At 44.3% G+C, this 72,089-nt stretch overlaps 1 protein-coding gene across 4 annotated transcripts; it reads right to left on the minus strand.

Moving 5' to 3' along the window:
* Positions 1 to 19,561: 19,561 nt before the first annotated feature.
* SPRY2 (sprouty RTK signaling antagonist 2) lies at positions 19,562 to 52,831 on the minus strand. Of its 4 annotated transcripts, XM_068267908.1 has the most exons (5): positions 52,293 to 52,831; positions 49,836 to 49,937; positions 49,685 to 49,748; positions 44,962 to 45,057; positions 19,562 to 21,310 (listed from the first exon to the last, which is right to left on the minus strand). In XM_068267908.1, the coding sequence occupies exon 5, from the start codon at positions 21,257 to 21,259 to the stop codon at positions 20,306 to 20,308; it is 954 nt and encodes a 317-aa protein (XP_068124009.1). In that variant the 5' UTR covers positions 21,260 to 21,310; positions 44,962 to 45,057; positions 49,685 to 49,748; positions 49,836 to 49,937; positions 52,293 to 52,831; the 3' UTR covers positions 19,562 to 20,305. The 4 variants fall into 4 exon arrangements, with proteins under 4 accessions (XP_068124009.1, XP_068124011.1, XP_068124008.1 ...); XM_068267910.1 differs by lacking the exon at positions 49,836 to 49,937; XM_068267907.1 differs by lacking the exons at positions 44,962 to 45,057; positions 49,685 to 49,748; positions 49,836 to 49,937; positions 52,293 to 52,831 and adding an exon at positions 41,000 to 41,556.
* Positions 52,832 to 72,089: the final 19,258 nt, after the last annotated feature.

A 72,089-nucleotide genomic window follows, 5' to 3' on the forward strand; every position in this document is an offset into this window, starting at 1 on the left:
TTCCACATATTGATGCAGTTAAAGGGGTTCTGTGGTAGTCAAAAACTAAAACAAGCCGACACTTACCTGGGGCTTCTATCAGCCCCCTGTAGCAGTAATGTCCCACGCCGTCCTCCTCCGATCTGCCGTTCCCCGCTGCCGGGCATTATTCATCTCCCGTTCGCGTCATCGGGAGCTAACTGTGCAGGCGCAGTACGAAGTTTTCCTGTACTGCGCCTGCACAGTAATCTCTGCTGACGCGTGCGGAAGCGAGAGCTCGGCCACGCAGCCGCAGTGTAATCACTCGCGTGATTACACGGGGACCGTCGGCGCGGAACGGCGCATCAGGAGAGGACGGCGCGGGACATAACTGCTGCAGGGGGCTGATAGAAGCCCCAGGTAAGTGTCAGCTTGTTTTACTTTTTTACTTAAAAAGAACTCCTTTAAGGCATTTTCTGTTTTTCCACTTTGTAGATTAAGGCCCAGTGCACACCAAAACCGCTAGCAGATCCGCAAAACGCTAGAGGCTTTTGGAGCAGATTTCAGAGCGATTCTAGGCATGTTTAAAGACGTTTTCTAAACATGCCTAGCGTTTTCTGGAGCTTTTTTGTGTAGCAGATTTCATATATTGTTACAGTAAAGCTGAACAGCTTCTGTAACAAAAACGCCTGGAAAACAACTCTAATCTAGCGGTTTTCAGCGCGGTTTGCGGTTTTCCTATACTTTACATTGAGGCAGAAACGCTTCTGCAAACCGCAAAAGTGCTGCAGGACCCACGTTTGCAGTCAGCTAAAAACCGCAAACCGCTGGTGTGCACCATCCCATTGAAATACATTAGCCAAGCATTTTCACAGGCGGAAGCGGTTTGCGGAACACTTCAAAAACTGCTCGGTGTGCACCAGGCCTGCGTGATAAATAGCTTTTCATTTCATTAAGTGAATCCTCACTTTACAGCATTTTTTTCAGTTCCTAAAATGTTTGCTAGGCATTTGTGTAAGCGTGCTCAAGAGTAGGAAAGAATGCTAAAAAGCAGGAATGCTTAAAAAAATGATGCCATGATTAGTTTTGTTTAGCCTTGATTTACTCACAGACTTCCTAGAAAGCTTTGTGGTACTCTTCTGTGTTGCCCGAATACTGAAAAATGAAAATTACCAACAGAAACAACTTCAATTCTAACGGTAGAAATTTTACCCACTCTTCCTTGCAGATGATTAAAAAAAACGAGATGCAAATAATTCCAGCTTGCATGCAAAATTATTGCAAATTGTATGGGACTGTACTAATCAAAAGGAAGAACATCTGATTGGTTCAATTCCAAGTGCCAAACAATTTGCACTTTACTGCATGGCTGGATAGTGTACTGGCATGGGAGACCAAGGTTTAAATCCTGGCTATGGTCAGTATCTATTCATTGAGAAGTCTTTGGGCAAGACTTCCGAAACACTGCAGGGTGGCCCCTTGAGTGCGCCCTTAGTGGCATTCACAGCATGTTTAAGATGATGCACCCACAGCTCACAGTTTAAGTCCTAAAGGCCCATACCCACTTTGCGATTTTTTAGACGACCAGCGATATTTTTATGCAACGAGTAGTCATTGAGGCGATCTCTCAACATACCCGCGCATGCGCAGACCTGTCACATCGGCCGCCATGATAACGCGAAGCGGCCGGCGTGATGACGCATTGCGTCATTAACCACTTCAGCCCGAGAGCAATTTTCACTTATAGGCGCTGCTCCCATTCATTTGCCAATAACTTTATTACTCCTTATCACAACTAAATGATCTATATATTGTTTTTTTCAGGACAAATTCGGCTTTTAGTGTGTGTTCATTTTGTTTAGTAATCACCTTATTTTCTATGCATTTTAAAGGGAAAATAAGGGAAAACGATGAAAAAAACAAACTATTTCTCCATTTACATCCATTATAGCTTTAAATTAAACCCACTTATTTTATTTGCTCATCCATCCTGCTTATTGCAACATTTAGATTATGTTCCTAGCACAATGTATGGAGAGAATATTGTATTTGGAAATAAAGGTGTCTTTTTTCTGTTTTGTGTTTTTTGCTTTCTCATTGTACACTGTCAATGATTACAAGGCCTTATTTTGAAAAATAATAGTAATATACTCTTATGGCATACATATTTAAAAAGCCAGGTTCCTAAGGTAACAATATATGTTGTTTCTTTCATATTCTGTCACTTTGTTTACATTTTACAAGTCTTTTATTTTGGTACAGAATATGCAAAAATGTAATTTCTTTTGATTCAATTTGTGACTAAATAAAATACAGGAGACATGCGCCTCAACCCTAAAACTCTTTAAACTCTATTCTACGACTTATCACGGTTAAAATGATACCACATATGTCTCTTGTAGTGTTGCTAAAACTTTCCCAAGTTTGACCATAATTCTGAAAATGACTTTTTATATTTGATTGAGTTTGTCCCTACCTATTTTTCATGTGACGTGGTTCACAGGTTTTAGACACACCAAAATGGATTCCACAACTCGTCACGGTTAAAATGATAAAACATGTGCCTCATTTAGTAGCAAACTGGTGGTGCACTCTCCACAACAACACTGGACAAATATATTTGTCCAGTTGGGCTTAAAGGGACTCCAAGCAGTGCAGAAACTATGGAAAGATGCATATCATTTTAAAGCTCTCCTTCTCCTCTTTCCAATGATATATAAACCGCTGCCCTACGCCTTTTAGTTTTCGCTATTTTCGCGGGATATTCAAGGCTTTGGAAATCTCTTTGTAGCCAAAGCCTGCTGTAAATTTCTCAATAACTTTATCCCTGACCTGTCTGGTGTGTTCTTTGGACTTCATGGTGTTGTTTCTCCCAATTTGCTCTTAGACAACCTCTGAGGCCGTCACAGAGCAGCTGTATTTGTACTGATATTAGATTACACACAGGTGCACTCTGTTTAGTCATTAGCACTCATCAGGCAATGTCTATGGGCAACTGACTGCACTTAGACCAAAGGGGGCTGAATAATTACACACACCCCACTTTGCAGTTATTTATTTGTAAAAATTTTTTGGAATCATGTATGATTTTCGTTCCACTTCTCACGCTTACACCACTTTGTATTGGTCTTTCATGTGGAATTCCAATAAAATTGCTTCATGTTTGTGGCAGTAATGTGACAAAATGTGGAAAACTTCAAGGGGGCCGAATACTTTTGCAAGCCACTGTATATTTAGGACCATTGCATTTTTGTTGAAGCCATTCCGTTGCTAAACACGGATCCCTGAATTTGCTGATATTTAGTGGAATTCATTGAAATGTTCCCCTAGTTGTCCAAGGTTTCCTGTGCCACTGGCTGCCACACAACCTCAAAGCTTAATGGATCCACTGTGTTTACAGCTGGAAGTTAAATCAAATGTTCCCAACAAACGTTTGGTGATTATGGTCATAGTTATGCTTTTGCATGATTATTCCACAGCACTTAGGGCTCAGCCGCACTATAAGCACTGGTCTGAGCGCTTGTAATTGATTAGCGCCGCACTATAAGCACTGGTCTGAGCGCTTTTTAAAAATTGCTCCCATTCACTTTCATTAAAATTGCAGTAAAAATTACTGCAATGGTGTGCGCAAAATATTGCGGCAATTTGTACCGCGATTTTAATGAAAGTGAATGGGAGCGATATTTAAAAAGCGCTCAGAAAGCTCTAAACAATTACAAGCGCTCAGAAAAGAGCTTGTAGTGTGGCTGAGCCCTGACAGTCTTTCCACAATGCCTTTGATTTGGCTAGATGCTGTTCTGCATATCTGATGAGGTCGAATGTAAAGCTACATACACATGCATAATTTAAGTAGCCCCTGACCACTTCCCCTGGTCTTCTGTATGCTAGTTCAGGGTCTATGCCTAAACATATTGGAGGCAAAGGATCAGCAGGAGAGCCAAGCAACTAGTATTGCTTAAAGGATACCTGAAATGATATGTGACATGAAGAGATAGACATGTGTATGTACAGTGCCTAGCACACAAATAACTATGCTATGTTCCTTTTTTTCTTTCTCTGCCTGAAAGAGTTAAATATCAGGTATGTAAGTGGCTGACTCAGTCCTGACAGGAAGTGGCCACAGTGTGACCCTCATTGATAAGAAAATTCAACTATAAAACACTTTCCTAGCAGAAAATGGCTTCTGAGAGCAAGAAAGAGGTAAAAATGGGAATTTCTTATCAGTAAGGGTCACACTGTAGTCACTTCCTGTCTGAGTCAGGACTGAGTCAGCCACTTGCATACCTGATATTTAACTCTTTCAGGCAGAGAAAGAAAAAAAAGGAACACAGTATAGTTATTTGTGTGCTAGGCACTGTACATACACATGTCTATCTCAACATATCACGTCACTTCGGGTATCCTTTAAAGTGTAACAGAGATGAAAGGGTGTAAAAGTTTTATACATACCTGGGGCTTCCTCCAGCCCCCTCCACACAGATTGCTACCTCGCCGAGGTTCCTCCTGGATGCTCCAGTAAATGTCCCATTATCTGTGGCCAGTTGGCTCAGGCGCAATCTGCCCACGCACCCTCCCCCTTGCTGGGAGCGTTTTGTGCCTGCACAGGCGTAGAACGCCCCCGGCAATGCGACTGCAGCCGGGCCGCACATGTGCAATACGCCCTGGCTGGTAAAACTAACTGGGCATTGACCGGAGCATCCAGGAGGCGGAGGACGGTGGCGAGGGAGCGATCTGCGTGGAGGGGGCTGGAGGAAGCCCCATGTATGTATAAAACTTTTATACTCATTTGTCTCAGGTTTACTTTAAAAGTAAATAAATATGGCAACCTCCATATAAATCTCACTTCAGTTGTCCTTTAAAGAGACACTGAAGCGAAAAAATAAATAAATGATATAATGAATTGGTTGTGTACTATGAATAATTATTAGAAGTTTAGCAGCAAAGAAAATATTCTCATATTTTTATTTTCAGGTATATAGTGTGTTTTCTAACATTGCATCATTCTCTAATATGTGCAGATTACACAACACTCAGCATTCAAAATGATTCTTTCAGAGCAGTCTGTGAACTAATGACCTCTCCTCTAGCAGATAAAAAGAAAACTGTTCACTTACAGTTGAGATAATAAAAGTCAGAAGACAGCCCTCTCCAGGACTTTGAAAGTCGTAGAGATTAAGGGCCGGTTCACACGGACGGCAGGCGGCGTTGGGGCGGCCAGGAAGTCGCGTCGTCCTGTGACGTCCCGTTCGGTGGCGGCGGTACAGAGATCGTCGCGATCGGCGTTTCTCGTCCCCGCAGGGGGACATGAAGCCGCGCCGGCTAGCCGTCCCTGGACGTTGCATGCGGCTTCTAGGGACGGCCGAAACGATGCGTTAAATCGGGATCAGAACGCCACGTTTATGCAATCGACGGTAACCGCGCAATGCTAAACGCTCCTATTCACTTGAATGGGAGAGTTTAGCTGATGGGTCCCGAACGCTTGACGGTAGACGCCGCCAAGCGGCCGTGGGAACCAGCCCTAATGGCTTTTTTGCATAGAGATAACAACTGGAGTTTCTTAACTCTTCCTGTACTGGAAACAATTACACTGATGTATCTGATCTTAATGTTTTATTTCTTAGCTGTGCTACACATACAAATCATAAATTTTTTTTCGCTTCAGTGTCTCTTTAAAGGACAACCGAGGTGACATGTGACATGATGAGATAGACATGTGTATGTACAGTGCCAAGCACACAAATAAATAGGCTGTGTTCCTTTTTTATTTCTCTGCCTGAAAGAGTTAAACATCAGGTATGCAAGTGAGTTTTATTCTGGTTCGGGACCGGGTCGGACTGGGTCAGACTAAAGCATAACCCTCACTGATAAGAAATTACAGCCATAAAACACTTTCTTGTTAGTAAATGGCTTCTGAGAGCAGGACAGAGATAAAAAAAGATCAATAATTCATAGATTTGAGCTCTAGTATACTTCAATGAAGGTGTCATTGAGCAGAGACAATAAAACAATAAAAACCAAAAAAACTAGATTTAAATATCAAATAAAACTGTGGGTTAAAAAAAAGAAGAAGTAATTTTTAGGAGAAGGAGCATAGATACAATTGTTTTTCTCATCAGATTATTTTCACCTCGGATGTCCTTTAAAGGGGAACTGAAGGCAGAGGGATATGGAGGCTGCCATGTTTATTTCCTTTTAAGCAATACCAGTTGCCTGGCTATCCTGCTGATCCTCTGCCTCTAATACTATTAGCCATAGCCCCTGAACAAGCATGCAGCAGATCAGGTGTTTCAGACTCTAAAGTCAGATCCGACAAGACTAGCTGCATGCTTGTTTCTGGTGTTATTCAGATACTACTGCAGAGAAATAGACCAGCAGGGCTGCCAGGCAACTGGTATTGATTAAAAGGAAATAAATATGGCAGCCTCCGTATACCTCTCACTTCAGTTCCCCTTTAAGGGAGTCTGCTTACAACAGGATCATAACTCAGTACTAGTGTCATTAACCAAAAAGTAGCACAAAACCTTCACATTAATTTGTAGTAGAAGAGGATGTTGCACATCATAATATGAACAAAACAGCAGTATGTGTACACTTTTGGTTAATATTTCACTAAGCACTGTACATTAGCTTCAATGGGATGTTCTCATCAATAACAATGAGATGATACATGTGGAAGTTCTGTTATCTAGGTTCAGAATTCTTTGCTGTTTTATGTGATGCTGGTTTACAACACTTCAGATAGTGCTTATTTTATTGTTATATTGCATATAGTACCATACTGCGAGTTAAAGACACCTCTTTCAGGAAAGTGGTATGACTGAAAAAGATAAAAAGCCACCTTTTTTCAGAGTTGGACAAACTAAGTAGGTGTTAAGGTGGCCATACACTGGTGGATATGGCCAACAGATAGATGCCTCTCTGATCAGATACTGTATCTGATCAGAGAGGGTTCTATCTGGTCAAATCCTTCCACACACTACATGCACATTTTCAATCAATTGCAGCATGAAATCTTTCAAAAACTGTGCTCGCCTGCCGGGTCTCCCAGCCCCCCCCCCCCCCCCCCCATCTGGGTCGTGCGGTGTAGCTTAATTTCACCTGTCCACCATGCGGTCTTGACCTCTTCTCTCCCTGTCGACTGCTTCTTCACTCCCGAGACATAGTTACAAATGTCAAACACTAGGGGCACTTTGGCATACACCTTACTTGACCACTAGAGGCCTCTAATACTTGGCCTCTAGCATTCATGACATAATACAGGTGCCTGGAGGTAGTGTTGGGCGAACACCTGGATGTTCGGGTTCGGGAAAGTTCGCCGAACATGGCCGCAATGTTCGGCATGTTCGGGCCGAACCCCGAACTCCCCGAACATCCCGCTTTTGGGGGCCCTATGGGGTCGCAGGCATAAGGGGGGAGCATGCCCCGATCGCGGGGGGGGTCGGAAATTCCCCCCACCCCCTCCGCTAGCGCTCCCCCCTCTGCCCGCTTCCCCATTCAAAAGTTAGGAAGTGAAACTGTACCTGTGCGGCCGGTAGTGGGTGACTGGCAGTGGGCGGCACTATGGAGAGACTGAGGAGGAGGAGTCCGGAGAGTGACGCGTTGAGGGAGGCCGGGCAGTGGGCGGATCAGCAGTAGTACGGTACTACTGCTGATCCGCCCACTGCCCGGCCTCCCTCAACGCGTCACTCTCCGGACTCCTCCTCCTCCTCAGTCTCTCCATAGTGCCGCCCACTGCCAGTCACCCACTACCGGCCGCACAGGTACAGTTTCACTTCCTAACTTTTGAATGGGGAAGCGGGCAGAGGGGGGAGCGCTAGCGGAGGGGGTGGGGGGAATTTCCGACCCCCCCCGCGATCGGGGCATGCTCCCCCCTTATGCCTGCGACCCCATAGGGGGCCAGTATTCGGGCGAACAGGGCCCTGTTCGTGCCGAACAGGGGCCCTGTTCGGCCAGGCAATGAGCCGTTCGGGCGAACCCGAACAGTTTGGCCGAACACCACCAGGTGTTCGGCCGAACGCGAACATCACCCGAACAGGGTGATGTTCTGCAGAACCCGAACAGTGGCGAACACTGTTCGCCCAACACTACCTGGAGGCACGGAGGAGGAGAGAAGAAACCAAAACCATACAGTGGACAGGTGAGAGTAGCTTTGGTGGTCGAATTGAGCTAACTCCTGATCCACCACCGATCAACAGAAATTTTCTGTCTTGTGCAATCGACCGATTTTGGCCAAAAATCGGTTGATTGGAAATAATTTGCGGTATCAATTTTTAGATTTGATCTGATGATCGAGTCAGTCAGATATCAATACAAAAACTTGATATGTGTATGGCCACCTTTAGACTCTTCATCAGAATTCTGTTGTTTTCTATGTCCTGACACTTGTTTTATTTTAACAAGGGTATCTTATCATATCTGAATTTGGGAAAATTGCTCACAATTGCGATCTCCTGCAGGGATTGAGACTGGATTCCTCAGTCGACTGGTCAGAGTTGAGTGCTGTAAATACACACCTCGGCCTAGTGCACACCAGAGCGGCTCGACTGCGTTTTGCGATCCGCTTGCGGGTGCGGATAGGGCCGGATTTGTACTTCCTACCGCCCAAGGCCGACTATTACCAGCCGCCCCAACCAAAACCGTATCAAACCACCTCTCTCCACACACACACACACCGAAAAATGTTTGGGCGGCTGGTGTCCAATATTGCGGCTAGTGCCGAGGTCTCCATGGCAACGTGAAGTGAATCAATCACGTCACACGGGGAACTGGTCAATCAAGCGATCTACAGGTGATGGGTGTGGTGGGAGCCTTCCACCACACACACACATAGTCAAAAGTGTCTCACAATTGGACATTGGGTGGGGTCAGCAACAGGTAAAAGTGAGTCCTGTACCCACTGCTGCCTCCAGGGTAACAGCGCTGGCCAATCAATAATTAAGAAATGGGTACTGTGAGAGGCTGCCTTCTGTATTCTGTACTATTTGCTGGTGCTGCCCCTGGTCCTTTCATCCCCCACACCAAGTACGTGAGAACCGGCCTTCTGTAACTGCCTGCAGCTGCTGCTATGTCATTGGACAAGGTCTGGCTTTTTGCGAGTCACACACTGTTCACAAACGTTTGGTTAACGGACTGCAGCTGCCTGAGCACTGCACAGGCAGATGCTAGCTGGTACTAATAGTGCAGTTATCCTGACCCCTTTCATTTGTTTGGACACTTGCAAATAATGCCCTCTGTCTGCAGGCCGCCCCTTGTTTATCTGGTGCCTTAGGCCAGTGGTGCCCAACTCCAGCCCTCGAGGGCCATATCCATGCCAGAGTTTAGGATGGACAGAGAAATAGCAAAAGTGTTCTGCTTGGGGATCCACACCTTTCCTAATTCAGTCCCATGAATAAAATTGAGCTGTGCCAAAAATGTGTGAGGATCTTGGCCCTTGAGGACTGGAGTTGGGCATGCCTGCCTTAGGCCATGGCCTATGTGGCCTTGCCAGAAATCCGGCCATGGGTGCGGATCTGCTTGGGTAATGTATTTCAATGGGCTGGTGCACACCAGAGCGGGAGGCGTTTTGCAGAAACGCATACTCCCGGGCTGCTGCAGATTTTGGATTGCGGATGCGTTTCTGCCTCAATGTTAAGTATAGGAAAAACGCAAACCGCTCTGAAAAACAGCACTTCAGAGCGGTTTGCCAGGCGTTTTTTTGTTACAGTAGCTGTTTAGTAACAGCTTTACTGTAACAATACATGAAATCTACTACACCAAAAACTCTTCCCAAAACCGCAAAATGCTAGCTGAAACGCTACAGAAAAATAAGAAAAAGCGTTTCAAAATCTGCTAGCATTTTGCGGATCTGATAGCGGTTTTTGGTGTGCACCAGGCCTTAGTGTTGTTTTATCTGTAATAAAGCTTTAAAGGGAACTTGAGGTGAGAGATATATGGAGGCTGCCATATTTATTTCCTTGTAAACAATGCCAGTTGCTTGGCAGCCCTGATCTGCTGGTATGAATTGTGTCAAAACCCTGTAACAAGCATATGACTAATCCAGTAAAACCTCAGTCAGCTGAGTCAGAGTACATGATCTACTGCATGCTTGTTCAGAGTTTATTGCTAAAATATTAGCGACACAGGATCAGGACTGCCAGGCAACTGGTATTATTTAAAAAGAAATAAATATAGCAGCCTCCATATCACTCTTACCTCAGGTTCACTTTAAAATAATTGCAAGATGATTACTATATCTTCCTTGGTGGAAAGCCAGGGCATTCACACAAGTATATTATAATGCTCTCCTCATCACATAATGCAAAAAAACTTCAGCTGAAAAGCTTTCAGCCCCACAGCTACTACATAGGAGCCCAAAGAATTCCTATTCTGGAAATATGTACGCACTGAAAGTTGTTTTTCCTGGCCGGAATGCTATCCAGATGCAACGTACAGTTCACAATACGTTCAGAGGTTGAGGCGTAAGCCTGTGCACTCGCTGACCTTTCGGTTTTTTGCGTGTCTGCTTTAAGACTTGAGACAAATGTTCTGAACAGGAAACGATGGTTTGTTAATAAGCCAGGTAAATAATTTCCTAGACTTCTGGTGGGAAACTTGGCAGTGGCAAGATTTTGACCTCAGTGGAAGGTAATTTTCCAGAACAGACATATCCTGAAAGCAGGCTATTTGTTTCGAGTGAGGCACATCAACACTGACACAAATGGCTTCAACGCATTCCTGTGTTATTTGCAAGAGTCTGCTATTCTTTTCACTAACAAGTCAAGTGGTTGAAGCTGTTCAAATCAGAGAGGTGTGGGGGAAAAAAAGTAGTCTGTAAATGTATAGCAGTAAATATTATTTACAGCCCAACCCCCACAGAGATTTGGTTTATCATTCATTAAGTCCTCGTTTACATTAGGCAACGCAGATAGCCGTGCGTTCAGAATGAAACGCACGCCATCTCTACAGCCATGCGCTGCTGATCCCATTCATTCTAGTGAATGGGATCACCTCTACATTTTGCCGAAAATGCGTGCAGCAGTGCGATATACAGCATCAAACAGCTGTGCAGCCCATATCGTCTGAACGTCAGAAATGCTGTCTATGCATTAACTGGTGCAAGGACAACAACCTAGTCCTCAACGCAGCAAAGACTGTCGAGCTAGTCGCTGACTTCAGGAGAAACCCTCCCCCCCTCCCACCTGTCCTCATTGGGGGAACCGAAGTCTCTAGGGTGACATCTGTGCGGTTCCTCGGCACGACTCTAACAAACAATCTGAAGTGGGAGCAGAATACCACCAAAATCTCAGCAGAGGCTGTTCTTCCTGCGCCAACTGAAGAGATTTGGCATGCCCAGGGAGCTGCTGACCAGTTTCTATACCTCCACCATAGAATCCATCCTCTGCTCCTCAGTCATTGTCTGGTATGCTGGTGCAACGGCCAGCGACAAACACAAACTGCAGAGAGTCATAACGGTCGTGGAGAAGATCATCGGATCTCCTCTTCCACCTCTCGATCTCCTCCACTCAAATAGGATGATGAAGATGGCCACCATGATCTCCCGTGACCCCGCTCACCCTGGCAGCCACTACTTTAAGCTTCTCCCGTTGGGCCGTCGTTATAGGGCTATACCTTCCAAAACCACCAGGCGGAAGAACACCTTCTTCCCCCAAGCTGTTCGGCTTCTGAACTCCAACCTCCCCCTATCTGGCCCGCATACCAGCGTACTCTAGCTGGGTTGGTCAGCCGGTTCCCGCAGCTGCCTGACTGGGCTCATCAAATTTGACTTGAGGCCACTACCTGCATCTTATTATTATCATTATTATTTACCTGTGTTTGAAATAACAGTGGAATGGCCCATACGAACTGACTACTGCTTTTCAAGTGTACGTGTTGTGCGTCTGTCTGTATTATACCAATTATGCCTATGCCATGTGTACCACAAGCAATTCCGATTACAGCTCTTGCTGTTCTTGGCGAAATAAAGTGATTCTGATTATGCACTTCTGAAGTCCTTGTGTGGCGCATACCATGTGCACTGCCAAAATGTGCGCGGCAGCGCATTAAGTGTGAACGAGGCCTTAAGGTGGCCACACACCATACAATTAAAATATCCAATTTTTCACCAATTCAATAATTTTGATCGGTTGTCCCGAAAAATCGAGCGCTTTTCTTTGTTTTCAATCGATAAATCCGATTGAATTTCCAGTTTTCCGATTTTTGGAGATTGGACATGTTGGAAATTTTAGACCAACTTTATCCAAAATTGTATGGTGTGTGATGGATTGTTAATTACTTGATGTACAGTTCCAACCAATCAATTTTTTCTGATCTTTCAATTATTTTATTCATGATTGGGGAATAATTGAACATAGGTGTTTGGTACATTAGTCAGATTTTTTAATTGTTACAATCAGTCAGAAAAATTGATTGCTATTCTTGAATTGAACAGATATTTAAAAAAAATTGTATGGTGTGTGGTCACCTTTAGATTACATTGTTTATTCCGTTATTCTTATTTTAAAAATGGTTTTAGACTCATTTCTACATTTTAAATGGGTGAAGAAAGAATATGCATAAAGGCATATTAACAGTGTGACGTTATTGTCCTGTGTTATAAAGTCATTATAACGCAGGGTAACGTACTGTAATGTTAAGACTATGCGACATTTATAGTGCGATGTTAACGTCATGTTGTAAATGTTGTATTATTGTAACTCACTGCTTGCAGTGAGTTACCTCTAAACGCAGACGTTAAACAGATACATACTTTTCATTGGCTGTATGCTCCACTGTATCTACTGTATGCCTCGGTAACGTAGCGTTATTGTACTTTACCACCTTTCTTGGGCGTTGCGTTGTAATGCTGCGTTGCGACTTTAACGTTGCATTACAATGCAACGTCCCACTGTGAATTTGCCCTTAATATGTCAAAGAACTGAATGTTTGTTGTGTCAACTCTCAACCAAATTCAAACCTTTCTGTATGAAAATTTCATATTAAGCCAAAAATCACACTTTACCTCACACTGCTCATCATCACAATGTTATTTTAAGAATGTCTTTAAGGTATTTTTTCATAGCTTCTTTATGTATTTGCTTTAGCACAAAAGTATGGTAGTTTTTATTCCTCAGCAGTTTATTACCGTAGTAGGAACATTTGACATATTCTACGCAAAGATTTGGTAATTTTTTTTAGCATTCTACCTGCTGGTTTGACGGTCTGTCTTTGTAAGTTTAATGCCGGGTACACACGATGTGTTTTTTCAGTCGATTTTCCAGCCGATCGATTTTCGATTCAATTTTCCGGTAGATTTCCCACTTGATTCTCTTATTTTTTTCGTATCTATTTCCATTCACTTCTATGAGAAATCGATCAGAAAAACGATCGAAAATAATGTCGGACATGTCGGAAATTATCTATCAAGCCATCTTTATGCCAAAAAAAGTATGGTGTATTCCCAGCATAAGAAAGGCCTAATCTGAATATACGATAGCTTCTTAGCGAATAAGGCCTACTAATCAAATCACTAAGGGGTCGATTATTTCAATGCAAGCAAGTTCCTCACCAGAACAATGAAATTTTTTATGAAATTATTGATTTTTTTCAGACCACCAAGGTAACTGCCACATTAAGGCCCCCTCCACACTGCAAATCCGATTTGCAATTCCGATTTTCACTGGATGCGCAAATCGGAATCGCACGTAAACTTGCGTCAAAATCGCAAATCGGAACCACATGTAGTGTGCAAGCGGCCTAAAAATGAACAAAAATGTTGTGCCAGGCACCACAAACAAAAGCAATGTGACATGATCACAAATTTAAAGGAACTGATAGATTGTCACTTTAATAGTGGTGAACCCCAAAGTGTGGAGCCATGGTCAGGTGTTTGTATAAAGCACACATTCCCCATTTGCCAGCATTGGCGCTTTGATGAAAAAAGAACATGACTGAAGAACTAACTGTATGTCAGTTTCAAGTGCAAGTGAAAGGTGCTTCGGATTATCACTTAAAGGACAACTGAAGTGAGAAAAATATGGAGGCTGCCATATTTATTTCATTTTAAACAATTCCAGTTGCCTGGCAGTCCTGCTGATCTATTTGGCTGCAGTAGTGTCTAAAGAACACCAGGAACAAGCATGCAGCTAATCTTGTCAGACCTGACAATAATAATATTAGGGGTATAGGATTAACAGGACAGCCAGGCAACTGGTATTGCTCAAAAGGGAATAAATATGGCAGCCTCCATATGTCTTTTTTTTAACAGATACAATAAACAAAACCAATCTGCCTAAACACTTTACATTTTCCTTTGGAGCACATTTATAAGATAACCAATGTACATGATGCTGAACTTCTTATATCTCAGAGTCTGGCAGTGATATCAGGAAAGGTTACTTCTTTCACTTCATTTTCCTTGGTTACATTACAACTGGCTGGTGTGGGCAAAAGGCCACTTATTGACCATTTGGCACAGTTTAGTGCATTAATATTGGCTCCCAGCTGCTGTCGATGTAAAGTCAGCATGAGACATAGGAATTTTGCACAGCCCATGAGCTTGAAACTGAAATGTGCCACGATACTCTATAAATGGAATCAGTTATACATTTCTACAGTTTAGAGACTTCACCAGCGTAAGGTGCAATGTGTATCAGTTGATGTTCTGCAAATTTATAAGGGCCTGAGCCCACTAACGCAGTTATGCGCAGTTGTATCCGCTTTTCAGCATCTGTAACATTGATGTGTTGCTGAAAAGCGGGCACAACTGCGTTAGTGGGCTCAGGCCCTAAGAGATGCCAAATGACATAGAGGGAAATTTCAGCTCTGTCTTTTAGGCATTTATTATCTACCACATCTTACACTTAAAGGACAACTGAAGTGAGAGGGATATGGAGGCAGACATATGCATTTCTTTTTTAATACCAGTTACCTGGCATCCTGCTGATCCCTTTGGCCGCAGTAGTGTCTAGTGTGTGAGTCACACCTAAAACAAGCAAGCAGCTAATCTTGTCAAATCTGACAACAATGTCAGAAACACCTGATATGCTGCATGCTTGTTCAGGGTCTATGGCTAAAAAGTATCAGTAGGACAGCCAGGCAACTGGTATTGTTTAAAAGGTAATAATTATAGCAGCCTCCATACCGCTCGCTTCAGTTGTCCTTTAAATCAATTTTAACATGATCAATGCACCTGTGTGCTGCTGAGAGGCAAAAATGCTATCCACAAACGCCAGACCGCAAAAGTGCTCCTAAACCTCTAGACTTTCTTTTTCATAACCAATACTGTTTTGCCAAGAGCCAATCATAACCGACTGTTTGGCAGGATATGCAGCCTTGCCCCAGGATCCAAACCTTAACATTCTCATTCATACCTACCCAGTGACACTGCACCCACCTAAACTTCAAGGGCCTGAACCCACTGCTTCGTTTTTAAAAACGCATGCATCTTTCAAGCATTTTTTAAAATGCATTTTAATGTGTTTTCTTGCGGTTCAATGTGTCAAAACAAGTTTAAATTTCATTGGGGGGGTGGGGGAAATAAAAGAGGGGGGGGGGGAATAAGGGGAATGGAACAGTAAGAATCAAATATAAAAGAAATTGGGCATAAAAAAGGAAACCGGTTTGGAGTAAAGTGCGAAGTGCAAGCCCGGAGCGAACCGTATAGTGTACAAAGTACATATGTTCACAATAGTACAAAATACATATGTTCACGTATAGTGTACAAAGTACATATGTTCACAATAGTACAAAATACATATGTTCACAATATGTTTCACGTGAAACACGTGTCAGGCAGTCTTGTTTGTGAACTGGATCTCTGAATATTGTCTACATCTTGTATCCTCAACCAGGAAACTTGTGATTTGAAGAAATAACAGAGTGATACTGTTCCCCAAAAAAAACCCTTTATATTGGACTTTTCTGTGTATATGTGCCATTACATGCAGCTGAATGGCAGCGTTTGGGTGTTTGTTTATGCCACACGTGTCACATTTGACATGCGGCGGTGTTGCCCAGCGGAAAAAAAAAAAAAAAAGCGCGTAGGACCCAAAGAGCATAAGCTTGTCTCAGATCAGTACATAGTGATGTATACACTGGAAAAAGTTATGTGATCATCAATGCCAGACTAAACAGGTTGCTTTTCAGTTTTGATAAAAACGTGTCCAGGGTTGGAGCGGTCTTAAGTTTGGCAAGTCATTCCACAGGCTAGGGGCACCATGACAGAAAGCCCTGGCTACGAACAATTTTAGTTGGACTCTGGACGTGATCAAGTTATTGGAGCCTTTTGATCTGAAGTTGCGAGTGGTGTGACACATTTGCAACAAATCCTTCAGGTATCCAGGGCCTAGGTCTCATGTTGCATCTGAACACGGCAACCGCTGTGCTTAGATGCAACTACATGGAGGACCACCTGTCCACCGCCTGTGCCGAGTGCTAGCAAGTGACTGGTCGGTGGATGGGCGCAGCTGAATGGTGGTGAATTCACCAGTTTCAGCTGCCCGTCTAAAAGAGGCCTTAGTGAGGCAGTGGATAGTGAGCGAGAGCTAAGGAAGCATATTTAATGTTTGGAATGTCTGTTGAAATTTTGCAATGCATATACTTGTCCTGAAGGGAATTATTTTCTTTTCCACAAAAGTGGAGCTACATTTTTAAAATACCAATTAGACATAAATAGGAAAGCTTTCCCAGCGTGTGGCTTCAAGACAACCCTGCATGGAGACTGTACATATTCCCACCTCCGGTCAAATAGGCAGAATGGTGTGGAAAAACTAATGTAGAATTCGAGAGCCAGCCAGTCCATTTCAAATGAAAGCTTTAATTTTTAAGGAAGCAAGTAATGCCAAAAACTCAGGTTTGCACGCAGGAGTGCTAGAGGATACCGTGCAGTCAGTCATTACGTACAGAAAAGCAACTGTGTAACGGCTCTTGAAAGATGTTTCTGGCACTCACATACAAGACCACAGCTTTTAGTACATGCTAGAACTAGGCCATTCTGCATGTACTGTGAACCTTTTTAAGCACAAATATACAGAAATAAAAAGTAAAAAGAAACTGGAGTTTGAAAGGTTTGCTCACTTTAACGAGCACTCTCACATACTGCACATAATAAAGGCTTTATTTAAAAGTGTACCCAAGCTGCATTGGGCAAAGTTAAAGTGCAACTCCAGCCAAAGTTCATTTTATAGTTAAAGAGGGATTGGCAGCCACAAAATCAAATTCCATTTACCCACTGCTCTGTGCTTAATATGCAACCTAACCCTGCATTGCAAGCACTCCAATCTATTCAGAAATGTTTCTGCTGTAAGAAATTTTCTCTCAGTCAGCCTGGCTCTATTTTTGCCATTGGCAACGAGAAGGAAGCTTGTCATCATCCCGCCCACATTCCTGCTTCTCACTGATTTGGCTGAGGGCAGTTCAGTGAGCTGCTGAAATCTGATCTATGCTGTGCTCACATATGTTTACAAATTAAGCTAGCTACGAACGTGCAGATTTTAGGAAAGGAAAAGTGAGGGAGGAAATGACATCAGGACTGGCTTCAGTCATAGGGAAATGCCAAAATACTAAAATGCTATGGAAAACAAAAGTTTGCACTGGGAGACATCTCAAGCTCACTCCAACCTGAATTATCGTAAATACTTTCTGTTTTAAGAAACAAAACTTTTGTTTTCCATAGCATTTTAGTAAGGGGGCTTTTAGGACCATTGTAGCCCGTTACACACTCCAATTAGTTCTGGTTCACCATGAGCTTGCTGGTTAGTCTTTACCTCCCATTAACATATGTTTCGCTAACAGGTCAATATGCACAGCCCAACTGCCATTAGTTCCTACCCACGGCAATTTAACTGATGCATTGTGTATCAGGCCAGGCCCCTTATCTGGCCTGCCTCATGATTTATCTCACCCTATCTGGACTTACACGATTTACCTCCCTTCATCTCACCTGACGCATGATGTACCTCAGCATATCTGGCCTGACTCAAGCTTCCCTTGCCTGACTTGACTCATGATTTACCCTACCTGACTTGACTCATGACTTACTTTTACCTTATCTGGCTCGACTCATGATTTACCTTACATTTTCTGGCATGACTCATGGATTTACCACACCGTACCTGGCATGACTCATGCTTTACCTTACCTGACTCATGATTTACTATACCTTATCTGACTTGTCTCTTGATTAACCCTACCTTTTCTGGCCTGACTCATGATTTACCTCACCATATCTGGGTTCACTTATGATCTACCTTGCCTAATCTGACTGGACTCATGATCTACTCTCTCCTTTTCGATGTATCTCATGAAATACCTCTCCTTATAGTTGAGGTGAAAAATAAGAAAAGTGAAGTGATTCAAGAGAAATACTCTTTGAATAAACCCAATTGTGTTAAGAGAGACAACTCTGAATGTAAAGCATAAAGCCACAAACATTTTAAAGAAAATGGCATTTTGTGCCGCCAAATAAATCAGAATTTATTAGACATTTAGTCATGTAAATAAAATATGATTAAAAGGTCGATATGAGTGCGTCAAAAGTAAAAACTGTTTGAGAACACGCATATATAATTCCTGTAACTAACACTAAGTTTTTAAAACGTAAGTAGACTCTGTATTTAACCAGCTGGGCGATATGGACGAGCTCAGCTCAGACAGTACCGCCGGAGGCTGCCGCTCAGGCCCTGCTGGGCCGATTTTAATGAAATAAAAAGTAGCACACGCAGCCGGCACTTTGCCAGCCGCATGTGCTACCTGATCGCCACCGCAGCGCGGCGATCCGCCGCGTGCAGTGGCGAAAGAGGGACCCCCTAGCCGCTCAAGCCCAGCGCAGCTGGACCAAACAGTTCCGGCCAGCGCTAAGGGCTGGATCGGAGGCGGCTGACGTCAGCCGACGTCCATGACGTCACTCCACTCATCGCCATGGCGACGAGGAAAGCATAACAAGAAGGGCTGCTCATCGCGGCCTTTCTTGTTACTTCTGATCGCCGGAGGCGATCAGAAGCACGCATTCGGAGCGCCCTCTAGTGGGCTTTCATGCAGCCAACTTTCAGTTGGCTACATGGAATAGTTTTTTTTTTATACAAAAAAAACACGTCTGGTCGCCAGCCTCTTAATAGAACGCCAGGCTGGTTAAAGAGACACTGAAGTCTTTTTTTTAACCTTATTTTCTTATAAAGTCCTCTTCAGCATTAAATTCCCTGGCTCTCCACTTCCCTCTCAGTCTTCTATCACTGAGAGGGGCCGGGAGAGGCGGAGATCGGCAGAGATTGACTGGAGAGGAGCCAGAGCTACTGTGCACAGCTCTGCCTCGACCGGGCAGCAAAATCTACGACTTGCAAAGTTGTGGAACTTTGCAGGGCTATTTCTGGGCAATAAATCACTCGTTCTGCTACGGAGATGCAGCGAATCAGCTTAGAATTTAATGCTGAAGAGGACTTTATAAGTAAATAAGGTAGAAAAAGAGACTTCAATGTCTCTAAGTGCCAATTTTTACCTTGTGCATTTACTGGAGACAATTATGGCAACTTTTCAAGAAACCTATATATAGAAAAGAAGTCCTGTATGTTCATATACAATGGCACCCAATCAGTCTGGTAACAGCATATAAGGAAAGAAAACACTTGCCAAGTTTAATTTCAAACGTTAATATATTTTCTATTTTGTACTGAACATATGCATCAGTCACCCCTTATCGCAGAAACTGACATCATAAAAAAGGGGGAACATTTGTAAGATGCCTCTTAAAATAAATATTTCTCTTTTATAAAATAATAAAACTTCAAATAAATATACTTTACACTAAACAATATGTTGAAAAATTAGAAAATAAAGGCTGACTCTTACTGTAACTGTACAATATATAGAAAGTCCAAAAGAGTAGAAATATTAAGGTTCAATAAGGTGAAGCACAATCTAACCATATGGATAGATTCACATTCAACTGAATGTATATTAGTACATTTGTTGTGATTGTGCCCTTAGTGTGGCACTATATTTCACAGTTGTAAATATTATGTACAAAAATATAGATCGTTATCTCTGGCAGGGGAAAAAAAAGAAAGGTCATTTGCTAGTTTACAAAAATGTTGCAAGTATTATTCACAAACAATGCACAGTTACGTAGGAGTGTCTGTGTTGCTTTAGCTTATACAATGTGTGTCACAGAACACCGTGTCCTAGGCAGAGCTTGATTAACGGTTCTCTAACAAGCCTATCGGTTAGGATAGCATATAAAAAGCATTCCACTGCAATCAGGAAAAACATCCCACAGCTATCTAACTGTGCCACGATGACCATTTTCTTTACTTTTTTTATGATTGCATATGTGTTACAGAGGTCAGTCCATTCCTTCTGTACTCCATAGTGCCATCTGCTATGTTGTCTTCCCCAAGTTTCTGTGCTGTAACTGTGGCACTTTGCAACATACTGTATTTGACCTTTTGCATCGGCATCCAGGCCTCTTCGCCTGATCATAGCAGCCCTCACACATTTTAAGGCAACCCTTGGCTGGAAGATAACACCATAAACAAGGTAAGAACATGGACATGACACCAATGACAGACCAACGAGTGCAGCAATGTGCCTGACTACAAGAGCAGGGGCGTTCAGAGCAGTTGTCCTCATCATCATTTGAGCAATGGTAAAATAGGCACTTCAGGCAGCAAACGCAAGTTACATAGTCAACAACTTCCTGTGCTGAGCAAAGGCACCGGTTGTCACAAATCCAGCAAGATGGGAGAGTCCTTGGATTAGTACAGTCTTGGCACTTACATTTCCCGCAACTCTCACACTTGTATGCATGAAAGTCCAAATTTTCTTTGCTAGAGGGCTTCAACTGTTCTGATTTCAGCTCAACTTTGGGCTGCACCCGAATGATTTGCTCACCACCTTGTCCAGAGGATGTGTACTCAGAGCCTAAAAGTCTCTGCTCTGCTGAATTGGTACTTGTGTTTGTCCTTGTACTACTCCATGACCCTGTGCTCACTGCACTGATGGATCGAGACAAAGGTGCCCGAGACGAGGAATGCATTGGTGGATGAGGACTCCTGCTAAATTGTCTCTGATCTGTTACCACAATTACTCTTTCATTTTTGTGCTGGGTAGTCTGAGAAGGTGCAGGCTTAATGCAAGGTCGGGGAGCCACAGCAGGTCCTTCTGTATATTCATTAGTATTTCGAATAGCTCTGATCTGTTCCAGTGATAACACATGAGCCTGTTGAGTCAAAATTTCTCTCTGGTCAATGTCACCATGTGGTCTCCCAGTGTCACGCCGAGTCTGGAATAATGGTTGGGTGCCGCTTCTGCCATTTTGTACTCTTGTCTCCATCAGTACTCTGAAGAGTTTTCACTCCAGAAGACCGAGAACACATCTGAAATCCTGTTGGAAGAAACAAAAACAGGTTATCCATTTAGCTAATGGCATAGAAGAACAACTAGAGTCAACATTTCAGTGGAATATTCAGAGCATATATACCGGTAAGTTTTATTGAAAAAAGCACAAGTTAAAGGAAACTAAGTGAGAAGGATACATAGGGTGCTAGCTCCCCGGGGCCTGGTCATTTTGGCATGGGATGAGCGGGTCAGCATCTGGATCCCCCATATCTTTTCACCCGGTCACCGACCAACTTTATTTTAACTTAACTTATCAAACGGTTCCTAAGTCAATGTGATATCTGGAAAAAAGGAGCGCTCTAAGTGCGTTACCAAAGTAGGACTTTATTGCGCATAAAAAGTGTTTACTTACAGGATAGTAGACATAAAAAAGCTTGTCAGCGGGTAGGCAACCCGTTACACTCCTCTGCGGCAAAGTTGCACGCGCCGTGGCCAGCAGCAGCGTGTCCGATGGAATCAGGGAGCTCGTCTTGCGAGGCAGTGGGCGGGGCCTAGGATCGTGGTGCGTGTAGCGTCATGACGCGTTTCGGCGCTCTGCGCCTTCATCAGATGACGTCACACGCACAGGGAGGCGGATTTTTGTCCGCATAGATGCCGTAGTTATGGCAACAGGTAAAAAAAGTTTTTTTGAACAAACTTTATTGTTCGTGTAAAGGGAATGCATGCTAATCAGCCCGCTGTGCCGTTCGGAAATGCGTGTGTTTGAACGTAGACAGCTGGCTCACAGCGCGTGCACCTATAAAATTTATATAAAAAGGAGAAGTATATTGTAGATAATAACATGAAAACACCAGCATTTTGGGTTAAACATAATGAAAATAATAAAATCTTAAGACAACCTCATATATATAGGCAAATATTGAATTCTAAAATTTGCCCATATTATGGAAGGGGATTACATTAAACATGTTTACAAAGGTGCATATATAACATCATTAACAGGTATGTAATCGTACTGATGGATTATGACAATTATGTAAATGAGGGGTTAAGACTCTTATCTGATGAAAGCACCTATCAGACACTCTCCACCGACCCCACTCTGGTTTACCTTGATGAGCTAAAGTCCCTGGTTGATAGGGCGTACAATGGTGATGTCATTAATGACCTTGAAAAACGGTTTCTTTTGGTCCCCTATCCTACCATCCCCTATTTTTACCACATCCCTAAAATTCACAAAGATGCCTCCAATCCACCAGGGAGGCCTATTGTTGCAGGGATGGAGGGTTTGGTTGCCAATATTTCTGTATATGTAGACCATTTCCTTCAGCCTTCAAACTCAATAAAGTTTGTTCAAAAAACCTTTTTTTACCTGTTGCCATAACTACGGCATCTATGCGGACATAAATCCGCCTCCCTGTGCGTGTGACGTCATCTGATGAAGGCGCAGAGCGCCGAAACGCGTCATGACGCTACACGCACCACGATCCTAGGCCCCGCCCACTGCCTCGCAAGACGAGCTCCCTGATTCCATCGGACACGCTGCTGCTGGCCACGGCGCGTGCAACTTTGCCGCAGAGGAGTGTAACGGGTTGCCTACCCGCTGACAAGCTTTTTTATGTCTACTATCCTGTAAGTAATCACTTTTTATGCGCAATAAAGTCCTACTTTGGTAACGCACTTGAGCGCTCCTTTTTTCCAGATATCACATTATACATTCCCTATATGGAGCAGCATTATTTGTGAATTCCTGGTGTGGACTAGAGAATTTCTGGATTTGACTGGTCTGGGTTTCCTGGAGTTGAAAGCGCAAGGAACACACTTTTTTTGTTCCTAAGTCAAGCCTGTGATGGAATCTATTATATGAGGTGCATGCAAAAGCTAGATTTTTGTGGTCTAAGATGATTGTTCCAGGTCATCTCAGCTGGTCATCCTCTAACTATAAACAAAAATTAAAAGAACAGGATGTTCAGCAGGAAGACATGGAGCTTGTCTGTACAAGTTATTGCTTAATAGTCACCAGAAACTATTGTTGTCAGTCTTGTGCGCTAGAAACAGGCGTTACTGAGCTACAACCAAATGCTAATTCATTGCAAGTGCAGGTGTTATTTTCACCAATAGACTACCCTTCTAAAACACAAACGCTACTAAAACAATACCCCATCATCTGTGCCCGGATATCTGCAGGATTAGTGGGGCAGTACACACTGGCTAACCAGACTAGAGATGTATAAGTTACCATTTATTTTATGAAAAAGGAATGCCCCATTCATTTTTTCTGTTTTTATCAAGTTCAAAAACTAATGCATGCATACATTCAGCCTGTCTGCAGAAGTAATTTTAAAGGAAACCTGAACTAACAAATATAGAACATCACTCTTGCCACAGTCATGACTCAAAGGCAAATGCATTGTGGGACTTGTACAGCTGGAGGGCGAAGTTTGCCCATGCCTGGTTTAGTTTCAAAGAGCCAGCAGGTCCAATAACCACACCAGAGCATAGCGCTGGGACTATGAGCCGGATGGAGGACTAGGAAGGCTCTAGGCTATCCAGAGCCTTTCCTCTACTTCCTATTCAGTAAGCCAACACCTATTCAATAAGGAGACCTTGGGCAAGACTCCCTAACACCGCTACTGCCTACTGAGCGTGCCCTAGTGGCTTCAGCTCTGGTGCTTTGAGTCCACCAGGAGAAAAGGGCAATATAAATGTTCTGTCTTATCTGGTCTATATATCAAACTTGAATTTAGTTTTCTCACTTCAGGTTCGCTGTAAAGTAGAATCTGCTAGCATTTTTGGGGGGCACTTAGGATGCTGGTAAGCCCCTATATCTGTGTCCGCATCTCACACCACTGCCTTCCTGTGCTGCCAGGAAGAAATCATCTGTGCAATTTCCATTTTATAACACTGCTTCATTCACTTTAATGGAGAGAACAGCAATGCTTGAAAATAGAAATGAGGCTTGCAGTCAGTGTACTGTGGCAACACAAAAAGAAAGCAAGGTCTCATATGGAAATCTAATAGGGCACAAGAGACAGGAGTACACCAAAATAGTATTCGAACAATATTCACAGGTGCATTAACCACTTTGAATCCCTTGCTACGCTTATCTACTCCCCACAAAACGTCACCTGAAGCTCAGGGGAGTAGATAGGCGTACTTGTGGTTTACAGTGTGCTGTATGCCCAATAAGCTATCTGATTATGTATATAGGGTATCATTTTAACCGTGACAAGTGAGAGAATAGCTTTTGTGTTGTTTGACAACTGAGGGCTAAGTCATGTGATTTTTTTTTACCAGAAAACTGAATGAAAAGCAATAAAACTTATTTTCATGTACTCTGTACCCCCAAATAAATACTTGTAAAAAAAAACAAACAAAAGTGACAGCATTGAAAAGAGAATACATAGTTACCCTAGGGACTTAACTTTTAAAATATGTATGCCATGAGAGTGTATTACTGTTAATCATGAAGATAAGGGCTTTTAATTACTAATACAGTACAATGAGAAAACAAAAAACACAAACCAGAAACTAATATATTATCGCCATACATTGTACTAGGAACATTATTTAAATGTTGAGATAACCAGGACAAATTAGCAAATACAATGTGTGGGTTTTACCTATGGTAACATTGTTTATTTGAAAACTATAGTGGATGGAAATGGAGAAATAGTGTATTTTTTCTTTTTTTTCTCATTTTTCCCTTTAAAATGCGCAGATAATAACATAATTACTAAAAGCAAATATCACCCTCCCAAAGCATAATTTGTGGCAAAAAAACCAAGATATAGATCATTTACATCTGATGAGTAGCAATAAAGTTATTGGTGAATGAATGGGAGGAGCGCTGAAATGTGAAAATTGCTCTGGTTTTTAAAGAAACACTTAAAGTGTACCGCAGATGGGAAGAAAAAAAAATATACATCCATGGGACTTACTCCAGCCCCCTCCCGGCTGATCACTCACTCGCCGTCCTCCTCTGCGGCCTGAAGCGTCTGCAACTGGCCCCCGAAAATTATCCAGTTGGGGCCAGTAGCCGCAGTCCGGCCTCGCACATTCCCCATCCCGCTCCCGTCACTGGGAGTGTTCAGCACCTGCACAGTAGTACTGCTCAGGTGCAGAATGCGACAGGAGCACGATGGGGGTGCGCTTGTGGCAGCGCTGCAAATGTGCAGTTGGCCCCAGACTGGAGGACTTTCCAGGGCCAATTGCAGAAGTTCCAAAAGGTGGAGGACAACAGCAAGCTCAGCCTAGAGGGGGCTGGAGGAAGCCCCAGGTATGTATAACCCCCCCCCCCTCATCTCAGGCTTACTTTAAGAGGTGACACAAAGTTACCACAGCAGACATCCTAACAAATTCTACATTTTGTCAAACTGACTTCAGCCTTCTGCATTTTCTAAAGCCAAATATACACTTATTGTAATTGTGGGACAAAGCAATCATGGAATAGTTCCAGGCAGCAGTTTAGGAAGGAAAGCTGTGGAGGAAAGAGGAAGTGGCACCCAGCTGTGGGAACATCTTTTGAAGGTACTGTAGGACAAGTTGGTATCTGTCAAGCACAATCTACTCAACTGGATCAATAGACTGAAGACCAATAGTCAGGGGACACCTGTACACATCTTAAGCTGAATACTCACTGAAAGATGGATTGGGGAATCTCGGGCGAAGAGGCAAATTACTGTTCCCTGATCCATCTTTCTAAACTGCATACCGCAGGAACGGACGAGTGCAAGTGATAAAAGACTGCAGTAATTTGCACGGGACTCAATGGTCATCTGACCGATTGCTCATTCAGTGATCTGTCATACCGGTCATCAATATGTACGGCCACAACAGGCGGTCGTGCCTAAAACATCATTTAAAGTGAACCGGAGATGGGCAGTCGGGAAAAAAATATGCAGACCTGGGGCTTCCTCCAGCCCCATCCAGACTAATTGATCCCTCGCCGTCCGGCTCTGTCTGGACCTTCCTGCTCCAGTAAGTCATGTGGTCTGGGGCATACTGTGCATGTAATACTCCTGGCCAAGGGAGAGTGACAGGGGAGAGTGAGCAGCTGGATTGCGCCTGCACCGACTGGCCCTGATTGGAGGACTTTCTGGGGTGAATTGCCGAAGATCCAGATGGCACAGGACGATGAGGGAGCGATTAGCGGTCTGGAAGAAGCCACACGTTTGAATATTTTTTCCCCACTGCTCATCTCAGGTACCCTTTCATGAATTTTCAATATTTTCACCAAACAATGTTATGCGAAAACAATTGTTCATTGCAAAAAAATGTCACTCAAGAATTGCATCATGGGTATGGACTTTTAGATTTGCAGCTCAGAAAAGATTGTTTTAGCCAAGGACAATCCAGCAGGCAGATGTAGATCAGAGAGAGTCTAACTACACTATAATAGAATGCATAGCTGTTCCAGGACAGAGACAGGTCAAAAGATTAACAAGCCACCCAAGTAGACAGAATCAGCACTGTTTTTTTTGAATATCAAACCCACAATCCCTGTTCTTAAGATCAATATCAAACTCAGGCCGAAGCAATAAAATGTATTTGCCTGTATTTGAAGATTTAACTGGCACATAAAACAGACATTTAAACGGGTCATGCTTAAAAATTGGAAATTAAACAAAAAAAAAAAAAACAACAAACAAACAAAAAAAGACTACGGTTCTTAAAACACAGAAACAAAATGATGTAATCTAAAAAGCAATCTACACTATAAACTCCTGAAAATCATAGGTGCCAGCTTGTCACCTAAGAGACAGAGAGAATGAACTCCGTTTACTGCATTAAAAGCTCCTTAAAACTTGGGCAGGGCCATAAATTATTAGGTGATCTATTCAACTGGGATTTGTTTGGCCATGTTTTAAGTCATCAGCATTAAAACTAACACATCCGGTTTTCAAATATTTCCTGTAAGCAGCAATAAAAAGAATCCTTTAAGAGATTTCAAAAGATGGGGTGGGGGCTCACGTAAATTCCTCATAGACCTTTAGGCCTGCAAACACACAAAATATACACAGACACACAGACACACACACATATATATGCACAGACACACACATGCACAAACACACAAATATGCACAGACAAGCACACACATATACACAAACACACACACATATACACAAACACACAAATATGCACAGACAAGCACAGACATATACACAGACAAACACATACACAAACACACATATACACAGACAAACACACACATATACACAAACACGCAAATATGCAGAGACAAGCACACACATATACACAGACAAACACATACACAAACACACATATACACAGACAAACACACAAATATGCACAAACACACACATATACACAAACACGCAAATATGCACAGACAAGCACAGACATATACACAGACAAACACATACACAAACACACATATACACAGACAAACACACAAATATGCACAAACACACACATATACACAAACACGCAAATATGCACAGACAAGCACAGACATATACACAGACAAACACATACACAAACACACATATACACAGACAAACACACAAATATGCACAAACACACACATATACACAGACAAACACACACTTTAATACTATAGAACTATGAAAAATTGTTAATGCTACAAAGTGATTTAAACATTAAAAAGTGCATATATACCATTATGTAAAGAAAGCCTTCTCCCCCTATTTAATATAGTAATTTCTTTAAGTTTAGTGGGACAACTGCCTGTATTTATGTTATATTTACTATATATCTGTAATACCTCACTTGGTAGGTACAGCTCACAAACAGGAAAGATTTTGCTCATTCCCCAATGTAATAAGCTAGATTGTGGAAAGTTTTAAGAGCTGCTCAATATACAATTTAGGTACTTACACCCGAGTCTCCTTCCACTTTGCTGTTCCAACCCTGATGCCAGCTGAGCCCCCCACATGTTGGCCCATACTGTGCAGGTGCAGACAGCTTGCATCTGTGCACTAGCACCAAGCTGAATGGGCTTGGCTTGTTCTGCCCAGTGCGAGCGGTAGTTCTGTGCTACTGCACATAGGGGGCCACAGTGCTGGAATGCTTAAGACGGATGAGACCTACATTTTATGCTGGGAATACACGGTACATTTCTGGTAATCTCTCCGCGCGGACGAGCGTGGACACGGCTGGTGTCGATCCAGCGGCTAATCGAGCCGCCGGTCGACCCGTCTATTCCCAGCATCATGCTGGGGATACACGGTACGTTTCTGTACCGTGTATCGACCAGCTGATCCGGCCAGCTGATAATATTCAGCTGGCCGAATCAAGCTGCCCGACCCTCAACCGCTTGATCCTCGCCGGTGGACAATGGCAGGGAATCGACCGCTGATAAGGAAGCGCCGGCGGGGGCGAGCGGTAATCGATCCGCGCGCACGAGCGGAGACGCGGCTGGGGTCGTTCCGGCGGCTTATCGAGCCTCCGGTCGACCAGTCTATTCCCAGCATTAGACATTAGGATCTCCCAGGTTTTCTTTAATGGAGGAAATTCACCATAAGAAATGATTAATGGAATAGAAATTAGATTTGAAACGACCATTGAATGTTATAAAAAGCTATTAAAATATTAGGCCCGCTTGATCGATATTTACCTACTGCAGGCGCAGTAGCGGCTCTTTGCTTGGGCTCTGGTGGAAAGAGCCGAGCCCGACCGGGTCCGCTCTACTGCATAGGCGACTCACCGGCGATCCAACACACACACACACACACACACACACACACACACACACACACACACACACACACACACACACACACACACACACACACACACACACACTAAAAGTTCTGTACAGCTGGTATTGTATCCACAGCAAAGATCACCCAATACACTGAGGTTATCACTGGTGGCAGAAGGCGAAGGGATAAAGCTAAAAACACGACACAGACATAGGCCTCAATTCACTAAGATCATGCTGGAGATAATAAGGCAAGAGAAAACTTACCTCCACACAGTGAGAGAGTTATCTCTTCTCTCCATTCCTTAAGTTACCTCCTCTGTAGTTATCTCCTCTGAAGGTATTTTCACACGCAGTTAATTAACAGCCTGACTTTAACCACTTAAGGACCACGTGGATTTTTAATGATCGGTGCTGCGCGGGCTCTCCAGCCCGCAGCACCGATCAGGTAAAAGGCAGGGCGATCAGACTTCCCCCCCCCTTTTTTCCCCACTAGGGGGATGTCCTGCAGGGGGGGGTCTGATCGCCGCCGGCTGCCTGTGATTTGCGGGGGGGGGGGCTCCTCAAAGCCCCCCTCCGCAGCGATATTGTGCGCTCCCTCCCCTTACCTCCCTCTCTCTTCCCCTGTGTGAGGCGCAGGACGGATATCGGTCCTGCGCCGGATAGGATAGGCTTCAGCCTATCAAATGACGGCGATCCCCGGCCAATCAGAGGCTGGGGATCGCCGATCTCCGTCACGGCGCTGCTGCGTAGCAGCGCCGTATTGATGTAAACAGCGGGGATTTCTTCCCCGCGTGTTTACATTACGTGTGCGAGCCGCGATCGGCGGCTCGCACGCTGTTCACGGAGACAGCCTCCGTGAACTAGCATGGAAAGGCCGCTCGATCGAGCGGCCGTTTCCATTGGAAACCACTAACGACCCGCCGATGCCTATTGGCGTTAGGCAGTCGTTAAGTGGTTAAAGGTGGGTACACATGTCAGATAAAAGTCTTTGGAAAATGAAAGATCACAGACCAATTTTACCCCCTTTCATGTAGTATGAGAGCCATATTCTACACAGTCTATTCTATGGAGCTGAACTCCCCATCAGATAAATATCTTAGCAAGATGCTGCACACAAAGATGCTGTACACATGCAACAGATCAGTATCTGCAAAAGATCAATCCCTGGAAAAGATCCATTCCAGCAAACTGCATTCATAGTCTATGACATCTGCAGATCCCATACACACCTTGTTTAATGGACATTCATCTGCAGATAAGACAATTATCTGCCGATCTGAAGATCCAACCTGGTGGATCTGATCTCCAGATAATTGTCTGTTAACCACTTCAGCCTACAGCTTCGAAAATCTTATGCATCCGAGCAATGTTCACCTCCCATTCATTCGCTAATAACTTTATCGCTACTTATCAAAATTAATTGATCTATATCTCGTTTTTTCCGCCACTAATTAGGCTTTCTTTAGGTAGTACATTTTGCTAAGAGCCACTTTACTGTAAATACATTTTAACAGGAAGATTAAGATAGAAATGGAAAAAAATCATTATTTCTCAGTTTTTGGCCATTATAGTTTAAAATTAATACATGCTACAGTAATTAAAACCCATGCATTTTATGTGCCCATTTGTCCCGCTTATTACACCATTTAAATTACGTCCCTATCACAATTCATGGCGCCGATATTTTATTTAGAAATAAAGGTGCATTTTTTCAATTTGCGTCCATCACTATTTACAAGCTTATAATTTTAAAAAATTTAATAAGATACTCTCTTGACATGTATATTTAAAAAGTTCAGACCCTTAGGTAACTATTTATGTAGTTTTTTTTTTTTTTTTTTAATTGTAATTTTTTTTATTTTTTTTTTAATACAAAAATGTATTTGGGTAATTTTAGTTTGGGAGGTAAATAGCCAATTTTAGATGTAATATAATTTTTTTTTATTCAATACAGGTATGTGGGTGCAGTTTACTATTTGGCCACAAGATGGCCACATTCAAAAAATTCCTGGATGCGAACGATGTCGCATCTAGGAACTAAAATGAAGAGAAGAAGTTTCCTGGGGGCAGAAATACCACACTCTCTGATGAGAAAGCGTTGGTATTTCTGCCGGGGACTTAGATCGGTGAAGGGGAATTATATTCCCATTCACTGATCAGAGGGGCAGCGGGAGGCAGCGGGGGCGTGCGCCCGATCGCGCGCACCACACGGCTGCAGCACCACTGCCTATCTGGACGGATATATGCGTCCAGATATGGCGAAGTGGTTAAACAAGATGTGTATGGGATCTGCAGATATCATAGATTATGAATGCGTTTTGCAGGAATGGATCTTTTGCAGGAACAGATCTTCTGCAGATATTGATATTTTGTGCCTGTGCAGCATCTTTGTGAGCAGCATCTTGCAAAGATTTTTATCTGATGGGGAGCTCAGCTCCATAGAATAGACTGTGTAGAGTATGGCTCTCATACTACATGAAAGGGGGTAAAATTGGTCTGTAATCTTTCATTTTCCAAAGACTTTTATCTGACGTGTGTACCCACCCTAACTTGAAAATTATGGAGTTATTTTAAAGACAGAAGAGTTAACTTTAGGTTTGCCTGAAGTAAAATGTTTCCTGAATACTACATGCCTCATCACCATGGTGATAACTAGAAACGTTATTAAAGACAGGAGATAAGCTTAATGAATTGAGGCCAAACTTTCTAACTCGCTCTCAAAATGTTACTTGACTTCCACTACAAGAGTGTTGGAATATTCAAAGTACATACTAAATGTACCAAAAGTGATTTGTTACACAGTACCTAACGATGGAACCAATCTTGCACCCTTCGAGAAACCCACAGGAAATACATGGGTTCTGTGCTGTGCTGGGTTCTGTGCTGCCAAATGAGTGGCAATCAACTTGGTTCACTTACTTATTGACACAATGTAAAGGTAGCCATAAATCAGGCGACTTGGCAGCCGATCGACCATCCGATTCAATAATTATAATCGAATCGGATGAAAATTGGTGCCGCCAAGTGCATGCCCGACTGACAATGCGCCCAATTTTGGCCTCGAAATTTGTGCATATTTTTTCATGACCATTCAAGTACACCACTAAAAATCATCAATGATGTGTGGTCACTACTAGATCCTCCTGTGCAAAAGTCAGCTGCTGCGAGGAACGCGACATTTCTCGGTAACCAGAGGTTTCCCAGTGGGGCAGGTGGAGCCTGTGTGTCAGTGAATATCTGCAGTGGTTTAGGGATCTGATTAGCGTGCTGGTTGGCGGTCTAAAAGACCACTTAACCAGTTCACAAGTGAAAGTAACACTTGTTAGGTTTAGGAAGTCTACTGGAACATAAGTGCTCCTGAAGGCGGGCCTCTCTGTATTGAGCATGCGTGAGCATGCTCTCCTGCACACCCGTGCAGTATGGAGCCGCCCGTTTTCGGGGGCACTTGGGCACCCGAAGAATTCCAAAGCCTTCTGCAGCGGAAGATTTGAACAGGGGAGCAAGTGCTGGAATGCAGGGACTGTGAGAGGAACAGGAAGGGACTATAGGACCCAGATCCTTCCCTCTACTTAAGTATCTTTTTTTTTTCTTTTCATATTCACTTTAGAGTCTCAGAATGATCACTTCCTCATAGGCAGAAAGAATAATGCTCTATTTAGTGTTGTGAAATTAACTTTGCAAGTTGGGATGGACAGCCATTATAGCAGCAGGCACTCTGATTAGTCCTGTAGCCTCTTCTGAAATCCACTGCTTTATTGTAACCCAGTGCAGACAAGCACGTCGCATTAGTGACTTATAAAACTGCTTGTCAAAGCACATCACTAATCTGCTGCCCGCTGTGGGTGGACAGAAGCACTTGTTCAGGCCACCTTTTGCACGGTACATGTTCAGTCAAAGGACTATTTTACATGACTATGTAAAAGAATGAGCTAACCTCTGTCTTGGCATTTTCAAGCATACTTGATCACTTGTGCACCCATTTTGCAGAAGAGGTCACACACTTCAGTGACAGCTAATCAAGTTTAAAGAGAATCTGAAGTGAAAAAAAAACAAAAAAAACAAAGGAGAGGGAAGGATCTGGGTCCTATAGAGCTTTCCCATTCCTCTCACGATATCCACGCTACAGCGCTGGCTCCTCCATTCAAATCGCCCGCTGTGGGAGGCTTCAGAAGTCTTCAGGAGCCTGAGTGCTCCCGAAGATTGGCAGCTCCGTACCGTGCATGCTTAAGAAAGGGTGCTCGCGCATGCGCCATACATAGCAGTCCTTCTTCAGGAGCAATCAGGCTCCCGAAGACTTGCAAAGTCTCTGTTTGGAGATTGCTACTGGGGGAGCCAGCGGTGGTAGTCCCCTTAGACAAGTATCTGTTTTTGGTTTTTTTTCTCACTTCAGACTCTTTTTAATCCATTCAATATCTTGCTAGACAGTCGGACAACTAGCAGAAACACAACAAGAAAAAAAATCTCAAGCCGCTTGGAGAGAAACTCTAAGTGGCATCTAACATGACAAAGGAAGGCCATACTTCCCTCTCCTGAGCATGTCTCAACAGGTGTATGGAAACCAGGCTTAGATGGTATTCATGTAACAGGAAACCAGCTGCTATAATGAGACTCATTCCCCCTTTTCACTCAGGTCACTACAATGTGAATGACAATAGCCAGAACACTTCACTATTCGCATATCAAACACTACCTGCATTTTACAACACAAGTCTTTCTCCATGTCATGACTTTGATACATTGGCTAAACTAAGAACCTATTAACTAAAGCAGATGAGGATGGGGGTGAATAATGCACATTATTCATGGAATTTACTACAAGTCTGGCAAACAGGATGCTATAACCCCTACAACTCTTTCCTGGATGAAGAGCCCTTTTTAATTGCAGAGATCTATAGATCCAGGCCTGTTTCACTGAACAGCCATCCTGCAAACAGCACATTCTCTGTCAAGTTGCTTGACAATGAAGGGATTGAGATCATTGCTGTGCAAACACTACCCAGGGCCTATGAGAAGTGAAGGCCGTACATACATTTCCTAATAGGTCCTCAATGAATTACGCAGTTCATTCATAAACACAGCACAGGTAGATCAGAATTTCTGTATATTCATCAGTCACTCCTAAACTTGTGCTCTTCTCAAACTCTACATATTCCCTCAATAATGTATCCCCTCACTCTCCCTTGGTAGTTAAAAAATAAAAATAGGAAAATACATAAAACTCAAGAGAAAGTCTAATCAAGGATCTGGGTAGGATTTAAAGCCTCCATAACGTATGAGTCAGCAGAGAAAATGTAAAGTTTTGTGGCAACTGCAAATTTTGGTAATAGTTTTTCATTTATGTGATCTTCACACATTTACATGCATGATATACATTATTTTCTAATATTCATTATTAATTAGTATTTATATAGTGCTGACATCTTCCACAGCGCTGCACAGAGTACATAGTCTAGTCCAGGGGTCAGGAACCTTTTTGGTTGAGAGAGCCATAAACGCCATATATTTTAAAATGTATTTCTGTGAGAGCCATACAATAAAATATGTTTCTAACTGGGACAGCGTGCAAGTGCAGCAGAGGCTCACGTCCCTGTTGCCATGGTGATGTGTATACAGTCGATCCGCTGGACAGCGGAAGTGTCAGACACTCCAGCTTCTCTTGGGTTTCAGCAATATCAGAAATTTCCCAGGCAGGAGAAATACCGACTAACAGCTTGTACAATTAGCTAGCTGACTTGGGAGTTGATTCACTTTGTAGGACGAGATCCCCGCACTTTGGCCCAATGGGCTGCCTGTCAAGTGACAGGCAGCCTATTGGGCCAATCAAAGTGCGGGGATCTCGTCCTACAAAGTCACTGGACCTGACAAGGTCCAGAGTTGGTCAATTGGAGCAGCCGTTCGTTTTGGGGGAGTGCGAGTAAGTTAGTAGTGCATGCTACAGCAGTAGCGTGCCTACTTTGAAAATTGTATTTGCACTGCCACACTAAAGTTGCGCTGCTTGATCAGTGTAGCTTAGTGAATCAACCCCTACTGATTTATCTGTGAGCCAGATGTAGCCATCAAAAGAGCCACATCTGGCTCCTGAGCCATAGGTTTCCTACCCCTGGTCTAGTCACTTAACTGTTCAGAGGAGCTAACAATCCAATCCCTACCATAGTCCTATGTGTGTGCATGTATGTATGTAGTGCATGTATGTATGTAGTGCATGTATGTATGTAGTGTATGTATGTAGTGTATGTAGTGTATGTATGTATGTATGTAGTGCATGTATGTATGTATGTAGTGCATGTATGTAGTGCATGTATCGCAGTCTAGGGACAATTTAGGGGGGAAGCCAATTAGCTTATCTGTATGTTTTTGGGATATTGGAGGAAACCAGAATATTCAGAGAAAACCCACACAGACACGGGGAGAACATTCACACCCCATGCAGATAGTGCCTTGGCTGGGATTTGAACTGGAGATCCAGCGCTGTAAGGTGAGAGTGCTAACCACTATGCCACCGTGCTGCCCACCCATGTATTCTGTGATGTTGTATGAACAAAAAAAAAAAATCTATCTAAGTGAGGTGAGCTCTAAAAGGTTGTCTTTATTCAATCAACTATTTCTGGACACTGCAACTTATACAATGTACACACGCGCAAGCAGTTCTATGATCAGGTGTAAGTTTTGATTGGTGTTTGTGACAGCACCTATAGCTAAGGTGCGTACATAACTTTTGTCTTATAATGCTTCCAGCTATAGCTAGTTTTCTTCCATGTTTGCAGGAATCTCTTTAGCAGATAAACACGCTGCAAACAAAGTTAGGGCTGTTTCCATTACTATAGCAGAAGCTACCTGGTCAGCAGTGTTTTCACACCCAAGTTGTGCAGCTGAATTGCACAGAATTTGTAAACTGGAGATGTCACTCTCCTTTCTAAGTATCCACTGAGTAAACACTGCCCAGGCATTTAATATGGAAATGTAAACGTAAAGAACTGCACTACAAATATACCAGTAAACACCATTTCAGTGGAGAAGCAAGGTGCTGTACATGCAAAAGAACAAGAGGGTCTGTCACAGGCTAAAAACATGCTGCTTAAAGTGCATCTTTTACTTTTGTTCTACTTTCAGGAATGATTCTTAGGCAGAGACAAAAAAGGTCATAAAATATATTAAAAAAAAACAACAACAAACAAACAAAAAACTTTTTTTTAAAAAAAAAAAACTTTCCAAAAGTTATTGATCTGCGAAAAAAAAAAATGCACACAGTGAGAGAGACTACAAGTCAGAGATATGTGCTAATAAGGCTTGTCTAAAAATGTGAAATACTGAACATCTCAGAGAAAGTCCGATTTCATTTAAATAATAACAGTCCTTTAATAGCTATGCTTTCTAGATGTAATCTTGCCAACCAAATCTTGAGGTAAAATGGACATCCAACCACAGGAAAGCACACAGAATCTGCTGTCAGGTGGAATCTACTATTCGGCCCACAAATAGCTTTTTGACTGGGCTACTAAGATATGGGACAGATCATAGAACTGCAGAGAAATTCACCAGGCCAAAGGCCTAATCAAAACCACTTCTTCACTTTTGAAAACTATAACGTAATAAGTGGATTTATGTATAAAAAAAACAGTATAGAAGTAGCAGGCATCAGGGAAGGCAAGGCAGCCTCATTCTGGTGTCCAGTGCAAATATTTCTGGACAAAGGAAGAGGCATTTGTCAAGCTTTCAGCGAGTCATCTCCACATAAAGGATTTTGCTCATTAATGGCAGGAAACAATCAATATAGGGTATATGGCATGTTTTCCTGTGTGAGTGTGTCTCCTCTTTCACACACACTTCTAATGCAAATCTAAATCCATAGGAAACAGTAAGGAAATAGCAGCCATTCACAATGAATAGAATTACTAACAACCATATGTGCACATCAACAATGCTCTATTGGAACTACAAATGTCACTTCCAAATCAGTCACCTCAACAGCTCAAGAAAGAATAAGATATGATTTGTTTACACTGCTTCACACAACTTGTATCCCTGTTATTATTATATTTGCAAAATGCGTGTAATGGAAAATGTTAGGGGGAAAAAAAACAAGTCTTACCAAAGTTTTGAAAGGCCAGGACTACCACATTGCAAACTCTCCCTTAATACTATTTTAAAGTTGCATTCATAGCAGTACAGTAAAATATGTTATTTTGTAAATGACAATAATCCCGGATGCTGCTTAAAGTCAAGCCAGCACAAAAACATGATTCTGTTTGTCTGATGGGCTATGTAGATTCAAAGCTGTCTTTCCTCTGCCACTAACCAGCCCCCCCTCTCCACCCCCTCCCCTGAAAACCCCATTAGGAGCAGAGTGTGTGATCAGACTGAGGATTAGGGGAGGGGGAGCAAGGAGTTTACTGTGGGGACAGGGTGAAAAGACATAAATAGCTCTTTAAACTAGACCACAACATTTCCGAAGCTGCTCAACACCACAAGATATATCCTCTTCTAAATTCAAAATAGAACTCTAAGCAAACCACAGAGTGGAAAGTTTGAGTAAAGTTTGCATGAGACGTAGAACTACATTGGAACATAAAAAAAAAAAAAACAACAACCAGAAAATGTAAGCACACCCCTCAACCTTTACTGGGACACCTTAAAAGTAAAAGCTCTTCTCCAGAGCGCATGTGGAAATGATCACTTGGAAGTCTCATTGACAAACCACAGCGCAGAGCTGTCTAGAGAGGCAATCCAGGGAAAAAAACAACAACAACAACAAAAAAAACATTCTCCCTGTTCTGACAGACTGACAACTAAGGGTGCAGAAAGAAAATGCTTTCTTCTCTTTGCACAAATTGTTCTAATGACAGCATCGGCTCAGCCACTGATAGGGAATCATACAAAGTTCTGTAGACTAAGATTTGTAGACACTCCCTATTCAGTGTGCAGCTGGGTCTTGTACAGTACCCTGCCACCAGCCTCTCCAACCCCTTCCCAAGTGCTGCATACTGTAGTGATGCTGGGGGAGTCTGTAGAGCCAGTTCTGCTACATCAGAGGTGGACAGAATGAGTGTAATAAGAAGCTGAGACAGAGCATACTCTTCTGTCATTTTTCTGTGTGCGGTTTTTATGTATGCATTTTCTGCACACCAAGAAACAGGTGGCCAAAACGTGTAGATTTTTGTTCCCCTATGGTATATGTCAAGCCGCATTTGTGGCTGTCTCGGGCCAGAATCTAGTGTGAGCATAGTTGCCCCCGAGGTCATTTAAAGATCTGGCACATCGAACTTTAAAAGACAGCTTACCCCACCTGCCAGAAGCCATTCCATTATGCGCAATGCGGTCCCCTATCCCTATGAGAACAGTGCGCTTTGCTATTTTATACCAGAACAGCGCCTCTGTACAGTGCTCATTTCTTGCAGTGCAACTTGCAGGATCAAGCTCCATCCTGACTTGAAACGCCAATAGAGCAGGTGTATGCATGTTTAGTGTAAAGCTGCATACACATGTCAAATAACTGTCTCCTGTGCATATAATGTCTCCTGGGTAACAGTCTCATGAATGAGCTCTTAGGGCCCTTTTCCACTAGCAATCGCTAGCGTTCACGCTGAACGCTAGCGATTGCTGAATCGCAATTACTGGCGATTGCCCGACGTTCGCGGCCGCGATTTTGCTATGCTATGCACTGCATAGCAAAATCGCTGCAAATATCGCTCCGCCGCGCGTTCGCGTTCCCAGCAAAAACGAATCGCAGTAGTGGAAATGACCTACCGCGATTCCTATGTTAAAAAGCAAACCGTAGCGATCGCTAGCGGTTTGCGTTTTTGCGATTCAGCCAGCGCTGGTGGAAAAGGGCCCTTACAGATGTGTGCTTCAGCTGCAACCAATCACATTGTCCTGTACAATTTCTAATGGCTATATTTATTCCTGAAGCCAAACTTTAATCACCCTTGCCTAGGGTCTAATCTCAATCCTTTCCTTACTGGTATGTAAGCTTATGAAAAACCTGAACTCGAAAATGTACTTTAAAATTAGATAATGATACTCCCACCAGTTTACATAAGGACTTACCCCACTCTGTGAGCTGCCATAGTCTAATGTCCTACCAAAATATAATTATGTATTTACATAGCACTGACTTTACAAAGTACATAGTCATGTCACAGACTGTCCCCAGAGTTGCTCACAGTATAATCCTATCATAGTCTAATGTCCTACCATATTATTATTATGAATTTACATAGCACTGTCATCTTCTGCAGCACTTTACAGATCACATAGTCACGTCTCACTGTCCTCAGAGGAACTCACAATGTAATCACATATAGTCTAATATTTTCACTATTGGATTGTTTTAGGGGAAACCAGTTGCCTTATTAATGTTTTTGGGATGTAGGAGCATATGAAGTGTCTACGTGAAATCTGGGAAAGATAAAAACTCCATGCAGATTTTGCCCTGGTCAATGTTCAAACCTAGGATTCAGCAATATACTACAATAGTGCGATCCACTATGCCTCTATTTCTCTCATATGTATCTGCTCATCTATGTCAATTCTGACCCTCTACTAACCTTCCTCCATCCATTATATTTGTCTTATCTTGTCTCCCTGTGCTTATCTCCAGAATGGGTTATGAGTCGATAAACTGTTGTACCATCTCACTGTCAGTGCTTCAATGCCATGATATACCCACTCCAGTCCTATCCTAACAGGCAGTAACATATTTGCATGCCCCATAATGGTTGTGAAAAAGTTTTCTGAAATGAAGACTGTTTGTCTGGCTTGATAATCTGATCCTGAAATGTAAAGGACAAGATACCTTAAATTGTCCTGTGGGGACGTGATGTCGGAACCTGTAGCGTGGGCGCTGTTTTTATTTGAGGAGCAAAGTGGCAGCATGTGCTGTATGGCATACAGAGCTGGATCATCCACAAGGCAAACCTAGGCAGCTGCCTAGGCCCCAGAGAGGGGCCTGGTGGATGCAAGCCTCCACCAAATCTAACTAAATAAGCCATGTGACCATCAGTGGAGGGCAAAAAAGTGCTATCTTGCCTAGGACCCCATTTCATAGTAATGTTTTTCTGATGGCTTATGGTTTATATGATATGCAAAGTGTTGTATAATGTATGCAATGCGTGTGTGCGTGTTACAGGATTTCTTGCCTGGAGTGATAAAAAGGCTAGAAACGGCCGACTGTGTTGTATGTTTTCCAAAACAAGCCACGTTTCCGCTCCTTCTGCTGCCCATTGCACACAAGAGCCAGGCACCAGTCCAGACCTACAGAATGAAGTGAGGGGTCCTGAACAGAGGAGGGTGGGCTATGGATACACTATTCCCAGACTTCACAGCACCGGAACGGGCTCTCCTAGGCTCAGGATAGAACACCTGTAAAGCTCTCTGATCGTATAGGTGCCCACTAACCATACACTAACACCATAACAATCTTCAGCAAAGAATTGCCCAAGGGATCACATAAATGCAATCGGAAATAAAAAGTCATAAAACATCAATTATGTCACTAGATAAAGAAACAATCTGCACTCCACTTCAATTACAACCGATTATAAAGGCCACTTTTCCGATCGACTAAGTTGTCATTGAACGATCACCATTAGAACAGTTTAGTCAATTTTGGACATCAACAATGCCAATACAATTGCCAATATCCGATCACTTGGACGATCCTCCAACCGAAAATTGTACCGTTAGCGGGCACCTTCAATGCTAGCCACTGAAAACCAAATACTTTATGGAACTAGAACATGCCAATCATTACTGACCTGAAAGAGAATAAAGTTGCAGAGACGTCATGGCTGGTGGTTACATCTGCTCTTTCCCCATGATTGTCACATCTAGTTGCTGATAAGTGTCTCTGACGGCCCCCAGAGTGTGAAGTAGCCCCTAGCCAGCCGCCCTGGCTCCACGGATCCTGCTTACAAATGATTACCCCAACTCAGGGCCTCCCTATGGGCAATGGGGCTGATCCACTGCTATTCGCTCGCTCTACTTTCTGGCACCAGATACATCCCAAACCCTGCAAAGCCATCCACAGGGACCCCCCAAACTCACCGTCACCGCAGCAGCACGACGACTCCTCGCTCCGCAGGGTAAATCAGAGGATCGATGAGATCCCGGCTCCTTGTACAGTCCGATAACAAGTCATCCAAATAAGGCGAGGAAGAAAGAAGTTCCAAGGCAAAAGCAGAAGCAAATGATTGTCCCTAGCACCCAGCACAAACTTCTCCCCAATGCCAGTTGTGACTGCAGGAACTGTTGTAACTGGCTGCTGTGTGCAGGGAAGTGCAAGAAAGTTGCTGGAAGTCAGGCCAGATCCCGTGGCAGAGTCCGCAGCGTGCTTGTTATGTGTGCTTGCTGTGATGATGTGAGCTGCTGGCCTCCTGAGCTCGGGGATATGCAGCAGCAGCAGTAAATGGCGTCATGTGGAACTGAGGAGGAACAGAGCAGTTGTTGTCCCAGAGGATATATCGCATCCGGTCCCTGCTCATTGGCTCTGCGGGGCTACATTCACTCACACTCCCAGCTCTGAGCTGCAGGAGGGATCTCACAGGGCAATGGCCTCTGATGGCTGCCTGCTCTGCTGCTGTGCTCAGGATAGTCTGGGGGGTGGGGAGGGAGTCATGTGTGAATACACTCTGTGCTGCAGGAAATCCCTTTATATTGTTACTACTATCCCATGTAGTTGTGTGAAGTCCTTCCCTATTCAGTGTCACAAACAAACAGCAGTTCCTCTGTTTCAACACAACTTCACTTTCTAGACTTTAGGTAGCCAGCTGCTCATTGGTTATTCAAAACAAAACAATGACTTCCTTAGGGGTCTGATTACTAAATCCTGTGAATCTATTTGTGTGGATTGTTACTTAGTCTTTTACTTAGTTGTTTGCAGTTATCTAGCAACAATGCTTTTTTTTTTAAGAAGCACTTTACAAACTTTAAAAATAAATTCACATCACTTACTACCAGTGCTGTTTCTAGCTTTTTATGCTAGATACACGCCATACAATTTTCTGTTAGATTTACCTGCCAGATCAATTTTTTCCAACATGTCCAATCTGAATTTTGATCCGTTTTCCAATCGTTTTTTGATCATTTTTTCTATTTTCGTTCAGTTCAATTAAAATCAATTACACAGGCACACAGAATAAAAAATAAAAAAGAAGATCACACACACTATAGAACACTTTGCATATAATATAAACCATAAGGGCGCGTTTCCACTTGAGCGGAAACTGCTGCGAATCCACAGAGTTTCCCCGCAGGCGAATAGTGCGGGGAAACTCTGCCATAGGGTGCAATGGTAACGCCGGCCGAATCGCTACCGCTAGCGATTCGGCCGGCTTTTCCATCCGAATCGGCGCGGGAGGCTGCGGATCCCATAGCCGTGGATTCGTCTGCTTTCCCCGCAGACCTGGCAGAGCTCAAGTGGAATCGCGCCCTAAGCCATCAGCAAATGATTATTATGAAATGGAGCCCTAGGCAAGATAAGACTTTTTTCCCTCCACTGACAGTCACCTGGCTTATTTACCGTAGATAGATTTAGATTTGGTGGGGGCTTGCATTCACCAGGCCCCTAGACTCTCCCCAGGCCCTAGGCAGCTGCCTAGTTTGCCTTGTGGATGATCCAGCTCTGTATGCCATACAGCACATGCTGACACTATGCACCTCAAATAAGAACAGCGCCCACACTACAAGTTCTGACATTATAGCCCATGTGCAATTCGTTTTTTCTCCTGAGTTTTCTCCTAGGTGATATTATCAAACACGTCAATATTATGTCTTTTCAACTGCTAACAAGCAAAAAAAAAAAAAAAAAAAAAAAAAAAAAAAAAAAACACTCAAAATAATTTTGATAGTAATTTTTCAACTACTTTTTGGCACTTTTTCAATTGCAAAATGCAAAAAAAATTTTTAAATAGAAGAATAAAAATTATCTCCTAGGAGAAAAATTGGGAGAAAAGGGGAATTGTGTATGGGCCTATGTCCCAACAGATCAATTTAAAGGATTAGATTATCAAGCAAGACATCTGCATTTCAAAATACTTTTTCACAAACATTATGGGATATATAAATATGTTATTGCCTGTTAGGATAGGACTGAAGTGGGTATATCATGGCATTGAAACACTGACCTAGTGAGATGGTACAATAGTTTAGTGATTCATAACCCATTCTGAAGATAAGAACAGCGTGTTGGTAACGTACACACGACACAATTTTCTGACAGATTTAAGGGGCCCATACACCTACCGATTTTCCCGCCGATACACAGCCGATTTGATCACTGTGATCGAATCGGCTGTGAAATCGTTGCGCAAACGGTGACCGAACGATTGATTTCTGTCGCTCCTGTCCGTGCAGAAGATTTCGCTCGATCGCCGGCGGGTCGGGAGTGCGTCGATAGTGGCGTTCGAATGCACGACGACCGATGCAATACAGCGGCAATACATTACCTGTTCCATCGGCGCGAGTCCCCTGGTCACCGCTGCCCCTTCTCCGCTGGGCTCCGAGTCCGGCAAGTTTCACTTCTTCCTGTCCCGGCAGGAAGTTTAAACAGTACAGCGCCCTCTACTGTTTAAACTTCCCCCGGCAGGAAGTGAAGCTGGAGGAGCCCAGACCGGAGAAGAGACAGCGGCAGCGGAGACCGGGGGACTGGCACCGGCCGGACAAGGTAATGTATGCGGGAGCATCAGCTTCACAGATGGTGAATCGATTTCATGGTGAAATAGATTCACAATCTGTTTGCAGTAAAGGCAGCCATACGATCCCTCTCTGATCAGATTCGATCAGAGAGGTATCTATCTGCTGGTCGATCTGATGGCAAAATCGACCAGTGTATGGCCACCTTTACTGTCAGATTGATTATTTCCAACAGATCCAATCTGATTTCCGATTGATTTTCCAAACTATTTTCCATTTACTTCAACGGAAAATCGATCGGAAAGCAGATCGGATCTGTTGGAAATAATCAATCTGACAGTAAATCTGTCAGAAAATTCTATTGTGTGCACTTAGCATAGGTGAAACAAGATAGGAGTAGCAGAATGGAGGGAGGAAGGGTGGTAGAGGGTTATGCTGGGGATACACGGTACGTTTCTGTACCATGTATCGAGCCGCTGATGCTCCCAGCTGATAATTTCCAACAGGTCAGATGGCCCGCCGGATCTATACCCCGCTCGATCCCCACGGAGAGTCAAGCGGAAGATAAGGAAGCGCCCGCGGGGACGAGCAGGAATCGATCCGAACGGCGGCGGGGAGATGCAGCGGGAGTCGATCTGGCGGCTAACCAAGCCACGGTGTCGACCCATGTATGCCCAGCATAAGAATTAATGACATGGATGAGCAGATAGATATGAGTGGAAGACAGGGATAGTGGATAGCAATATTGTATTATAGTGTCGAGTCCTAAGTTTGAACATTGGCCAGGGCAAAATCTGAATGGAGTTTCTACTAAATAAAATCAAAGATAGCTTTATTGGCATGACCAAGATTCATACAGGTATTGCCAAAGCAAGCAAGGGGAAAAAGGGAACATGGGAGGGGGTAGGGTATGGGATAATGGCTAAGCAGTCTGGACATTTTTAGGTTTACAGTTCTGTTATGTTATTCTGCTATCTTCCCCTGTATTTCATTCATACACTTCCTATTCTCCTACATTCCAAAAACATACTAATAAGTCTACTTGTTTCCCCCCAAAACAATCCTCTAGTGAAAATATTAAACTATAAACTATGGTAGGGATTAGATTGTGAGCTCCTCTCAGGACAGTCAGTGACATGATTATGTGATATGTGCTGCAGAAGATGCCAGTTCTATATAAATACATAATAATAATAATAATAATGTAGGGACATTGGGCTAGGACTATGATAGGATTAAATTGTGAGCTTCTCAGGGGACAGTCAGTGGCATGAATATGTACTCTGTAAAGTAGGATAAAAGGGGAAAGAGGCCCCCCAGAGAAGATCAAATGCATTAAAAACAAATAAAATGAAAAAAAAAGTGTGATGACTTACCTCAATGAAGACAAATTCACGTAATCATAGAATTGTATTGCACTGGCAACACGTTTCGTGGGTGCATACCTACTTCCTCAGGCCAAATAGCAGTGCCTGCAATCATCAAACAAGGCGCTTAATATCACAGCACTGACAGCATATCAGAAACATAATTATACCTATAACAAATACTACAGACAACATTTTATAATGAGAATCAAAAAATAAATAATTTACAGCATTCAAACAAATGTATGCATATAGAATTTGATTTCAACTATCAGAGGCAACTATCAGTGCCAGAGCAGTTACATGCAATTTAAAGCGGAACTGTAGATACAGCTTAAACAAACAGTTTCACTTACCTGGGGCTTCTGCAGCCGTCCTGTCCCATGCTGGTCCTCGACGAGCCTCCGTTCTCCCGCCGCCAGCTACTTTCGGTCTCGCCGTCGGGCCACTGCGCAGCTCTGGCCACGCATTTCCTTTCTTCACATTCCAGGCTGCAATAGCACTATTGCAGAGGGGAACACAAAGAAAAGATAAGCGTGGCAGGGCTGCGCTGGCCTCGACTTACAAGTTGAGGAATGGAGCAGCGTCAGGAGAAAGGAGGCTCGTGGAGGCCCGGCGCGGGACAGGATGGCTGCTGGGGTCTTGCAGAAGCCCCAGGTAAGTGAAACAGTGTGTTTAAACTGTATTTACAGTTCCACTTTAAGGTTATAATATAATCGATCTGCATATTTTATATACTTCTGGTACTGTGACATACTGCACCATTTGGGCTCTTGTTGTCTCTGTGTTTTCTTTTTGCAGGGTGCAATTTTTATTATCCCTACTTTTTGTCCTACTCTGTCAAGTGCTGCAGAAGATGTCAGTGCTGTACAAATACATAATAATATTGAAGGGACATTAGACTATGTCTATGACAGGATTATACTGTGAGCTACTCTGGGGACAGTCAGTGACATGAATATGTACTCTGTAAATGCTGTATAAGATGTCTGTGCTATATAAATACATAATAATACTAATATGGTAGGACATTAGACTTGACTATGGTAGAGATTAGACTGCGAGTACCTCTGAGGACAGTCAGTGACATGAATATGCTGCGGAAGATGTCAGTGCCATATAAATACATAATTATATTTTGGTAAGAGACTGATTATGGCAGCCTACAGAGTGTGGTAAGTCCTTATGTAAACTGGTGGGAGTACCATTATCTTATGTACATTTTTTGAGTTCAGGTTTTTCATAAGGTTACATAACAATAAGGAAGAGGTTGAGGTTAGGCCATAGGCAATAAAAATGGCACAAGACGCTGTGCTTGGTTGAAGCTGAAGAACACATCTGTAAGAGCTAATTCATGAAACTTGCCCAGGGGTCACCATAACTACAGGAGACAGTTATTCAAAGGGAACCTAAAGCGAAAGGGAAATAGAGGCTGCCATATTTATTCCCTTTTAAACAATGCACATTGCCTGGCTGTCTGGACGATCCTCTGCCTTGTATAATCTTATGCTGGACATACACGGGTCGATGCGGCGGCCCGCCGCATCCCCGCCGGCGCTCTTTATCAGCCGCTAGATTCCCCGCTATTGTCCTCCGGCGGGGATCGAGCAGGAAATCTATCAGGCAGGTCATCGGACCTGCCGGATATTATCAATCGAGCCATCAGGCTCAATTGATAAGGCTGCACAACTCCCGTGTATGCCCAGCATTAGCTATACTCATTATTATTGTTATTATTTATATATTAGTATTTATATAGGGCCGACATCTTCCGCAGCACTGTACATATGGTCTTGTGGTCTTGTCACTAACTGTCCCTTAAAGGGGCTCACAATCTAGTCCCTACCATAGTCATATGTCTATGTATGTATTGTGTAGTGCGTGTATATTTTAGTCTAGGGCCAATTAGGGGGAAGCCAATTAACTTCTGTATGTTTTTGGGATGTGGAAAGGAACCGAAATACCCGGAGTAAACCCACACAGACACGGGTAGAACATACAAACTCCTTGCAGATAATGACCTGGCTGGGATTCAAACCGGGGACCCAGCAATGTGTTCACCCATGCAGATAAAAACTGACAGCACTGACGCACTGCAGCATTTTACTAATACTAATAATACATTGTGCATGTTTTAACAGACACAGATGGTGTGTAAAACACATACAAAAAAACACACACAGAAAACTGATAGGCAAGTGTGCTCCCAGACTTCAGCTTCTTATTAGCTGCTGCACACTGAATAGAGACTGTCTTCAAATCTTTGTCTTCTAAACTTTGGATGATTCCTTATCAGTGGCTGAGCAGATGCAGTCATTAGAACAATTGTGCAGAATGCTTTTTCTCTCCGCAGCCTAATGCTCGTACACACTGGCGACTATGGTCGTTTGAAACAGCTAATTAACGATCGTTCCGCCGACAATCGGGGAAAAAAACTTTACCCAACGATCATTAACACGAACGACAAAAGAACGACATCGGGAAGATGGAAATATCCGACCTGACGGATCGTATCTACCGACAATCGTTACAAAACTAGTGTGTACAGACTTCGGCCGAGAACGATCGTTACAAGGGCCAATGCGCCTGCATGGAATTCTGCCCAGCTTCAGTACTTCCTTTGTAGCGCGGAGGTAAAGATTGTTACATTGCTCATTTCAATTAAACTTTGTTTTCAAGTTAACAATCATATATTTGTATCTATTGTAACTCCATGTTAGTGTGTTTTATTTAATTTTATAGAAATATGTACGCAACATTTCCTTATGATCGTTCTTTTCTGTGAGAACGATTGCTAAAATGTGTATGATGATCGTTGCATCCCATCGTTGCATTCCTATCGTTGCCGTATCGTTCGTCTTTCAATTATCGTTCCTAGTGAACGATCGTTATCGCAAGTGTGTACGTAGCATTAGTTTGCAGTCTCTCAGGACAGGGAACATAACTTTTTTTTCCTAGACTGCCAGAAAACAGGGCAATGTAGTTATGCCAGAACCCTCTCAGCACAATCTATATGTTCACTCTGCATGCCGGGGCGGTTCCTATAGTAGAATCTCATTTTGGAGTCAAACAAAATCTCGGTATATGTTCGAGCTTATTTGGTAACTGTTCTTTAGTGGGGCTGACAGTCTAATGAAACTAGTACCCCAGTTGTCTATGGAAATTGTATTTATTTATTGAGGGTAGGGGGAAGCATTTAGACTACTTTTACACTGGGGCGTTAAGTTCCCAGTCAGGATCCCAGTCAGGATAACAATAAAGAAGGAAAAAATAAATTGCATACTCTACATACAAAATATGCTTCACTGCAACTCTTAATGCATTATGTGGTAATGCATTGCATGCATTGTGTTATGCCAACAGATTCAGTTCCACCACACACGTCAATGTTAATGCACCATTACAAAATAATTGCATTGTGTTAAATTCGCTGCCAGTTAAATAAAAAGTTACCTTCTGCAAAGTTCCCTTGCACAGCCCCTGCACATTCTGGTTCCTCTTGTACCCAGAGTTTGCATGTTAGTCAAATTTATAACTTGTCACTGCTATTAGTATGTTATCAGGTAGAAACCCAAATACAGGGATCTAGTCGTTTTTTTTCCAATAAAATGTAATGCCTTGTATACAACTTGCAATTTCCTGTCAGATTTCAGGTCTTATCGATAATTTCCAACAGGTCTGATCTGACTTCCGATAGTTCTTATGATCGATTTTCCGATCACTTCTGTACAAAATCAATCAGAAAAATAAAATCAGATCGGTCCTGATGGAAATTATCGATTCAACAGGAAATCTGGTGAGAAAATTGCATGGTATAATTGCACCATAAATCCACTAAATTCACAATGTTTGAGCGATCATTTTGTAACAGGTCAGCCAACAGGCAAATAAATAAACACAATTACTATTGAAAAGCTTTATGGACTAGTTCGTTACCAGTTGGCACCACTGCATGGCAGGTGTTTGTAATCAGCTGGAGGCATCTGTGGGTGGTGGCGTTGGACACAAACAATGCTGTTCCCAATATAGTAACACCAGAGCGGATGGTAATCACTGGCCATAGGTTACATGCAATGGTTTTCATGTCAATATTTCTTATTGAGCATGACAAGTGTATCCAAATGATGCAGCACGCAATCTTAGCAAGTTTTGATTGAAAAATAACCAACAATTAAATAAGCTGAAAACGTAGTCAATAGGTTGTGGGAGACCAGTTCAGTCTCCCATTTCCTAGGCCTGGGGCCCACTACAAGGGTGCTTTCAGGAGAATTTTTGAATCACTGGCAATTCCAAAACTATTACGTTAGTGGAAGTAGTGATTGCGGTTATCTGAAATAACAGTTGCAGTGCCTGCAGCATTTCTGGAGCAAATGCAGGATCACTGCAAAATCGCAAAAAGGCAATTTTGGAGCGATTCTACTACCAAACCTATCCCAAATCTCAATCGCTGTACAAATCGCTTGCATTACATTCAAAATCCCTTCAAAAATGCTGGAAATTGCTCTGAAAAATGCTGCAAAAATCGCTACCAAAAGTGCTTTCATAACAAGACTTCACAGTGCTGGCCATAAGGGGTTAATCTCTAAGCAGCGAGGAAGAGGTGGGTGGGACAGCTTTATGCTGAGAGTTGAGGCTACTTTCTAGCTGTGGAAGATAAATGATTGAAAGTTACAGTATGTACATAGCTTTACGCAGTAGCGCCTGGGTCGAGAAGATACTGAAGTGCACTTACCCAGGCTTTAGTAACCGACAGAAGACTCCATTAAGCAATGACTTCTTTCTTCTTGTAGGTTTGCCTAGATGGGTAGGGGTAAAACATTCCCACATTCAGTACTTAGCACTGTTTTTATATTGTTCACCATGAACATAAGACAACACAATACCTGCTCTAAAAGGAACATGGCATCTGCCATGGTTGGCTTCCAGGAAGTCAGTGTAGTTGGCGGTCACACCTATGATGTGTATTTACATCCTGTTTTTTCACTCTGCCATTATATAAACACAGGTGTATTGTTTCATGAGCGTTTTTTTTATGAGAAGTGGTTATAAAATGTGATGGTGTACGTGTTATATATATAACAACACGTTTTCACAGGAATTTACATTGTGTGTCAACAGTGTAATGACATCGGAGACACAGGAAAATTAAGTCTTCGGTCAGAGTGACGTATAGCATGATAAAAACCCTTGTCTAGCCAAAATATTTACTACCTAATGGCCTCCCCACAGATTAGCAAGAATAGTGTATGTTTATATATAGAAAAGATTATCTTAAAGCTCAGTTTTGAAGAGCGTGGAGGGATATTCAAAAATATTGAATACGTTTTCCTATTGCTCTCTGTGTTCCCACCTGTACCATGGAGCTTTGTGCCTTTATCATGAAAACTGGTAGTCCTGGGCATTGCAAATGAAGGACACCAATACAAAGTAGTCAGGGAGTCTACATCTTGCCCACTCTACAAAAAGTGTTTTATTTGTTGCTATCTTTATCCCTACTTCCTCTCTGGACAGGAAGTGGTTGTAATTTTTATAGATGGGGCACAGGATATCAATAACAATCCAAAACAAGTTTTAAACTCTTGCGCCATTGCCTAAAGATACAATATTTTTCTGAAATTGGGCTTTAAGATACATGTACACTGCAGTAGTTACTTAACTGCCACTGCTCTTTCTTATGGTGCATACACACGGGTTACAACTGTCGCTGCAACTGCGTGGCACGCGCGTGTTGCGGCGACAGGTCACCCCTGTGTGTGACGCACGCGCCCCGAACCATCGCTAGTCGGAGCTGTCGCCGGGCGAATGACTTGGTCAATCACCGGCAACAGCTGTCGCCGCAACTGTCGCTAGTCCCGCGTGTGTATGCGGACTAACGACAGGAGACCTACGCGAGTGAATGGAGCATCCGGCCGGGGGATGCTCCATTCACAGACAGCTTCCGCCGCGTCTCTGCCTTTCTGGCGAGACGTGTGGACAGCTGTTGCCGGCAGGGAGCTATCACTCCCTGGCAGTGTTGCCAACTCATCCCTTTAATTACTGACACATCTAAGTTATACAGGTTCTGGGGCTATTTGCACATAATCAGTGCCTTAACTGCATCTCCCTAGCCACAAAACCTGTATAATTCATATGTGTCAGTAATTAAAGGGATGAGTTGGCAACACTGCTCCCTGGTCGCTTGTATACATGCAACGGGGGACAATTGTGCCCCGTGTGTATGTAGCTTTAGCCATTTCTTGGCAGAGTCCTGGAAAGCCTGTTGTCCAAATAACATCTTCCTCTCCATATCACTTTTAAAACAATCCATTATACCCAACAGGAGGGGTTGTTAAGCAGCAACCATGCCCACTTCTCACACCCTGATTCAGAGGGCTAATGGCCACACCTCCTATCCCAGAAGGCAGTGCTCATTTCACTTTTTGTTACTTCAGTGCTCAGTGGGGATCAAATGATTGGTGCTGTTTACATCTAAAGTGAGGCATTTAGGGTCTTTTTTCACACTCCTCCACTATTAGCAGGAGGAAGAGAAGGCCATCACATTGATAAATATTGTGGGCATAGTTTATTACAATCTATTGGAAACTTAGCAGTTCAAGAGGGTGCCGTCCACCCAATCACATTAGCTGAATTTTCCTATGAGGCTTCCAGATAGGTCCCCTAATGTAGACTAGTGCAGATACCTATACGTAACGCAATTTTTACTGCTGCATGCGATCCATTCCCGCCCATGCAATTTAGATGGCAGTTTACTGATTAATCGTGACTAGTGCAGATACCTATACGTAACGCAATTTTTACTGCTGCATGCGATCCATTCCCGCCCATGCAATTTAGATGGCAGTTTACTGATTAATCGTGATAAAGTGCTAGCATGTGCCTACCAGTGCACAGGAGTATCTAGCAGGCGGCGAATATTCTTCCCTCAGCCTTCTGAGTGGCTCATTTACATTATGCAATGCAGAGCCATGTGCTCAGCGTGGCTCTGCATTGCATGTGGGGGGTGTGGGGGGGGGGGGGGTTGGAGGGGGATTGACCCTGCGCTGCAATTCAGTGGTGAATAGCAGTGCGTGTAAGGAAATATCACACTATACAGTGTATGCACTCTCTGATGCGATCGTGTTTCAATAAGCGCACATATAGAAACAATTAGAGATTGCGAGATGGGAGTTACTTCTCGATAAAAGTAGTTGCATGCAGCAAAAAAGGCTGTTTGAAAAGGATATCATTGCTCTCTATGGCAGCCCACTACATTCACAATGACAGCGATTTTAAAGCGATTTGGCAATCTAGAAAGTAGAGATCACACTGATCACAACTGTATAACAATAATCACTTATTACCAATAACGATGGCAGTAGTGGTGATCATAGGAAACCAGCAAACCCTTATAAAAAGTAACAATCGTTTAAACGGATCGCCACTTTTATAAATAGGACTGTGTAAAAAAGTTCTATTATTTCTACACAGATGCAAAATCAAAACAAAAAAACAATAAAAACCAAAAGTACTTTGCTGGTCATGTGCAGGGCACACAACACAGATACACAAGTAGGCCGATTTTGAAATGATCACAAAAAAGGGATGAGGTCAGTTTGGTCAGATGATGATGCCATGGAAATCCCTCCGTACTGAACTTTTTTCTCCGAGATTTCTGCTTCTGTGACTGCGACAGCTTCAGTGTCCAAGTATTATTATAGCCCATAGCCTGCTCTTTGCCTGCACACAATAAAACAAAGGCGCCCAGCAGAAAACACAGGAAATGGTGTGAAGTTTAATATGCGCCCTCCCTTCCTCCCCCACACACTGCAAAGTGTCAATAGAGCCAGCCGGATGCAGCACATCCAGGCAGTCAGGCTCGGGTTGGCCGCTAGGGGGAGCACAGCCTTGTTATTGATTCCATGCCTGATGTGGGCATGTAGGGAATGCTGTGCTCGCTCAGTGAGATCTATTAGCATGGGGAGAGAAAGCGCCAGTCTCCGCCCCCCAGCCCTTTCGGAAATGCTGCAAGAGATACTTCCTATGTCTGCTGACTCTTTCACTGCCGGAAGAAGCTTGGTCTCTGACCCTTTTTCCTTGTGCATATGAATGGAATGCAATATTGTGATAATAGTATTCAGCCAGACCTGCTTCCTTGTGTACACCTTTGATTCAGGAGCAGTCTGCCAAGTGCTGTTTATCGTAGGGATCTGTGAACTTTTTTTGTCTGTACTGATTGTACTTTGTAGGCAACACTTACCTTTCTTTTGTTTTTACATTCCTATAAAGCTCAGCACACAAAGGTAAACGGAAGCCCAGTTCTGCAAATGATTGCTTATTCCCTGAGGGCTGGTTCACACTTTGGCGGTCCTCATCGCGCGATCAGCAAAGCGCTGTAGTTAATCTATCCCTATGGGATCATCCTCATTGCAGCGTTTGCGATTTGCATTAATCGCAAATGGGCTGCATGCAGCGCTTTGGGGACAATTGCAATGTGATTCTTGTTCTGTTGAATGGGAATCACAAGGCAAATCACAACACAAAATCACGGTGGCGATTGCGATTTGTGTTCATAGTGTGAACTAGCCCTGATTAAAATTCTATTGCTGTGTAGTAATCTGCGCATAACATTAAAGCAGAGGATCTCAGTCAAATTTAAAATGGACCCAATCTCTTGCACAGGACAGAAGGAAAACAGAGAGAAATTCACCTGTATGTATTTAGAGACGAGTCTGTCTAATTTCCCTTCATCTGTGTCTTCTCACAAGTTGTAATTTGATTCCTCAGCTGTGTCAGCTGACTGCCATGGCAAAAAGGCTAATTGGAAACTACAGGATGTTAACATGTATGCTTCCATGACAGCGGGAAGTAGACACTGCAGATTTATTGCAGGATTTGAATCAGTTGTAACAAATAAATGTTTTTCTTTAAAGGTAATTATGCTGTTGCATATCTTTTCGAGCAGAGAGGAAGTTCTGAGTTCAGGTTCACTTTAAGCAGAATTATTATGATTATTGATGAGGATCAAACCACTGTGCTGCTGGCATTGTACTGTTTGCACAAATCTATGCTACTAAACTGTCTTTCTCCCCATTGCATCAGATTATACAGATTATACAGTAGAATCCCTTTTGTAGTGAACACCAAAGGACCAGGCAAAGTAGTTTACTATATCATAAATTAACTTTGTCAGAAATTGCCATTCTCGAGCACGTAAAGTACACCCCAGTACTGTATCTTAATTCAGTCAAAAATTGGGAGTCAATTTTTATTTTCAATGCTTCAGCAAGCAGGGACAGCATCTAAACTAGTGATCAACATGCAGGGATTTGCATGCAGTAATCACGCAACAGCGCGCACAGGAAGCATAGTTCTCTCCAGTTAGAGCGGAACTGTAGATATAAAATAAACACATTGTTTCACTTACCTGGGGCTTCCCCAAGCCCCCAGCAGCCGTCCTATCCCGCGCCGCTCCTCAACGAGCCTCTGTTCGCCCGCCGCCAGCTACTTTTGGTTTTGCCGCCTGGCCACTGTGCCTGCGTGGCTCTGGCCACGCGTATCCTTTCTTTGCGTTTCCCGCTATTGCAGAGGGGAACGCGAAGAAAGGATATGCTTGGCCAGAGCCGCGCTGGCCTCGACTTACAAGTCGAGGTACGGGACCGAGCAGCGGCGGGGAACGGAGACTCGTTGAGGAGTGGCGCGGACCAGGACAACTGCTGGGGGCTTGGGGAAGCCCCAGGTAAGTGAAACACAGTGTTTATTTTATATCTACAGTTCCGCTTTAACCACTTGAGGACCACAGTCTTTCTACCCCTTAAGGACCGGCCACTTTTTTTCCATTCAGACCACTGCAGCTTTCACGGTTTATTGCTCGCTCATACAACCTACCACCTAAATGAATTTTGGCTCCTTTTCTTCTCACTAATAAAGCTTTCTTTTGGTGCTATTTGATTGCTCCTGCGATTTTTACTTTTTATTATATTCATCAAAAAAGACATGAATTTTGGCAAAAAAATGATTTTTTTTAACTTTCTGTGCTGACATTTTTCAAATAAAGTAAAATTTCTGTATACATGCAGCGCGAAAAATGTGGACAAACATGTTTTGGATAAAAAAAAACCCATTCAGTGTATATTTATTGGTTTGGGTAAAAGTTATAGCGTTTACAAACTATGGTGCAAAAAGTGAATTTTCCCATTTTCAAGCATCTATGACTTTTCTGACCCCCTGTCAGGTTTCATGAGGGGCTAGAATTCCAGGATAGTATAAATACCCCCCAAATGACCCCATTTTGGAAAGAAGACATCCCAAAGTATTCACTGAGAGGCATAGTGAGTTCATAGAAGATATTATTTTTTGTCACAAGTAAGCGGAAAATGACACTTTGTGACAAACAAAAAAAAAAAAAAAAGTTTCCATTTCTTCTAACTTGCAACAAAAAAAAAATGAAATCTACCACGGACTCACCATGCCCCTCTCTGAATACCTTGAAGGGTCTACTTTCCAAAATGGGGTCATTTGTGGGGTGTGTTTACTGTCCTGACATTTTGGGGGGTGCTAAATTGTAAGCACCCCTGTAAAGCTTAAAGGTGCTCATTGGACTTTGGGCCCCTTAGCGCAGTTAGGCTGCAAAAAAGTGCCACACATGTGGTATTGCCGTACTCAGGAGAAGTAGTATAATGTGTTTTGGGGTGTATTTTTACACATACCCATGCTGGGTGGGAGAAATATCTCTGTAAATGACAATTTGTTAATTTTTTTTACACACAATTGTCCATTTACAGAGATCTTTCTCCCACTCAGCATGGGTATGTGTAAAAATACACCCCAAAACACATTATACTACTTCTCCTGAGTATGGCGATACCACATGTGTGGCACTTTTTTGCACCCTAACTGCGCTAAAGGGCCCAAAGTCCAATGAGTATCTTTAGGATTTCACAGGTCATTTTGCGGAATTTGATTTCCAGACTACTCCTCACGGTTTAGGGCCCCTAAAATGCCAGGGCAGTATAGGAACCCCACAAATGACCCCATTTTAGAAAGAAGACACCCCAAGGTATTCCGTTAGGAGTATGGTGAGTTCATAGAAGATTTTATTTTTTGTCACAAGTTAGTGGAAAATGACACTTTGTGAAAAAAACAATAAAAATCAATTTTCCGCTAACTTTTGACAAAAAATAAAATCTTCTATGAACTTACCATACTCCTAACGGAATACCTTGGGGTGTCTTCTTTCTAAAATGGGGTCATTTGTGGGGTTCCTATACTGCCCTGGCATTTTAGGGGCCCTAAACCGTGAGGAGTAGTCTGGAAATCAAATTCCGCAAAATGACCTGTGAAATCCTAAAGATACTCATTGGACTTTGGGCCCTTTAGCGCAGTTAGGGTGCAAAAAAGTGCCACACATGTGGTATCGCCGTACTCGGGAGAAGTAGTACAATGTGTTTTGGGGTGTATTTTTACACATACCCATGCTGGGTGGGAGAAATAACTCTGTAAATGGACAATTGTGTGTAAAAAAATCAAAAAAGATTGTCATTTACAGAGGTATTTCTCCCACCCAGCATGGGTATGTGTAAAAATACACCCCAAAACACATTGTACTACTTCTCCCGAGTACGGCGATACCACATGTGTGGCACTTTTTTGCACCCTAACTGCGCTAAGGGGCCCAGAGTCCAATGAGTACCTTTAGGCTTTACAGGGGTGCTCAAAATGTAGCACCCCGCCCACTTGCCAGGACAGTTAACAAACCCCACAAATGACCCCATTTTGGAAAGAATACATGCTAAGGTATTCCATGAGGGCCATGGTGAGTTCATAGAAATTTTTTTTTTTTGTCACAAGTTAGCGGAAAATGACATTTTGTGAAAAAAAAAAAAAAAAACACAAAACCACAATTTCTGCTAACTTGTGACAAAAAATAAAACATTCTATGAACTCACCATGCACCTCACGGAATACTTTGGGGTGTCCTCTTTCCAAAATGGCATCATTCGTGGGGTCTGTCCTGGCATTTTAGGGTCTCTGCAATCATTACATGTATGGCCAGTATTAGGAGTTTCTGCTATACTCCTTATATTGGGCATAAGGGTAATGCACTGTGGGCTGAAAGGAAAAATGAACGTCAAACAATCAATCAATGTGGATGAAAAAATATCTGCCAAAAAATTTTGAAAAAAAAAAAAAAAAAAAAAAGAGGAGGAAGGCGTCTGCCAGGACATAGGAGCTGCCGCCCCAAAAATCCAAACCCACCAGCTCGTATGCCCTGGCAAACCTGATTTATCCATTCACACCGATCGATGTGGATGAACAAATCATTGCCAGAGTTCTTTTTTGATACAAAGTGTTTGCCAAAGCATATGAATCCCCAACACCACTCCTCGGCCCATATGCCTCGGCAAACGTATCTTTTTGACTGCGGAGGAGAAATCTCGTCCTGCAGCGCTGCATGCACCGACTTGTGTGTAAGCTGACAGACGCGCAATGTTCTGTCAGGATGCACCATCAGTGCTGCAGCTGATTGGTCGGTCTGGATAGAAAAAAAGAGAGAAGAAAAAAAGGCAAAACAATACAAAAAGGAGGGGAAGGCGTCTGCCAGGACATAGGAGCTGCCGCCCCAAAAATCCAAACCCACCAGCTCGTATGCCCTGGCAAACCTGATTTATCCATTCACACCGATCGATGTGGATGAACAAATCATTGCCAGAGTTCTTTTTTGATACAAAGTGTTTGCCAAAGCATATGAATCCCCAACACCACTCCTCGGCCCATATGCCTCGGCAAACGTATCTTTTTGACTGCGGAGGAGAAATCTCGTCCTGCAGCGCTGCATGCACCGACTTGTGTGTAAGCTGACAGACGCGCAATGTTCTGTCAGGATGCACCATCAGTGCTGCAGCTGATTGGTCGGTCTGGATAGAAAAAAAGAGAGAAGAAAAAAAGACAAAACAATACAAAAAGGAGGGGAAGGCGTCTGCCAGGACATAGGAGCTGCCGCCCCAAAAATCCAAACCCACCAGCTCGTATGCCCTGGCAAACCTGATTTATCCATTCACACCGATCGATGTGGATGAACAAATCATTGCCAGAGTTCTTTTTTGATACAAAGTGTTTGCCAAAGCATATGAATCCCCAACACCACTCCTCGGCCCATATGCCTCGGCAAACGTATCTTTTTGACTGCGGAGGAGAAATCTCGTCCTGCAGCGCTGCATGCACCGACTTGTGTGTAAGCTGACAGACGCGCAACGTTCTGTCAGGATGCACCATCAGTACTGCAGCTGGTTAGTCATTCGCTCGGTCCACCTGGAAGGTTATTGGATGGAAAAAGAGAAAAAAACCCCCAAAAAACAAGCAAGCAGCAAAGCAATTACTTCATTAACATTATTAACCTTTGAACTTTTTTAATAAAAAACTTAACATTGCAAACCAAACATTAACTTCTTTGCTTACCCGTTTTTTGTTTTTTTTTAACTTACCTCCCGAGGACAAACCTCTCCTCCCCCATGGAACAATGTGCGAAGTGCAAATTGCACAGAGTTGTGGCGAAATACATTACGCAATTTGTCCCAAGTGAAAGGAGAGGTTTCTGGCAGCCCTGTGTATTAGGGTCTCTGGAAACCCGATGTTTGGTTTCACACTGCATATTGACATATCCGGTGGGTCGAGCCCGCCGCACCGTATCGTCCAAAACAGACCTTCAGGCAATACCACAAGAGTAGCATTCGGCCTAGTAATGAACTGCGTCGCCATAGACTAACATGACTTCCGCGCCGATCGATATTGCCACAGAAGCCACGCAGTAACGTAGGCCTGCACTAGCGTTAAGTCAAGCACTTCCGGCGTAGGGGGGGACCGCAAAGTGTGACTTTTGCTAGGCATTTTGCCCTAACGCATCGCAGCAGTGTGAAATAGCACTGAGAGACCCTTGTGTGCCTACCGCTGTGTGTGGAGTTCCCTACTCTCTAATAGTGTACCTGCTCGTGGTACCTCTCAAAACACTCCCCTAGGCATAGGCCAGGCTGGTCAGGACAGGTGGGACAATAAACAGTGGTGTCACGCCTTATTCCAGCCCTGCTGCAGACACGACAGCGTTTTCTTCGGATTCGTTGACCTGGGGTAGTCGGAATTGGATAGGCGTAATGCCTTCCATGCAGCCGGCTAGTTGCATCTTGGGGTTGGGCCACGGCACCTCCTGGATACAGGAGTTCCATCACGATCTGTTTATTAAATTGAATAAACGAGCCAGTTCTCCCAGCCTTACTGTAGAGAACAAAGCTGTTGTAAATTGCCAATTGAATGAGGTAAAAAGACACTTTTTTATACCAGCGTCTTGTTTTTCGGGCAACTAAATAGGGCGCTAACCTCTGGTCATTGAAGTCCACCCCTCCCATGTTAGTATTATACTCGTGGACGACAAGGGGTTTTTCAATGACCTTAGTTCGCCGTTGAATTTCAACTATCGTGTCTGCGTGAATGGTGGACAGGAAGTAAACCTCCCTCTTGTCCTTCCATTTCACCGCGAGCAGGTCGTCAGCACACAAGGCGGCCCTCTGCCCCCGTTGAAGTCTGGTGGTAATGAGCCGTTGGGGGAAGCCCCGGCGACTAGGCCGCACGGTGCCACAGCATCGGATTTTTTCTATTTTTAAGTGCTGAAAGAGGGCCACACTTGTGTAATAATTGTCCACAAAAAGATGGTACCCCTTCTGGAACAAGGGTGACACCAAGTCCCACACAACCTTTCCACTGCTCCCCAGGTAGTCAGGGCATCCGACCGGCTCCAATTTTGAGTCTTTTCCCTCATAGACCCTAAAATAAGATGTATAGCCTGTGGCCCTTTCACAGAGCTTATACAGTTTCACCCCATACCGGGCGCGCTTGTTTGGGATGTACTGTTTGATGCGAAGGCGCCCGGTAAAGCGTATGAGGGACTCGTCTACGCAGATGTCCTGGTCAGGGGTATAAGCATCTGCAAATCTGGATGACAGGTGGTCTATGAGGGGTCGAATTTTGTGGAGCCGGTCAAAAGCAGGGTGGTCACTTCGATGACAGGTTTCGTTGTCATTGAAGTGCAGGAAGAGCAGGATGTTCTCAAATCGTGTCCTGGACATGGCAGCAGAGTACAGGGGAACATGATGTGCTGGGTCCGTAGACCAATAAGACCGCAACACATTCTGCTTTACTAGTCCCGTGTGAAGGAGAAGGCCCAAAAAAATTTTCATTTCGGAAACTTGGACTGGTTTCCACCGAAAAGGCTGGGCAAGGTACTTTTCCGGATTGGCGGTTATATATTGTGTGGCCTTACGGTTGGTCTCTGCCACAATTAAGTCCAAGAGATCCTGGGTGAAGAACAGATAGAAAAAGTCTAGGGCCGATCCTAGATTATCTGTCTCCACCTGGACTCCAGACTGGGCGGTGAAAGGGGGAAGTACGGGTGCGGCGGAATCAGGGGATTGCCAATTTGGGTTTGCCAGCACCTCTGGTAAATTAGGGGTAGTACGGGCCCGTCTTCTTGGTGGCTGCGACTGGGATCTTACTGCACGTGCCACCGAACCAGTTTCAACTTCCATGCTGGTGCTCGCCACTTCACCAGGGTCTACGGAAGTACTGGTGCTAGGTCCAGGAGATGTTGTGCTGCTGGTGCCTGCCCCACCATGAAATCTCAGACCAGCACGAACACCACTCTGCTGCCCTTGAGGCTGATCCTGCGCCACCTGCAGTCCAACAACATGGGGTGTGGTACGCCTGGCTTTAGCCGGGACCTCAACCTCGTCATCACTATCGGTCAGTGAGCCACTGCTCAATTCAGGTTCAAACTCTGACCCGGAAGATTCGTCGAATGAGGCGTCCCAATCGTCCTCATCCGACTGGGCCATGTACCTGAGAACCTCATCATCGGAATACCCCTTTCTTGCCATGGTGGGCTGCTAAATTTAGGGGGTATTCCTCTGAGACTACGCAGAAAAAAGAGCACCTACCTAGCAAAAGGGAGTATTTGAGAGGTAGAAAGCTGTGCTCACTGAGTTTTGATAAAAAAAATAAATCCAAACTGAGGTTTACAGTGCCACAGCTATTGTACAGTGTTTTTTGCAGTGATCAGAAAAAAAATTCTGTCACTGCGGTGGGGCGGGCTGAACGCAAGTGCAGGCGAACGATCAGGCCTGATCGGGCAAACACTGCGGTTTTTTTTGTGGATCCTAGTGACCCTAATAGATCTGACTGCGATCAGTAATGATCACTTACAGATACTATATAGTACCAATGTTGATTAGCGACAGTGATGACGCTAATTAGTGACTGTGGTGCAGTGGGCTGAGCACTAACTGACACTTACAAAGGGGCCTAGCTAACTGGCCTAACTGCTAACACTAGTGATACTAAAAAAGTGACAGTTTTCACTGTTTTTAGATCACTTGGATAGTGACAGGGGGGTGGTGGCGAGTGGGGAATCGGAGGCAATCAGAAACAATCACAGGACAATCAAAGGCAATCACAGGGCAATCGCAGGCCAATCACAGGGCACTAAATTCCCGGGACAATCAAAGTCAATCACAGGGCAATCAAACCAATCACGACACAATCAAAGCCGATCACAGGCCAATCAAAGCAAATCACAGGCCAATCACAGGCCAATCACAGGGCAATCAAACCAATCACGACACAATCAAAGCCGATCACAGGCCAATCACAGGGCAATCACAGGGCAATCACAGGGCAATAAAAGCCGATCACGGGACAATCAAAGCCGATCACGGGACAATCAAAGCCGATCACGGGACAATCAAAGACGATCACAGGCCAATCAAAGGGCAATCACAGGGCAATCACGGGACAATCAAAAAAAATCACGGGACAATCAAATACAATTACAGCACAATAAAATTGAATGTCAGCACAATGAAATTGAATGTCAGCACAATCAAATACAATTGCAGCACAATCAAATACAATGCACTGGGAAGGTGATTGGGGGGGGGGGGGGGGGGGGCTGAGGGCGATCTAAGGGTGTGGGGGGTTGATTAGGTGCCCGCACGGGGCAGACTGGGTCCTGATCTGGTGGGTGGCAGACACAGGGGGTGACGATAGGAGATCAGTGAGGGATTACAGGGGAGAATAGATGTAAACAATGCACTGGGGAGGTTATCAGGAGGGGGGGGGGGGTCTGAGGGCAATCTGAGGGTCTGGGTGGGTGATCAGGTGCCCCCAAGGGACAGTTTAGGGTCTGCGCTGATGGGTGGTGGTGACAAGGGGTGATAGACAGGTGATAGATGGGTGATAGACAGGTGATCAGTGGGTAAGACAGCTATATAGCTGTATACAGCATACAGGGGGGTGGTCTGGGAGGGGGGTCTGGGGGGGATCTGAGGGTAGGGGGGGTGATCAGGGGACCCTAGGAGGCAGTTAGGGACCTAACCTAGGGGATAGCGTCCCTAGATAGTGACAGGGAGTGATTGATGGGTTTTTAGGTGGGTGGTGGGGTGCAGATGCTGGTGTGCTGGGGTGGTCAGGGGGGGTTCTGAGGGCTGGGGTGGGCGATCGGGTGGTCTGTGTGGGGCAAAGAGTGTTTGTGTGCACTTAGCTGCAAGGCTGCCGTCCTCTCTGATGGTCGCACGACGAGTGACCATCAGCGGAGGAGGCAGCCAGTATAATACACTTTGTTACAATAACAAAGTGTATTATACTCCTCTGATTGGCCGGATCGCCGCATTTGAAACCCGCCGGCGCTGCTAATTGGCCGGCGGGTTTCCGTGCAGAGTGGGCGGAGCCTATTGCCGGCGGCGATCGCGTCATTGATGACGCGATCGCCGCACAGCCACCGCTGATGCCGCCCCCGCCGATGGGCGTATTGCGGTCGTTTGGGCCCGGTCTTTGCCGCCGCCCATCGGCTGGGGGCGGTCCTCAAGTGGTTAATGCAGGCACAGTACTAATAATGTGCTCCTCTGTCCACATTTCTGTACAGCCTGGTTGATACTGTAGCATTGCAGCCATGCACAAGCAAGCAACAGATGATAGGCAATTCCCTTAGTAAACAGGTAGCTGCTTGCACAGGGAGCTTAGGTCTCACGAATAGTTGCACCAACCGGTGCTTTTGAGATAATACACGCAAAGTAGCTTGCAGATAGTGAGCAGACTACAGGTGACTGCCAGCCTGACCACTGAGCACAGCTCATGGGTCTCTAACTGACTTTCCGCAGTGCTATAACGAGATTGTACTTCTGAATAGAAATGTAGGTACAAATCACGGAATTTGCCCAGGAAAACTGTGTCGGCACCATTACACCCATAACATGTGAGGCCACCATTTCCTTCTATGCATTATGTGTGGTCACCCAACAGCGTACGTACAGTATATCTACGGCACCGGTGAGTTGGTCGCAGGGTGAGCAGAATGACTGATTACCCTGCTGCCGCTTAAATTCCTAGGTGGCGTTAAATACTATTTTCCCTCCAAATTGTAGCAACTCAGAGGGAAAAGTAATACAGGGCAATTGCCGGAACCCCAAATTACTCTTACACACCCTGTGCACCATAGAATTAGTGCTGTAGGCACTGAGCACCAAGTGCTGAAACTACCTACTTACCCATAACATGCTGCCATCATTACTCCCTGCCACTCACAACCTGCAACCCTCATAACATGTGGCCATTACTCCCCTCCCACCCATAACATGCTGCCATCATTACTCCCTTCCCCTCACAACCAGCAGCCCTCATAACATGTGGCCACTACTGCCCTCCCACCCGTAACATGCTGCCATCATTACTACCTTCCCCTCACAACCAGCAGCCCTCATAACATGTGGCCACTACTGCCCTCCCAACCATAATATGCTGCCGTCATTACTCCTTGCCCCTCACAACCTGCAACCCTCATAACGTGTGGCCACTACTGCCCTCCCACCCATAACATGCTGCCATCATTACTCCCTTCCCCTCACAACCAGCAGCCCTCATAACATGTGGCCACTACTGCCCTCCCACCTATAACATGCTGCCATCATTACTCCCTTTCCCTCACAACCTGCAGCCCTCATAACATGTGGCCACTACTGCCCTCCCACCCATAACATGCTGCCATCATTACTCCCTGCCCCTCACAACCTGCAACCCTCATAACGTGTGGCCATTACTCTCCTCCCACCCATAACATGCTGCCATCATTACTCCCTTCCCCTCACAACCAGCAGCCCTCATAACATGTGGCCACTACTGCCCTTCCACCTATAACATGCAGCCATCATTACTCCCTGCCCCTCACAACCTGCAGCCCTCATAACATGTGGCCACTACTGCCCTCCCACCCATAATATGCTGCCATCATTACTCCCTTCCCCTCACAACCAGCAGCCCTCATAACATGTGGCCACTACTCTCATTCCCCCCCCCCCCCATTAAGTAGAGCCATCATTACTCCCTGCCCCTCATAATATGGGACCACCATTTTCCCCAGGGCTGGGTCTAGACTTTTTGCTGCCTGAGGCAAACTTGTGAGGATGCCCAACTATGGCAGGGCGTAGATTTCAATCAGCCGCTGCTGATCTCATCTGCCGTTTCCGTTGCTCCTGCCGATCTTCCCGCCTTTTCCCCGCCGTCTCTCGCCGCAGCTCACTGGCTCTGCCTGTCTCTATGACGGCAGAGCCCTGTGAGCCGGTCAGGAGCCGATTTCTTTGGCTTCTGGCCCTGTCTTTCAATGTAAACATAAACAACTCCCATTGGCTTACATTGAAAGACAGGGTCAGGAGCCAATGAAAGCAGCTCCTGACCGGCTCACAGGTTCCCAACGTGCGGTGGTGACGGCGATTGCGGCAGGTATGTGCGGCGATTTGTCGTTATCCATCAGGATTACAGTTAATGTTCTCACATGACATGCTGCAGCTCAACTCAATAGCACACTGGCTATCTGTGAGTCTGTGACAAACAAACTGCTCACCCTCAGCCACTCCACTCCTCCTCAGGAAGGAACACACAGTACAAACATGCTGCCCCTGAAATCTCTGCGTCTGATGCAAATGTTTCACCTTGCTTCATGAGAGAACCGGCCCTGATTCTCCCCATCAATAACACATACAGCTATTATGCCCTTTGATTGAATCTGCTTATGTTCCATTCCCCTGCAATTTGCCAATTACAACCTTATGATCAGTTTCAGGAAAGAGTATCAGTCGATTGTCTCATCAGCATTTAATTTAAGGGGGAGTGGCAGGGGATGGTTAGCTACATTGTTTGTACAGAGAAGAATGAAGTTACTAGGGCAATGGTTTGCCCGATTTGCATAAGGCTCTTTTCACACTATGGGCTTGATTCACTAAACCGTGATAACTCATATCACGGCCGCAAATTCACGATTGTGCGCGAAAATTTGTGATTGTGAATGAAACCGCAAAAACGCTTGCAAAGCACGAAATTGTGCGCGAAAACGCTAGCGCAGCCGTGATATGATCGATTTTTCAGCTTACACAATGCAAAGTATAAGGTGTGAAAGTAGCCTCAAGATTTCTGTTGAAATTGGTTTGAGACTGAGTTGTGCATTGGTCACAATTTCCCAACTGATTTTCAGAAGGGGAGAAAGCAATCATTTGCAAAGTTTCTGTTGTTATGAAGATAAAGTATTGCGTGTTTACACTTTGTATGGCGTACATATGGATTTTAGCATGGTGGATTTATGCTGTTTGCGGAGTACAGCAGAATCCCTTTATAGTAAACTCCAAGGGACCTGGGAAAGTAGTTTACTATATGGGAATACAAAAAAGGACACCGAGAGCCTAATATAGTGTAGTATGTATAAACAAGGGTAATTGAAAGTAAGTAAACAATAATACTCAAACCAGGTCACCCTATAGGCAACCACTGTAAATGCAGGTGAGGACCTGTCCGCACTCAGGATTAAGATGTCGCTCTCTGCAGATCGGAAGATAAAGGGTAAAAAAAAACCTCCACCAATGGTGGACACAGGTATCAGAAAAGCAAACAGAGGCACCAACAGGATAGAAATATGCTAAATATACTCCCTAGAAAATGTTTTTAGCATATCTGTATCCTGTTGGCGCCTCTGTTTCCTTTTCTGCGACACTATATAAGAAGTTTACTATATCAGGATTGGTAATACATTGTATATTTATACAGGCACATTGTCTAGTACCTGGGGACTGAGTTTATGATAGCCAGCAGTTACTACATCAGAGTTAACTATAACAGGATTCTACTGTACTAGGTAATAAGGCAAGCAGTACTTTCATCATTTGGATGTGTAATGCTGGGCATACACGGCTCGATTTTGCCGATTGATTCCCCGCTCGATTCCGCAGGCGATTCTCTTCCGCTCATTTTTCTTATCTTCTTCCATTGTGTTCAATGCGGAATCGAGCAGGGAAACGATCGGGCGGGAGATCGGACATGTCAGACATTATCTATCGAGCCATCTAAATGGCTCAGAATCGAGCCGTGTATTCCCAGCAATTGTGCTTGTTATTGGTCTACTTATAATTTAGCAATAATGACATCGTATAAATTTGCCCTCCTGCACTATGCAGTGGTTTTAGGGTTGTTTGAAGAGGTGAAAAATGTAAAAAGGTGAAAATGTAAGCCTGCTATAAAATGGAGGATTCTATTCAAGATTGGCCTACTGACATTTAATCATTTAACTCATTTAATCACATAATCAGGTCCCTGGATATATGAAAGAAATGTTGCAGCTGCGTAGCAATCCCTGCAATCTCAGATCCACAAATTGTAATAATTTAGTCATACCCAGAGTCCACCTGAAAACTTTTGGTCACAGAGCCTTCTGTCATGCTGCTCCTACGTTATAGAACTCCTTACCTCAGCAGATTAGGACAGCTCTGTCTCTGGTTGTGTTTAAATCCAGTTGTAAACCCATCTGTTCAGTCAGGCATTTGCATAAATACAATTTATCTTCTGTGTGTGTACTTTATCCTACTATCAATTACTGAATCTGAACGAGCCTTAGTGCTTTGAGTCGTATGGGAGAAAAGCGCTATAGAAATGGTATTGTCATTGTTGTATTGTTAAATATGAACACAATAGGCACCTTATTTGTGGCTACAAGCACTATTAGGCACTGCTATTTGGCCAGAGGAAGTGGGTATGCACCCATGAAACGCGTTGCCAGTGCAATAACATTCTTTTAATACGTGAATTTGTCTTCATTGAGGTAAGCCACCTCACACTTTTTTATTTATTTATTTTTAATGCATTTTATCTTCTCTGGGCGCCTCTTTCCCCTGCATCCTGTGCCTTCACCCTCCTTTTGGAGGGGGATCAACCCTCTTTGACCAATTTAGGTAATTTGAGGTCATTTGAGGTTTGCTTTTTATCAAGAGTGCGACCATCACCAGCTCCGTCTGGTCACCCGAGTGGAGTCGGGGTTATACATCTCCACCTGCCCTTCTGCAATCCACCTTTGTGAGTATAATACATCCGCATATTTTACAGACTTCTGGTACTGCGACATACTGCACCATTTGGGCTCCTGTTATCTCTGTGTTTTCTTTATGCAGGGTGTAATTTTTATTATCCCTACTTTTTGTCCGACAATAGAGTTGATAATCACATTGCATTTTATAATTGTAGCCTAAGTGTCACATCTAACCTCTACGACGATCTGCTGTGACGCACCATTTCACAGGTTAGTGTCAGACATAGATGGGAGTTCATGTTAATGCATAAGTAGGTTTGGTTATTGTTAGGTTAATGCTAGGCATAGGCATGTTTTTTTAGTGTTAGATATAGGTGAACGGGGGGGGGGGGGGGGATCGGGTTAGTGTTAGGCGTATGTAGGGGGGTTAGTTTGAGATATAGGTCACTGAAGCTGATAGTAAAATATTGGTAATATTACATTACTAATAGCAGGTGCATTCCAGCCGCAGTGAAGCATACTCTTTATTAACAGTATGCTTCACTGTATATGTCACCTGGCGCATGTAACAGACATTGCAACCGTTCCCCTCTGTTGTGATCCTGTATAAACAAGAAATGGTCAATTCCGACAGTAAACGACTTGCATGGCTGTCGGCAGTCGCCCATGTGAACCAGCCCTAAAGGTGGCCATACATCGATAAACTTGGTGGCAGATAGACCATCAGATTCGATATTTATTTTCGTATGTGATGAAAATCAGTGCCGCTAAAAGCATGCTCGATCAACAATTCAACTAATATAGGGTGAAAATTGATTAAATATATTGATCGGGCATGCTGGAAACTTTTGGGCCGACATGCTTGATCAGTCGTTTGCGGGAGTAACATCGTGTGATCATCGCTAACAACGAATGTGGCGGAATTCCCAGTCCACTGTCCCCCCAAATATTTTATGTCCTCCTACCGGTGCCCGTGCAGTTGTATTTTACCTGTCATGTAGTCTGAGCTGAGTGTCCGTACCCTATTTCTGCATTCAGGCCCCACATGACTACCAGCATATTGCATATGAGGCGCTTGTGTGACGTCACACATGTGCCCCAAGTACTATAATGCCGGCAACCACATGGGGCACAAATGCAAAAGCATGAGGACCCTCAGCGTAGACAGTGGCAGGTAAAGTATAACTGCACGGGCATCGGGGGGGGGGGGGGGGGGGGGTAAAGCATTAGGGGGACAACAGCTGGGGACATCATGGCGGCATCCCAAGGCCGATTTCTGCAAGGTTTCAAGATTTCTGCAAGATAGAAATTGATTGGGAATCGGCCCGTGGTTTATATTACCAACAGATCTCTCTCAGTTCAGATTTGATCAGAGGGAGATCTGCTTCTTGGTCGATTAGCCACGAAAATCATTGCCGCTTGATTGTTTCAGGTGTGTGATTCAGACACTACTGATGCATTGCCGGGCAACTCATAACGGCCCTAAAAGTATTAGAGCAGAGAATCAGCAGGACAGCCATGTAAATTACATGGCTTAAAAGGAAATGAGCATGGCAGCCCTTATATTATAACTCTCTATTTTTTGTCTTTTATTGGTTGAGCTCATTTTAAGTTACGCAGGAGGCAGAAGAGAGACATGATCTCACTATCAAGACCAGCCATTCAAACAGTTCAAATCCATCACCTGATCTTTTTAGCCAATGTCTTGTTCATGAAATCTTGAGGATAATTTATGAAGAATAAATTGGTCACCTCTCTAGTTATCACTTGCCCCATTAGCTACAGTCACAGCCTTTCAATAAGCAATGTTTACTTTCTGTTATGTTTTTGCTAGATCTAGGGGAGGTGAGTGATAGAAATCGTGTGCTATTTATACATGAGGCACCCATGCCTGGCTACCTATACAGGAGGCACCCAGGCCTGGCTACCTATACAGGAGGCACCCAGGCCTGGCTACCTATACAGGAGGCACCCAGGCCTGGCTACCTATACAGGAGGCACCCAGGCCTGGCTACCTATACAGGAGGCACCCATGCCTGGCTACCTATACAGTAGGCACCCAGGCCTGGCTACCTTTACAGGGGACACCCAGGCCTGGCTACCTATACAGGAGGCACCTAGGCCTGGCTACCTATACAGGAGGCACCCAGGCCTGGCTACCTATACAGGAGGCACCCATGCCTGGCTACCTATACAGGAGGCACCCAGGCCTGGCTACCTATACAGAAGGCACCCGTGCCTGGCTACCTATACAGGAGGCACCTAGGCCTGGCTACCTATACAGGAGGCACCCAGGCCTGGCTACCTATACAGGAGGCACCCAGGCCTGGCTACCTATACAGGAGGCACCCATGCCTGGCTACCTATACAGGAGGCACCCAGGCCTGGCTACCTATACAGAAGGCACCCGTGCCTGGCTACCTATACAGGAGGCACCCAGGCCTGGCTACCTTTACAGGAGTCACCCATGTCTAGCTACCTGTACAGGTGGCACCCATGTCTAGCTACCTGTACAGGTGGCACCCATGCCTGTATAGACAGGGGACACCCATGCCTGGCTACCTATACGGGGACACCCATGCTTGGGCCTTGCTGTCTATACAGGGGACACCCATGCCTGGCTACCTATACAGGAGGCACCCAGGCCTGGCTACCTATACAGGAGGCACCCAGGCCTGGCTACCTTTACAGGGGACACCCATGCCTTGATTCCTATACAGGAGTCACCCATGTCTAGCTACCTGTACAGGTGGCACCCATGTCTAGCTACCTGTACAGGTGGCACCCATGCCTGTATAGACAGGGGACACCCATGCCTGGCTACCTATACGGGGACACCCATGCTTGGGCCTTGCTGTCTATACAGGGGACACCCATTCCTGGCTATCTATACAGGGGGCACCCATTCCTGGCTACCTATACAGGGGGCACCCATGCCTGGCTACCTATACAGGAGGCACTCATGCCCGGCTACCTAAACAGATCACCTCTCTAGTTATCACTTGCCCCATTAGCTACAGTCACAGCCTTTCAAAAAGCAATGTTTACTTTCTGTTATGTTTTTGCTAGATCTAGGGGAGGTGAGTGATAGAAATGGTGTGCTATTTATACATGAGGCACCCATGCCTGGCTACCTATACAGGAGGCACCCAGGCCTGGCTACCTATACAGGAGGCACCCAGGCCTGGCTACCTATACAGGAGGCACCCAGGCCTGGCTACCTATACAGGAGGCACCCAGGCATGGCTACCTATACAGGAGGCACCCAGGCCTGGCTAACTATACAGGAGGCACCCAGGCCTGGCTACCTATACAGGAGGCACCCAGGCCTGGCTACCTATACAGGAGGCACCCAGGCCTGGTTACCTATACAGGAGGCACCCAGGCCTGGCTACCTTTACAGGGGACACCCAGGCCTGGCTACCTATACAGGAGGCACCCAGGCCTGGCTACCTATACAGGAGGCACCCAGGCCTGGCTACCTATACAGGAGGCACCCATGCCTGGCTACCTATGCAGAAGGCACCCAGGCCTGGCTACCTATACAGGAGTCACCCATGTCTAGCTATCTATACAGGAGTCACCCATGTCTAGCTACCTGTACAGGTGGCACCCATGCCTGTATAGACAGGGGACACCCATGCCTTGATTCCTATACAGGTGGCACCCATGTCTAGCTACCTGTACAGGTGGCACCCATGCCTGTATAGACAGGGGACACCCATGCCTGGCTACCTATACGGGGACACCCATGCTTAGGCCTTGCTGTCTATACAGGGGACACCCATTCCTGGCTATCTATACAAGGGGCACCCATTCCTGGCTACCTATACAGGGGGCACCCATGCCTGGCTACCTATACAGGAGGCACTCATGCCCGGCTACCTAAACAGAGAGCACCTATAGCTGGCTACCTATACTGGGGGCATCTATTATTATTATTATTTTTTTTTATTTATAAAGCGCCAGCATCTTCCGTAGCGCTGTACATAGTACAAACAAATAATGGGGAACAAATATACATAAGAAGTACAAGACACTGTACAGTCATGACATTGAATAGAATAAAACAGATAAATACATAGTTGGTACATGTACATATGTTAAAATAACAGCAGTATGAGAAACACTAGGAGGAGGTCCTGGTTGCATATGCTACGGGCACCTATGCTTGGGGGCTACATCTGGCTACCTGACCTGCCTTTCCAATTTCTGTTTTGTGGGGGGGAAGGAGGGGATTAAACATCCAAAGTTTAGCAGGTGGGGCCCCTTGATTTCTAGTTACGCCCCTGCATGGGAAAACCCACTAGACCACCAGGGACCCTCTGGACCAGGGAATTCAAGTGTACCCACATAAAAGCATTTATATTTACCTGGGGCTTCCTCCAGCCCTGTGGGCTCCTATCCTCTTCTGGCCAGCCCAGTCTCGCTCTCTATAGTCCCCATAGTTGGCCAGATGTGCCTCTGTATCCCTCCCCAGCCCCAGATGTGCCTCTGTAACCCCACTACCCCTCCCCACCTTAGTAAGACAGATGTGCCTGTTAATTCCCCCCCCCCCCCAGTTAGCCAGGTGTGTTTTTTTTATTACCCCCCCCCCCCCCCATTCATAGCCAGGTGTGTGCCCCTTTATCCCTCCCCCATTGATATCCAACTGTGTTAATTTGTGTCCCCCCATGGATAGCCAGGTGTTGGCCCCTTAACCACTTCTCAACCACAGGGGTTTTCACCTAAAAACCACAGCAATTTTCACACTTCAGGGAGGCAAGGGTTAATGGGCTTA

This window comes from Hyperolius riggenbachi, chromosome 2, assembly GCF_040937935.1.
Source record: "Hyperolius riggenbachi isolate aHypRig1 chromosome 2, aHypRig1.pri, whole genome shotgun sequence".
NCBI lineage: Eukaryota > Metazoa > Chordata > Amphibia > Anura > Hyperoliidae > Hyperolius > Hyperolius riggenbachi.

Bases quoted from the DNA above. Each gene is read 5' to 3' on its own strand.
- SPRY2 (XM_068267910.1), bottom strand. From the start codon at position 21,259: ATGGAGACAAGAGTACAAAATGGCAGAAGCGGCACCCAACCATTATTC.